The sequence below is a fragment of the Nicotiana sylvestris genome, chromosome 8 (assembly GCF_000393655.2).
Source record: "Nicotiana sylvestris chromosome 8, ASM39365v2, whole genome shotgun sequence".
In the NCBI taxonomy this organism is placed as follows: domain Eukaryota; kingdom Viridiplantae; phylum Streptophyta; class Magnoliopsida; order Solanales; family Solanaceae; genus Nicotiana; species Nicotiana sylvestris.
The window spans coordinates 9758531-9830619 of NC_091064.1; the positions used below are offsets into that span (position 1 = coordinate 9758531).

Below are 72089 nucleotides of genomic sequence, written 5' to 3' on the forward strand. Positions count from 1 at the left end.
GGTTGGACTCTTTTTGTATTGCTCGTCAACCTACTGCAAGAAAAAGACAATTTTGGAATAAGAATAAGAAAAAAAATAAATAGGTTAAATTTCTTGTGGAGCAAGTCTTGATTTGTTCGTTGGGCTGCATAACTTAGAATTCCAGGTAAGCAGAATATCATTGAGTTTTTTGGTTGATTGATTCAGGGGCGGTGCAATCAAGTTTTTTGGTACCCAACGACATCATGATAAGTGGTTGAGGGACACAGAGAATTATGTGGTTAAGGGTTGCTTTGCTATGACAGAGTTGGGACATGGAAGTAATGTAGGTGAAGGTTCTTTAATTGTATACGACTTTATTCAGTAAATGATTGTTCATTGTTTCTGCAGTTCTAACTGAATTCCTTTGCAATTACTGTTCAGGTTCGAGGTATTGAAACAGTCACAACCTATGATTCAAGCACCAGAGAGTTTGTCATAAACACTCCGTGTGAATCAGCTCAGAAGTATTGGATTGGCGGTGCAGCTAATGTAACTACACTACCCTCTTCTCACAAGCCGTTCGGCGTGTTTATTTGAGTGGTGTTTTTAGTTTGTCTAATTGTTAATTATTCTAAATTGACACCATTTCTCTTGACCGTATTGTAGCATGCAACACATACAGTAGTTTTCTCTCAGCTCCACATTGACGGGAAAAATCAAGGTGTCCATGCTTTTATTGCCCAGATCAGAGATGAAAATGGCAACATTTGTCCAAACATCCGTATAGCTGATTGTGGTCACAAGATTGGCTTGAATGGGGTTGACAATGGTAGAATCTGGTAAAGATGAGCTCTACTTGAACTTAGCTTTAAGTGTAGTCTGCATTAAAAGTTTATGGATTCATTTTGGCGGTTAGGAGCTAAGCTCTTTGTGAAATTGCATTTTCCAGGTTTGACAATGTCCGGGTACCCAGAGAAAATTTGTTAAATTCAGTGGCGGATGTTTCTCCAAACGGGAAATATCTTACTGCTATTAAGGACCCTGACCAGGTAAACTTAATTCATTCCTAACCTCTTTTGTCGTTCTAATCATAATATGGATATCTTTATCTTTTAGTGATTCTTTATGATCTATAGTAGGAAAAGGTTACGGTCTTGACAGCTCGCCAAGAAACTTTGATGAGAAGGATAATGCATCAATTTGTAATCTGAGACTCAAATACTAAACTTGTCGGAGCTTTAAGCTCCTCTTGCCTTTTCCGTCATCAGTGTTATTTTTTTTGAATTGGTAACTATTGTATATATAATAAAAATCAGTACATAGGTTGCACTGAAAACCAAATTTACATAGAGAGCCGTCATCAGTGTTATATTATTTGAATTTTGGGATGTTTTGGAAAACTGTTCGGTAGCTAACCAACTTTTAACAATTTTGTTCTCAGCGATTTGCAGCATTTATGGCCCCTTTGACATCTGGTCGTGTGACAATCGCAGTTAGTGCAACTTACTCAGCAAAGGTATGACAAGAAACAATTTTTTCTGCTCAAATATTTTGTTTGGTAACGCTACCCAAAAAAATATTTTTGTTGTGTCTTATCTTCTTGTCCTGCTTGGTCAGATTGGTTTGGCGACTGCATTAAGATACTCGCTGACAAGGAGAGCATTTTCAGTTACTCCTAATGGACCAGAAGTTCTTATACTCGATTATCCAAGTCATCAACGACGACTTCTTCCTCTTCTTGCAAAAACGTAAATGCTCACCGAATTGCACTGATTTCCTATTCTACCATGCATTACTCTTTTCATGTTCATGAAAAGTCAAAAGACATGCATTCGTACTATTGTTCTTTTGTTTATGGTTTTCCCCCGTTGTTTTATTTCTTTCAACATGAGATACATCGAAAAAGTAACCCGAAACTATTTGTTATTTTCTCTTTTAAACTGAACTATCATTATTAACCTTTTTAATGTCCATATATTTTCGCTCCGCAGGTAACTTTCAGGTTATAAGTTGTATGCAAATTCTTCTATGTCTGCTAGTTGACACTTGTTTTATAATGAGCCTTATCATAATGTGGTCCGCATTTACTAAGTTTGTTAACCCAACTTTGTCTCTTTGCAGATATGCTATGAGCTTTGCTTCTAACTACTTGAAAAAGATTTACGTCAAGAGGACACCTGAGATGAACAAAGTTATTCATGTTATTTCAAGTGCATTCAAAGCTACAGCAAGTTGGCATAACATGCGAACTCTTCAGGTAGTATGCACAAGAAAACTTGGATTATTACCGATTTAACTTTTTTCCCGACTCAAAAAATTCTTTATATGTTGAATCAGGAATGTCGTGAAGCTTGTGGAGGCCAAGGGTTGAAGACTGAAAATCGGGTTGGCCAGCTGAAAGGTGAATTTGATGTGCAGTCTACTTTTGAGGGTGACAACAATGTTCTTATGCAACAGGTATGGTTAAATGCTACTATTTGTTTTAAAAAAGTATTTTACATGTGTAGTCTCTTCTGAGTCAGATAAAATACAATTGGTAACGTTTTGCTAGCACGAATCTTCTTTAACACACTCGTGTGCACATATGGTTCTTGACTTTAAAAGTTGATAAGATCATAGATACATATGCGTCGCACGACCGAAGAACGCCCAACAAAAAGCTGCACACTACTCCATGCGAAATATTCATCTTTATACGAGCTTTTTGATTGTAGTCGTCACCAACAGCCATCAGCTCTCGGCTTGTTGGTAAAGTGAGAGCTTCAAGCCCCTCCACAAGTGCCGCCCGGCGAAGGGGAGATGGGGAAAGCTGCAGGCCCAAAACCTTCTACCCTTCTTTCTCAATGGGAGTGCCCGATGCACCTCATCTTCTCATTTCGTTGTTGCTCATTCCCGTTAGGCCAAAGTGTTTGGCCTTTCCTTCTCTTCGGCATTAGGTGCAAGGAGAAATTTCAGTAGTTTTCTTATCTCGTTGCAATAGAAGGTTATATCATTAATTGGTTTAGCTCAATAATTCTGCACCTACTCTTCACATTAATTAATGGATCTTGAGGGTGCATAAGGATATGTCGTCAAAATGTGGTTATTATTGATCTTTACACAGCCACTGGGTAACTTTGCTGTTCAATGGGAAACTTATAATGGCAGGTTAGCAAGGCACTTCTTGGGGAATATGTGACAGCCAAAAGGAGTAAGAAGCCGTTCAAAGGATTGGGATTAGAACACATGAACAACTCTCGTCCCGTCGTACCTTCACAACTCAAAAGTTCCGCAATGAGGCAATCCCAATTCCAGGTAACGAAGCTTTTGTTTCTTTTTCATTTTAGATGAATCATTTAGCAGGTCAGTAGTGTTGATTGCCTTTTTTCCAGAACGACATATTCTGCCTACGAGAACGAGACCTGTTGGAACGTTTTGCTGCTGAAGTTTCATTATGCCAGTCACAGGGGAAAAGCAAAGAATATGCATTTACTTTGGTAAGCCTACTCTTTCTTTTATTCTTCTCTTAATTCAATTTGTATTGGGTGCTTGCACATAATAAATCGATTTATTTTTTCCCCTTCACAGAATTATCAGCTCGCTGAAGACCTTGGGAGAGCCTTCTCAGACCGAGCAGTTCTGCATACTTTCCTCGAGGCAGAGGCAACCGTCACGTCTGGCCCACTTAAGGTACTGATAAATGTGTTTTAGTTCATCTTTATAACAACACCAAAACAATATTCTATGTGGATGTGGACAACGGTATAGTCCTTAGACATAGGATTAGTAGACTTAGTCATGAAATGTCTTGCTTCCCGTGGAAATAATTATGGTGTTGCTTTGAGCGCATAAACTAATATCCTCTCCGTCCCAATTTATCTGGCACTGTTTAACTGAGCACGGAACTTAAGAAAGAAAGGAAGACTCTTGAAACTTGTAGTCTAAAACAAGCCTCAGACATTTGTGTGTTTATAAATCAAATGGGAATCTTAAAGTTAAGTTGTATCTAAATATAGAAGATGACATTTTTTTTGGGAATGACTTAAAAGAAAAGTGTAACACATAAATTGGGGCAAAGGGAGTATCAATTATGAGATTTGAGTTTTCAAATGTAGTGCAAATATCAAATTTGTCAGGGCTTTTTTGAAGTTTGAGCAACAGTGGTTGGCAAAACTTGAAAAATGTGTTGTGCGCGACTGTGGTTTTCTCTTGCAGGATATTTTGGGGCTTGTGAGATCGATGTATGTTTTGGTCACCCTAGAGGAGGATGTTGCATTCCTCCGATACGGATACTTGTCAACGGACAATGCTGCTGTGGTGAGAAAAGAAGTTGCAAATCTCTGCAGTGAACTAAGGCCACATGCACTTTCCTTGGTCAGTTCTTTCGGCATACCCGATGCTTTCTTGGGCCCTATAGCTTTCAATTGGGTTGAAGTCAATGTTTGGTCTTCTGAACAAAACTAGCTCGCTAGTCGTACAAGGAGTAAAAGAGGTCGCAACCATGGTCTTTTCTTGCAACTAATGTGCTTGCCATGAATAACAAAAGGTTCTTTATTTTGCATTGTCTTTTAAAGAATAAGTATATTTGAACTTTTCTGTTGCATCATTAAAGGATAGATCCTTTTTTTTTATTCGTCAAGGGATGGATACTTTTACTCATAAACAAAGTGTTGTTTGATCCTCTGGTATGTTACAGATGATCTCTCTATCTCTCTGTATGTGTGTGTGCGCGCTATTTTTGTTTTCAGTCAAAGGACGGATACTTTTGCTCATTAAACAAAGTGTTGTTTAATGAGTGCATTAAGTCGAGGGCAGGACGAAGTGTATATAAGTAAAATATTACGTTTTAGAGATATATAACACATATTGAACACCCTTCGTCGGGGATTTTTTTTACTTCTTTCAAATTTGAACACCCTTAGGGAGATTCCTAGTTTCGTGATTTGCCGAGGCTCTACCGGTTTGTTTAATGAGTACATTAAGCTGAGGGTCTACCGAAAATAGCCTCTTTACCTGCATAAAGTAGGGGTAAGATGGCGTATGTGCTACCCTCGCCAGACCTTTATTGTGGGATTACACTGGGTTTGTTGTATTTGCCTTGTTAAGTGATGTGTATATCTGCAGAATGAACTCAAAGGGAATTGAGTAGGATGCTGCACTTGGAAAATTCTAATTTTGGTGCTCCTTTTTCTGTGTTATAAGAAAATTTTGGTAGGTATTTGGGGATTAATTCGTAAAAATTGCACGGGCCGTCCTATTTGGTCGTCCCCATTTAACCTATACCCAGTTTTTAAAAAAGTTTTAACTTGTACCCAGTTTTTAAACAATTTCAGCCCCTTTCTCCTCCTCCTTCTCCTCTTTCGTTTTCTTCTTCTTCTATTAACAACTGAAAGACACTATGATTAATTCTTTAATATACCACCATTCCATATGTTTGACCAATTAGGCTCATGTTAGTCTCTGTCTTCAGCTAAATCCACCGACTTCCAGTATTGCAGTAAGTTAATTCTTCTGTTACCTTAATTATTGCTAGATTAATTTTTATTTCTGAATGCAGAGTTTTGGGAAAGTTAGTATGCGGATATCTATTAATTTGTAGTTCGTAGTTCAATTGTATTTCAACTGATGAGGTTTATGTAATTACGGTATCAATCTGTTACTGCTTATTTTTCTTCCCTTCCATATGTTTAACCAACTGAAAGGCACTATGAGCCCAACGATTTTCATCATTATGAACCAGGGGAGCATTACACACATGGCGTAAATAGGCTAAAACTTCGCTAGTTACAAAACAAAAACTTCAACTCTAGAGCTGAAATTCGCCAGTTATAAAACAAAAACTTCAGCTCTACCAGTTACAAAACAAAAACTTCGCCAGTTACAAAAACAAAAACTTCAGTCCCGTCTACTAGAATGCTGAAGTTTTGTGTGATTGCCTTTACTACTTCAGCCCCGTATACTGAAGTTACGCAAAAAAGTGGGTACACTTGTAAATTTTTTTGCAAAATGGGCACAAGTTAAAACGTGATCCAAAAAGCGGACATAGATCCAAATGCCCCATTAATTCTGGTGGTTGGGTTGTTATTGTATTGTTTTAAGTGTTTTGGGTTGCTTTGGGCTGCCAGATGAGGTGGACCGGGGTGGAGCTATGATATCCTATGGCTTTTGCTTAGATTTAGTATTTTGTATTAGAAAATTTATTTAATAATGTATTATTTAATTATAAATCTAGGGTTCAAATTCAAGACCTCTGGTTAAGAATGAAGGAGTACTTATTGCTACTGCACAATTTTTGTTGGTAGTGTACCATATGGAAATACGGATTTAAGTTAAATGAGAATTAAAACATGATTGTCATTGAAAAATTATAAATAACCCATCAGATATTTGAAAATTACTTGTTATTAACTAGTGGGTGATCCAGTAAAATGCAACACAGATGGTGCGTCAAGTTGAAATCCAGGGCCATGTAGTACCGCGCTTGCCGCTTGGGATTAGGGGTGTACAAAAAAAACCGACAAATCGAATCAAATCGATAACAAAATCAAACCGAGAAAAACAATCCCGACTATGATTCCGTTTTGATTTGGTATTGTGTTGAAAGAAAAAAAAAAACTGACAATAATTGGTTTGGTTTGATTTTAACTAAAAAAAGTCAAATCGAAATCAAACTAACCCGAAATTTTGAATATATTTAATACATAAAAATACTTGTTGTAATATAATTTATAAATATTTCTTAAATTTTTTCATAGTTTTATCTTTTAACGTGCTATTTCAAGTTTGGACTTAAAACTTTTGAATGCTCTAATAAATTTTATAGCCCATAAATGTTAGTAACTTAAATAATACTAACAAAAGTTCAAACCAAAATCAAATCAATATTAATGCTAACAAAAGACATTCCATTCAATACAAGGAATGTTAGTGTGTTGGATATTTACTTTTTAGTGTTATGATTTAGATAAAAATGCAAAGCCTATTTTGTTTTTCCTTTAGTGTTAGTCATGTAATTAATAGTACTTGTAGTCGTACTTATTTTAGTATGACCTGTCGCACCTCCTTTTTTTCCCGCGCCCGCGGGGCGCGTGGGGAGTTTTCTCCAATTAAAGGACAGTCGAAACGGGATTTGTTTATTTGTTTCAGAGTCGCCACCTGGGAATTTTGAGGCGTCCCAAGTCACCAATTATAATCCCTGAATCGAGGAGAATATGACTCTGTTTATTTTTTTCCGCGAACCAGAAATCCTGAGTAAGGAATTCTGTTAATCCGGAAGAAGGTGTTAGGCATTTCCGAATTCCGTGGTTCTAGCACGGTCGCTTAACTGTTTTTATTATTGGCTTAATCAACTTGATTTTATTAAATATTGATGTTTTCTGATTTTACTACTGCTTATACTTATTACGATTGAAACCTTCTTTGAATCGAATTACGCGTACGTATATTCGTGTTATAAATTAAAAATGCGGAATTGTGTCACGCGTACGTGTACACAATAATTTTTTATAATATATTAAGCAATCATTTCTCCGAGATTGTTTTGAATCAAGAATATTTATTTTTCTTGAATAGTGAACCGTACATCTCGGGTTTTTTATGAAATTGATTTAACGCCTTTAGAAAAATCCTTTTATTAAATATTCGCTCGAAATTGCGCGTACGCATAATCCGAAGTTTTGTTTCTTTTAAAAAGTATAATCAGGGTACGCGAACGTATCCCTAATTGCGCAACATATTTGTAATGATATTATGAAATTTTGAAAAAAAATGTTTGTTATATCACGAAAAATCTTGTTTTAAGATATTCTTTAAATTTTTGGAAAATAATCCACAATTTATTAAATATCGACCATTGATTATAATTTCCGAATATAAATCATATTCATTCCAATTATTCAAATTCAAAAGACAGAATAAAAATATGATTAGTACTAACTTTAAAACAAATGTGACATATATAAATATGCCAAAGAATAAATTGCATATGAAACCGAAAATAAATAATTCATAAAGGAAGGAAATATTTTCCGGGAATTTTCATGATTATTTAATGCAAATTCTATTTTTAATTACCATTGATTTAAGAAGTTGCCATTTATGTATATACAAATCAACTTATTCTCATATGCTCGTTTTAATCTTAATAGACCTAATTATTTGGTCACTTTGTTTTATGAAAGTAGATAAGCATCAAATTTATAGAAAAGGCGTTATTATGCAAGTTAATTCAACAAAGTTACCTTACATATAACCTAACTGTTTGGCGTAAATATTCATAACGTTTTAACATCATGATGAGCTATACCAACTTACTTTACTCATATGATTATACCTGTCATCATACCATATAATAACTTATACCAACCTAAACAAAAAAATCATATTTGTTACAAGATATTCTACTAATGTAACTTCTTAATCATTACATTCAACTAATGGTATTATGGGATGTAATCAATGGCCCATTTTTATGCCTCACTCCCTGTTTTGACAATTCACATATATCTATACCAATGAGATTTCGGAATAGCTAACATTATTACAAAACTTTATATGAATTTCAAAATAAGACAATTTAACTCATAGCTATCAAATTGAATTCACTATTAGTTAACTAACATAAAAATGAAATTAGAACTAATGAACTTGGACAATTGGAAAATAACATTTCAATTCAAGCTTCATTGACGGGTCATGCTGAAATCTCTTTCCGACTTAAAATTTAAAAGACATATACCTGAAAATGGAGGTAGAAGAAGTAAGTTTCAGCAGTTACAGCAGTAACAAATTCAGTAGAATATACTGATAACACAGTAAATCTGATCAAGAATAGGATTCGAAGAGCCCAGATGCACAGTAAGATACTTTGAAAGACACTTCAGATTTTAACTGAACAGTGGAATCACATAAAGTTGAACAGATTCAACAAAAGAACATCATTTCAGATTTCAGTTTTTTTTTCTTTCTTCAGTTTCAAATTCAGTTTGTTTCTGATTTTCTGTTTCTGCTGCTGTATCTGTATGTGAGTGTGTATGTGAATGTTCTATTTTCTGTTTCCTTCCTTTAAAATCTCAGCCCTCAAAATCTCTTTAAAAAATTCTCTCTTAAAAAATTTCTCTGTCTGTTAAAAAAGCTCTCTGAAAATTCTGTTTCTCTCCCTTAAAATTCTGTCTTTCTTACTCAAAAATTCTGTTTTTTTCTCTCTTAAAAATTCTGTTTTCTCACTCAAAAATTCTGTCTTTAACTGTCTGTCCAGCTCCTGTATTTATACAGGGCTGGTCCTAGGCAATTTAAGTGCTTCTTGGACCCCCTTCTTCTTTTTAAAAACAGAAAATCCCATTATGTAAAACCTTTTCCCTGATTTTCAGCAGCCCATTATCCCTTGTTCCCCATTAGTATTATTAACTAATAGCAACTAACATTACATTATAATATACTAGTACTAACACCCTGTTTTTACTGTTTCATTCCCATAAGTGCCCCTGAAATCTTAATGTTATTACTGAAAAATCAGAACCTTCAGCAAAACATATTCTAAAATCTGTACAGACTCAGTTATCTTTCTGATTTACAGCTAAATCAATCCTATTAACCTCCTAAACACAATTGTATTTGACCAACTTTTGTAAACTGGAATTCAAACTGGACATTACAACACTGAATTCAGAACTAACATCATAACAGCATATTTCTGAAATTATCAAAATCATTCAGACTGGACTTAACATTAAACCAAAATCAAACACACACAGGATCATTGTCAATACTGACAATGCCCTGAAACTTTTAATGTTCAGACAATAACATATACAACATACATTTGAATTCACTGATTCACAGACAATCATGATTTAATTGACGAGCATTAATCAATTGACTATTTACAACATTTGTCAATAACTAGTCTAAAATAGAAGCAGACTGTTTTAGTCAACATTTTCAGAAATGAAAAAATTCGTAATATAACTAATCGACGAACTTAATCGAGTCGATTACACATATTCCACAACCAACAGAAACAATTCACATTCGGATTAAATAGACAGAAATGACAGAATTGATCAAAACAAATATGAAAAATTAACAAGCTATTAATACGGACAACAATACACGTAGAATACACAAAATAAATAGAAAAATACCTCTGAACTTTAATCAGACTCGATCCCAACTCAGCTTCGGATTTTTGTTTGAAATCAAACAGACCTTAGTCGAAGTATTTTCCACTGAAAATACTTCGACTAAGGTCGATTAAACCTCAATCCTTGAATCAATTTGGACAAAAAATCCAGAAATTTGGTATTTCTAGGTTTCCTGAAGACTCGATTTGGGATCTAATCATTTCTGGTTAGATTCGAGAGAAACCAAGTATGACACAAGGGTGAGGGAAGCCTAGGGGTTGATTGGTGTCACTTTGGAACAGATCTGGGTAATTTTTTGTTTGACTCGAATCTTCAAAAGAAGATTCGAGAAGCTCTGAAGTGATTCGAGCCAAACTATCTTCAGATCCATAACAAGGGTTGTTAGGGGAAGCCATGGTGTTAATTTGGGGTTGATTGGTTTAAGTCTGAACTTGGCTCGAATCTTCAAATGAAGATTCGAGAACCTCCAGGGAGATTCGAACCAAGCAGGTAACATATTCGGATAGAGGAGGCTCAGGGGGTTCTGGGGTGTTACTTTGGTGACCGGCGGCGTTGATGCCGCCGGGTTTCAGGCGAAGGGGAATAGGGGCGGCTAGGGTTAGGGGTCTGTTTGAGAAGATGATGAACAGGAGAGGATGGGGGGGTGTTTAGTTAGGGGCCGGGGTAAGGGTTTGGGATTTATATAGGGGTGAGATGGATCGATCTCGTCCGTCCGATCAAGCAAGATGAAAGGCCAGGATTAATTCATTAAACCAAACGACGTCGTTTGATTTGAAGTTGGGGTCGGATTGAATCGGGTTAATGGATCGGGTTATGGGTTGCGGGTAAGGGTGATGAGATCTTGGCCGTTGGTTGTATTTAATCTGACGGCCCTTGATTAGAGATGACCAAACGACGTCGTTTGGTATCAGCTTGGGACTGGGTCAGACTTGGCTGTTTGGATTGGGCTGTGGGGGGGGGGGATTTAACGTTTTGGGCCTGGATTTTAATCCAGGTCCAATTTTGTATAACTTGTGCTATTTTTTTTATTTTTATTTTTCAATTAATTCATTTTCTAATTTAAAAAAAAATTATAAAACCATTTTAACTTCACAAAAATATATTAATCACTCTATAACCATTATTTAACACATAGACAAAAACATCAATCACACAGTGAAACATTTAAAATAGAACCAATGCGTATTTTTTGCGATTTTATTTAAATTATCTCTTAAATACACAATTAAATCCTATATGCATGCAATATGTATTTTACTTTATTTTTATTTTATTATGACAAATATAAACATTTACGGACATAATACAAATATTTAACACCACGCAAATTCACAATTACACAGTAAAAGAAATTTATTTTATTTTTTGATTTATTTTGGAGTAGTTTTTCGTAAGGCAAAAAATTACGTGCTCACAGCTGCCCCTCTTTGTGCGGAAACTTGAAGAGTTTTCGTACAAAGATAAAGTGAGCGGACACGAGCGATTTTTGCCCGTTCGAATACTCCGTGGGAAGCATTTTTAGAAAGATTTGACCGAACCTCTGCTTCAAAGGTTTCCTACATATCCTTGGCTATAAAGGAATCAGGTCAATGTAGTTCGGGAATTTTTGGTAGCTGGGACTACCATGGGACTGTGATGTTACTGCTGCTTTGTGCTGTTTTTACTGCTTGCTGACCTCCTTATTACACCTTACTTTAAAGGAAATACAAAAAGCTAAATTAGACTATGGTACATGAATTATAAAAATCTTATCTAGATCATGCCCTTGGCGTTTCTTGTTGTCTTGATATCTTGGTGACTCTTGGGCATTTGGCTTATTCCGTATTCCTTTTGGAACTCTTGTTGTTTCTTGCTGGGGATTCTGTTGGACTTCTCTGCTTTATTGATTCTAAGTGTGCTCCTTTATCATATGAGCGGGCTTTTGATTTCAACACTTCAATTGTATTCCCTCGTTCTTCAGGTGGGTGTCTTGACTGCTTTAATTCTTTGTCCTCATTCTCCAGGTGGACGCCTGACTTCTTTAATTCTCATCCTCATTCTCCAGGTGGACGCCTGATTTCTTTAATTCTCATCCTTATTCTCCAGGTGGACGCCTGATTTCTTCAATTCTTTGTCCTCATTCTCCAGGTGGACGCCTGATTTCTTCAATTCTCATCCTCATTCTCCAGGTGGACGCCTGATTTCTTCTTTTCTTTGTCCTCATTCTCCAGGTGGACGCCTGATTTTCTTTAATTCTCATCCTCATTCTCCAGGTGGACGCCTGATTTCTTCAATTCTTTGTCCTCATTCTCCAGGTGGACGCCTGATTTCTTTTTCTCATCCTCATTCTCCAGGTGGACGCCTGACTTCTTTAATTCTCATCCTCATTCTCCAGGTGGACGCCTGATTTCTTTAATTCTCATCCTTATTCTCCAGGTGGACGCCTGATTTCTTCAATTCTTTGTCCTCATTCTCCAGGTGGACGCCTGATTTCTTCAATTCTCATCCTCATTCTCCAGGTGGACGCCTGATTTCTTCTTTTCTTTGTCCTCATTCTCCAGGTGGACGCCTGATTTCTTTAATTCTCATCCTCATTCTCCAGGTGGACGCCTGATTTCTTCAATTCTTTGTCCTCATTCTCCAGGTGGACGCCTGATTTCTTTTTCTCATCCTCATTCTCCAGGTGGACGCCTGATTTCTTCAATTCTCATCCTCATTCTCCAGGTGGACGCCTGATTTCTTTAATTCTCATCCTCATTCTCCAGGTGGACGCCTGACTTTTTCAATTCTCATCCTCATTCTCCAGGTGGACGCCTGATTTCTTCAATTCTTTGTCCTCATTCTCCAGGTGGACGCCTGACTTCTTCAATTCTTTGTCCTCATTCTCCAGGTGGACGTCTGATTTCTTTTTCTCATCCTCATTCTCCAGGTGGACGCCTGATTTCTTCAATTCTCATCCTCATTCTCCAGGTGGACGCCTGATTTCTTTAATTCTCATCCTCATTCTCCAGGTGGACGCCTGACTTTTTCAATTCTCATCCTCATTCTCCAGGTGGACGCCTGATTTCTTCAATTCTTTTACCAGGTATTTCCAGACACAAATATTGTATTTGCCCCTGTTTTAAATCAAAGAAAACTTCGTTAGTTTAAAGCAGGGTGGCTGGTTGTGGTATTCTTGCCGATGGTGATGTTTCTCTTCGTCTTTCTTTATTGCCTTGGAATGATTGAAAAGACTGTTTTGTCTTTGTAATTGATCCTTGACTATAGGATTTCCTTCTGTATGTTTTCCTTTAAAACCTTTTAACTGTAATCAAATGCCTCTTCTGACTTTGCTGATCCACTTTTGATTTCCTCTTTCTTACACCCATATTTTATCTCCCACCTTTCGTGCCCGTATTTTGTAGCCTTGGATCTTGGTAGTATACCTTGACATTTTTTCTTATTTGTTTAGAATAAAATTTATCTCAAAGCTTGGAGAAAGTAAGATTACTAGTAGCGAAATACGCTGATTTTGACAATTATAGAATGAAAAGAAAAATCCAATTTTTGGATGACTGTTGGAAAAGGAATAAAAAGACTTATCTGATTGGAATTACTGGCACCAATGATCAGGGTATGCATTTCGGATTAATCAACCCAGTCTTTTAATCAATCTCCTTTCAATTGTCTCAAAGAGTTTTCATTGATCAATTTTCCTCATTTTTCACTTCTCCACTTCCCTTTCGCCTTATGGTGCCTGCGAAGGTTTTCACCAATAAGACTCCCTCATTTTACTTTTCTCTCAACTTCCGTCGCCTTATGGTGCCCGTGCGGGTTTTCACCTATAAGACTCTCTCATTTTTACTTTCTTTCCTTGTTTGTACCACTTCATTTGCTTGCATCAGCATTTTTCTAAGATTGATCGAAAGGTCTTTTTGGTATAAGGTTAGGAATGGAAAAGGTATTAAAAGCTAAATAGCTGTGGTATGGGTTTAAAATTACAACTCTTGGAATCTTTTCTTATTTCCAATACAATTCCTGCCCCAGTTTCTTGATTGGGGTCTCTTGATATTTCTTTTCCGTGCACATTGTGCATGTTGTGCACCCTATGACCGAGCCGTGAGGCGCCTACGTATCCTTCTTTGAGGAATCAGGTCAAACGTAGTTCACTCCATAATAGTGAAGATTTTTTTTTTTATTGATTCCAAGAGAGGTTAGGAAAGAAACAAGTATGGCTCAAAGGGGAAGCAAATGGTATAGTGTTTGGACAGCAGAATAAATTGCCTTTGTCATTTCAATCTTTGAAATAGTGCTAAATACAAACATTCAAAAGTTATGCATAATATCTCTTTACCGCGTCAGAATTGATCGCCATATCTATGCATTTGCCTTCAATATCTGTTAAACATAGTGCACCATTCGATAATACTCTGGTCACAATGAATGGTCCTTGCCAATTCGGAGCAAATTTGCCTTTTGCTTCAACCTGATGTGGAAGAATGCGTTTCAGCACATGCTGACCTACTTCGAACTTCCGGGGACGCACCTTTTTGTTGTATGCTCTTTCTATTCTTCTTTGATATAATTGACCATGGCATACTGCGGTCAATCGTTTTTCATCAATCAAATTTAACTGTTCTAGACGGGTTTTGACCCATTCATCATCATCAATCTTTGCTTCGGCAATGATCCGAAGGGAAGGAATCTCAATTTCTGCAGGAATTACTGCTTCGGTGCCGTATACCAACAAATAAGGAGTTGCTCCTACTGAAGTGCGAACAGTAGTGCGGTATCCCAATAATGCAAAGGGTAATTTTTCATGCCATTGTTTTGAACCTTCTACCATTTTCCGCAGTATCTTCTTTATGTTTTTGTTGGCTGCTTCTACTGCTCCATTCGCCTTGGGCCGATATGGGGTAGAGTTACGATGTGTAATCTTAAACTGTTGACATACTTCTTTCATTAAGTTGCTGTTAAGATTAGCACCGTTATCCGTGATGATCACCTTCGGGATTCCGAATCGACATATGATATTTGAGTGGACAAAATCGACCACAGCTTTCTTGGTCACTGATTTGAATGTCTTGGCCTCAACCCATTTGGTAAAATAATCAATAGCTACCAGAATGAATCTGTGTCCATTGGATGCTGCCGGTTCAATTGGTCCGATCACATCCATGCCCCAAGCAACGAAAGGCCATGGTGCCGACATTGTGTGCAACTCGGATGGTGGAGAATGAATCAAATCTCCGTGTATTTGGCATTGATGACATTTGCGTACAAAACTGATACAATCTCTCTCCATGGTAAGCCAATAGTAACCAGCCCGTAGGATCTTCTTTGCCAACACATATCCACTCATGTGGGGTCCGCAAACTCCTGAATGTATTTCAGCCATGACAGTTGTAGCTTGTCTGGCATCTATGCATCTTAATAATCCAAGATCTGGTGTTCTTTTATACAAAACTCCTCCGCTTAAGAAGAATCCATTTGCTAATCGCCTGATGGTCCTCTTTTGATCTCCTGTGGCTTGTGCGGGATATATGCTCATCCTGATATATTCCTTGATGTCGTGGAACCATGGTTCTCCATCAAATTCTTCTTCAACCATATTGCAATAAGCGTGCTGATTGTGGATTTGAATATGTATTGGATCCACATAAGCTTTGTCTGGATGGTGCAACATTGATGCTAGAGTAGCCAATGCATCAGCAACTTCATTATGGATTCTTGGAATATGTTGGAATTCCACTGATTGAAACCGCTGACAAAGATCATGTAGACATTGTCGGTATGGTATGAGCTTCAAATCTCGGGTTTCCCATTCTCCTTGAATTTGATGTATCAAAAGATCCGAATCTCCCATGACTAAGATTTCTCGGATACCCATGTCTGCAGCTAGCCTTAACCCCAAAATGCAAGCTTCATATTCAGCCATATTATTGGTGCAATAAAATCGCAATTGAGCCGTAACAGGATAGTGATGCCCTGTTTCAGAAATGATTACAGCTCCTATTCCTACTCCTTTCATGTTGGCGGCTCCATCAAAGAAAAGTTTCCAGCCAGGTTTTTCGATTTGTTCCACCTCGTCGATATGCATTGTTTCTTCATCAGGAAAATAAGTCTTCAACGGCTCATATTCCTCATCGACCGGGTTTTCGGCTAAATGATCGGCCAGTGCTTGAGCCTTCATTGCAGTCCGAGTCACATAGACGATGTCGAATTCCGTGAGCAATATCTGCCACTTTGCAAGTCTTCCCGTTGGCATAGGCTTTTGAAAAATGTATTTCAAGGGATCCAAACGAGAAATGAGGTAAGTAGTGTAGGATGACAAATAGTGTTTCAATTTTTGAGCTACCCATGTTAGGGCGCAACATGTCTTTTCCAGATGAGTATACTTAACCTCATAAGCTGTGAACTTCTTGCTAAGGTAGTAGATGGCCTGTTCTTTTCTGCCAGTGAGGTCATGCTGCCCCAATACACAACCAAATGAATTTTCCAAAACCGTCAAGTAAAGAATCAAAGGTCTTCCTGGCTCTGGCGGGACCAACACGGGTGGGTTTGATAAGTACCCTTTTATTTTATCGAACGCTTCCTGACACTCATCGGTCCATTTGATTGCAGCATCCTTTTTTAACAATTTGAAAATTGGCTCGCAGGTTGTTGTGAGCTGAGCAATAAACCTACTGATATAATTTAACCTTCCCAACAAACTCATTACTTCAGTTTTGTTTCTTGGGGGTGGCAGTTCTTGGATGGCTTTGATCTTTGATGGGTCTAGCTCGATGCCTCGTCGACTGACTATGAATCCCAGCAATTTTCCAGATGGAACTCCGAATGCGCACTTGGCAGGGTTAAGCTTGAGGTTGTACCTGCGAAGTCTTAAGAAGAACTTCCTCAAATCCCCAACGTGGTTGGTCTGATGCTTTGATTTTATGATTACATCATCCACGTATACCTCAATTTCCTTGTGTATCATATCATGAAACACTGTGGTCATTGCTCTCATATAGGTTGCTCCGGCGTTCTTCAAACCGAATGGCATTACCCTGTAGCAATAAGTTCCCCATGGTGTGATGAATGCCGTCTTTTCTGCATCTTCTTCATCCATTAGAATTTGATGATATCCGGCATAACAGTCCACGAAAGATCCTATATCATGCTTGGCACAATTGTCGATCAAGATATGGATATTGGGTAATGGGAAATTATCCTTTGGACTTGCTTTGTTGAGATTGCGATAGTCGACGCATACTCTAATTTTGCCGTCTTTCTTTGGCACAGGAACGATATTAGCTAACCAAACAGGATATCGAGTGACTCGAATGACCTTTGCTTCCAATTGTTTGGTGATTTCTTCTTTAATTCTCACACTCATATCAGGCTTGAATTTTCTCAACCTCTGCTTGACAGGAGGCACTGTTGGATCGGTGGGTAATTTGTGGACCACTAAATCAGTGCTCAAGCCCGGCATGTCGTCATACGACCATGCAAAAATATCTTTGAATTCTATGAGTGCTTTAATTAACTCCTCTCGGATTTTTGGCTCGAGATGGACACTTATTTTAGTTTCTCGGACATTACTCGTGTCCCCTATATTGACATCCTCGGTATCATTCAAGTTAGGTTTGATTTTTTCCTCAAAGTGAATTAACTCTTTACTAATCTCTTCAAAAACCTCATCTTCATCATATTCTGATTCATAATCACAATATGTTTCTTGAATTAATATTTCGGAATCAGATTGATTTTTAAGACTGGGCTGAAGATTCCTCATGCATGCCATATCACTAGAGCCAGCATAAAAAGAACTGTACAAAAAAGAAGAAAAAGAAAAGAAAGCTATTAGGAATGATAATAAAAAGGAAACTGCTTTTTATTGGATAATGAAAAATAACAAGGTTTTGCACGCTTCAAACCAACTGTAAGATAAATTTTGGGATTACAACCTTGAAATATCCCAAACAAACTGAAAAAAATCAAAATAAACTACCAAGACTCCTTTCGAATTGGGAGAGGAGTGGCTTTCCAATTATTGAGCTTTGTTTTTGGTCCAACGAATTGAACTTCTGCGTTGCTACACCCTTCTCCGTCTTCCAGCATATTTACATCACTAAACAATTTCTCGAACCTTTCAATTAATTCCTCCTCAGGATTGACCTGGGATTTAGGAATTGTTGTTATCGGGCGATTTTTAGCACCGGTCTTGACAAAAGACTTCAACAGCTGTGGTACTGGTTTTGGAAGAACCCATGCTTGGTGTTTCAACTTCCTGGCTCTCATCACGTCATTGGCGGTTGGTGTGAATCCTAAACCGAATGTTCCCCAGTTCTCGGGGAGAGATACTGGTTGTACAATTCCTTGCAAAGATAAGCCCAGACCTTTGCCGGGTATAAAGCCATTCTTCAGCATTTCATAAGCTACCATGACTGATGTAGAGGATACCTTTGGATTCGCAAGGTATTTTCCTTCTGGAATTTTCTCTACCGACACTGTGTCTGACACTTGGTATACCCATGGTCCTTGGTCAATTTCTGCTCCCTCGACTGGTACAATGGTGCTGTTGTGAGCATTTAAATTTTCTTCTCCATGCACGACTATTTCTTGATGGTCCCATTCAAACTTGACAACCTGATGTAATGTTGACGGGACTGCTTTAGCAGCATGGATCCATGGTCGACCCAACAACAAGTTGTAAGAAACAGTCATGTCCAAAACTTGGAATTCCATTGTGAATTCAACTGGCCCTATAGTTAGTTCCAACACTATGTCGCCAAATGAATCTCTACTTCCACCGTCAAATCCTCGTACGCAGATACTGTTCTTTTGAATCCTCTCCTCTTTAATTTTTAATTTGTTTAAAGTGGAGAGAGGGCATATGTTTGCACTGGACCCATTGTCGACCAATACCCGGGTTACTACGGAGTTTTCACATTTCACGGTGAGGTAAAGAGCTCTGTTGTGCTCGGTACCTTCCACAGGTAATTCATCATCAGCAAATGTAATCCTGTTCGTCTCAAAGATTTCTGTTGGCTATTTTGCCCAAATGATTTACAGAGATCTTTTCAGGAACATGAGCTTCATTCAGGATTTTCATCAATGCCAGACGGTGTTCCTCTGAATGGATCAGTAATGATAACAATGAAATTTGAGCGGGGGTCTTCTTTAATTGATCCACAACAGAATAATCATGGAGCTTCATTTTTCTTAAAAACTCCTCCGCCTCTTCTTCCGTCACAGCTTTCTTCGTGGGCATTGGATTGTTTTTAGTTTTTCTCAACTCTTCGGGAGTAAAACATCTTCCCGATCGAGTCAAGCCTTGTACCTCACACACTTCTTCCTTGATTTCTTTGCCTTTGTACATTACGGTCACCCGTTCATAATTCCATGGGATGGCTTTGTTGTTGATGATTGGCAGCTGAATTACAGGTGCAATAATAACCCGATCTGTACGTGCTCCTTCCACAATTACGACGGGTTTGTTAGCAACCCCTAGTACTATCACCTTTGTCCTCTCTTGTTTTGCGGCAACTTTGTTCGATGATCCCTCATCGACTATCATAGACGGTTCACCACCATTCTTGTTATGCTTAGACACCGGCTTCTCCTCCATTAACTGCTTATCTGGCTTGGTTTCATGAGACTTGATCATCATGACAGTTTGTGACGGCTTCTTTGTCTCCCCATCAGCTTGTATGATTTCTATCATATTAGCCTCTTGATGGGCTGGCATTGGATTTCTATTGATATTTGGAGCTTCGGGGGTTTGAACCTCGATTTTATTAGTATCAATCAGCTCTTGTATTGCATTTTTCAAATGCCAACATTTCTCTGTATCATGGCCTGGTGTACCGGAGCAATATTCACAGCTAATGGTGTAATCCAGATTCTTTGGTGGAGGATTGGGTAGCTTGGATTGTATTGGTCTCAACATGTCTAACTGTCTCAGCCTGTGGAACAGACTAGTGTAAGACTCTCCCAATGGAGTGTAAGTTTTCTTTTTCTGTTCCCTTTCTCCCCTGAATGCTGGTCTAGGCCTGAAACCTGGTCCGGGATAAGCTCGGGGGTAGGTATTTGGTGTGACAGGAGCACGCCAATTGGTGTGAACAGGTGGCTGATTGTATGCTTGAGCGTGGTTAATGGCGAAATGAGGCTCTGAAGGGTGATAGTAATGTTGGGATGAATCATGGTGGTAAGCTGATTGGCGAGGTCGTTGCTGATTATAGTAAAGCGGTGAACCCCTGGGTCCTGGCCAAATTCCTGAATCAACTACGGTTGCTTCCTCCCTCTTCTTTCTTCCGATTCCTCCTACCCCGCCTTGAATAGCTTGAGTAGTTGCTTTAATTGCTGAATAGCTCATGATTTTGTTTGTCTTGAGGCCTTCTTCTACCATACCTCCCATCTTCACTACCTCGTTGAATGATTTTCCAACCGCTGAAACCAAGTGGGCGTAGTAAGTTGGTTCCAAGGCTTGGAGGAAGTAGTCTACCATTTCGCTCTCCTTCATAGGAGGATCCACTCTTGCCGCCTGTTCTCTCCACCGAAAACCATACTCTCTGAAACTTTCATTGTGTTTCTTCTCAAATTTGGTCAAAGATAATCGATCTGGGATGATTTCCAGATTGTATTGGAAATGGTATGCGAATGCCTGTGCCAGGTCATCCCAGGTGTACCATCTTCCATGGTCTTGGCGTGTATACCACTCCAAAGCTGATCCGCTTAGACTTTGACTGAAGTAAGCCATCAATAATTCATCCTTTCCCCCAGCTCCTCGCATCTTGCTACAGAAACCCCTTAGGTGGGCTACTGGGTCGCCGTGCCCGCTGTATAGGTCAAATTTGGGCATCTTGAAGCCAAATGGCAATTGTACATTAGGGAATAAGCATAAATCTTTGTAGGCTACACTGACTTGCCCACCTAATCCTCGCATGTCTCGGAACGACTGTTCTAGACTTTTGACCTTCCTGAACATCTCTTCTTGTTCAGCATTTTTGGCTGGCTTGTTAATTTCGGTTGGGAGATCAAACTGAGGAGCAGGTGAATTGATTTCGGAGGCTTTGAAGGTGGGCTCCGGGGGGTAATATTGGTTGTCTTGGGCCTGAAATGTAGGCTCACTAGGAGATTTGTGAAATGTAGCAGGGGGAGGTGCTACAAAAACAGGAGTCATAGGTGGAGGAAGGTACGGAACTGGTTTTGGAGGTGGAGACTGTGGTGTCTGAGAGGTGGTGCCTCGGTAGTGCTGATAAATGGGGAAACTTGGGGATAATTCAGTGGTGATATTATCCTGAGTTTGGATTATTGATGGAGCAGGGTTATTTGGGTAAGATGGGGGCAACTGTCCTGTAGACCAAGCTTGATACATTTCTGCCATTTGCTGCTTGAGCTTAAGCATTTCTTCTTTCATTTTCCCGACATCCATCTCTTCTATCTCCATACTTGTGTCAACATCTGGGATAGACATACTTTCGGGTATTGGTCCTTTTGATCTTGTGTGATAGTGATAATATGCCAGTATACTCTTTAGAGAAACTAACTGGTTGAATTCTGAAAATGGACAAACTTGTTAGTTTCGAGAGTTTAACACATATATAATCACACGTTGAGATGCAATGCTCCTAGACAAATAATCCCTTTCTATTATGCATTCGCTCGGTTGCTTGTATCGTCCCAGCTTTTGAAATTTTTTATTGTTATTCACTTTTATTTATTACAGATATCTTTATCGTGGTGGTCGACTCTTAGAGATTGCCTATGTATTATGTCAAACATGAATCAGACCTTGCGTAGTTCGGACCAAAGTCAATCATGTTTATTTATTACACAAAGATGGAATTACATTCGAAAACTTTAAGAAAATAGCTTGAAACACACACACTTAAATCAGAATAAAAGATACAATTCATAACATCTCACAAAATGCCCCACTTTCCACTTTTGTTCTCTAATATTGGATTATCTGCTCAATGTGGGGCTTGACCTGGATGGCCTCCCAGCGTACGATACATCCTTTCCAACTCTATTGCTAGATGACGAGCAAAAGTGGGCGCATGCTCTGTAAACCTTTCATAATCCATTCCTTGGCAGTTTACATAACTTTGAGATGTGAAGACTGCCAAGTCGTGGACTTGTGCCCTGAAACCTTGGAGACGTTGGTCTTGGTCTTGCAATTGCTGCTGACGAGTGGTGGCTATGTCTCTGACACGGTTTTCACGATCTAAAGCTGATTCTAATAGAGCTCGGAGTCTGGCCTGCTCTAATCTTGCTTGTGATCTTTCCCTGTCGAGGTCTGCTTGTTGGTATTCTCTGTTGCATCTTCTTGCCTCTTCTAGTTGTGCACGAAGCTGGTCTTCTGATCGCATCCAATAGTCTTTTTCCTTCTTGAATTGAGCCTTGTCTTTTTCGGATTGCCTATCCTGGCGTTCCTTGTTAGATCTGGCTTCTTCATTTAATTGTTGGATCCTTTCTTTTGCTTTGCTCAATGCCCTTTCGTTTTCTGCAAGAATGGAGTCAAAATCTTGCATTTTTTCGAAGAGATTGGCGATGGTTTTTTGATCTTTCCAGCTTCTCTTTGGCGTTTCAGAGACTCTTTTCATTTTTTGGAATCTAGCATGAAGATTTTCATTCTCACAAGCTAGACTCTTTTTCTCGCCTTTGGCTTCTTGTTCTTGCAAATCTTTCTCCAAACTGAGGCTTCTTAGATTTTCTTTTAGGGCATGGATAGTGGCTTTGTACCCTTTTTCTTTTTCTCCCCAGATTAACCGCTCTTGGATTTTATCATTGAAATTTTGAACATGGGGTCTTTTTGTTGGCCTTTTTAGCTCAGGTTCCGGTGCATCATCCACGCGGGACCGCTTTTCGAACCACCTTGCATATCCAGGATTTATCTCACCCTTGGTAGCGTCTAGGACTTGAGTATCACTTTTCAAGTATCGGCACCCATTCCACATCTGCTGAAGTAGAGCTTCGGGAATAGTGGCTTCTGGGTGTAATTCGATTACTTGCATACTCAAATCTTCCTCATCAGGAACTATTTGATATCTCCCTAGTTGCCTTAGGACTCTTAGTGGTGCATATGGCTGAATGCTTCTCAATCCCAATAGTAGTAGATAACTATTTGAGGTTGACATATGTATTACTTCTCTCATCGGGAGCCATCCCAGAGTCCATTCAATTTGATTTGCCGTTAAAGCCTTTAGATGAGATACCCATGCTTCTATCCCTTCTGGAGCTTGGTAATTTTTTGTTCTTTCCTCATAGCTCTCGATGCAATTAGCTCTGTTCGACCCATACTGTATGATCTTGGGTTGTTGTTGGAGATGTTCAATCACCCACATTTGCAACAAAATTTTGCATCCTTCGAAAACCTTCGCCCCTGATTTGCATAAAGTCAAAGCCCGATAAATATCTGACAGAATGATGGGGACAAGGGTGTGATTTTCTTTAGTGGTGAGGATTTGCACAATTTTTGCGGTGCGAATATCAATTGTTCGCTCTTTATTTGGGAAGACCATGACTCCTAGAAAAGCCACCATGAAAGCAAATCGTCGGTGTATCTGCCAAGTGTCTTTGTTTTGCTTATTAGTAAGGCCTTTCTCATGAATTTCGAACCCATCTGACTTTCCAAATCTGGAATACAAAAAGTTGAAGGAACAACATCCATTGATGACATTGCTTTTCCTAATTTGACTGCTGATGTTCAGAAGACCGAAGAATCGATGTATTGAAGGAGCCTTTGTGAATATCAAGCTTTGATTTCTTAAACTTCCGTCAAAACCAACATAGCCAGCTACCTCCTCTAATGTAGGAGTAAGCTCAAAGTTAGAGAAACGAAAAACATTGTGTACCGGGTCCCAGAAAGTTACTAATGCCGTAATCAGATCATCCCGAGGCTTAACTTTCATAATGTCCGTGAGATTTCCCAAATGCTTGACGACCCATTTTTGACCGTCTTCGCCTAAATCATACCACCACATTTGAAGCTGACATAAAAATTCCTCCGTACTTGTGGATGAGGGGCTTTGTGTAGTGCTCATTTTGTATCTGAAATTTAATTTTAATAAAGTCAAAATTTATACTAAAATCATTTTCGAAATTTTTTCTTTTATTTTTAAAAAAATTAAAACTATATTTTTTCGAAAATTTTAAGGCAACCCATTTTATTCCTTGCTTCTTACCATGATTTTATTTAAGCTGGTCAACAAGCATGTTCGAGGCAAATGAATGCACAAGTAGCAAGTAGGATGCATCATGATGGTCTTTTAATTTTTGGGTTCACCTGTCCTAGACAGACCCAACCCCTGTGTTGAGTCTCCAAGGGCAAATGCATATGATGCAAATATTCGTTCCTACTAGGGATCCGGTACATGGCTGAGTTATTCTAAGTGTAAAACCTTAGGTTGATTGTTCTAAACCTGGCTTACCCAAACGGACAGTTTGAGCCGAAGCGGGGGCAACGTACCGGGAGCACGAAAGTCTGCCCGGCCTAGTTACTTGTCCCAACTCCGTCTTATTTGGTATGACTTTAACAGAAAGGTGGGTCACGCGCACGTGTACACCATAAATTCAGAAGACTCAGAAAGAAGGGGGTTTCGTAGCAGTTGTATATATGCACAATTCAAATAATATTAAAGCGGTAAAAAAAACATTTAGCATATTAGCATATAAACAGTTGAAAATTATATAGTAAGTAAAGCCAATAAAAACAGATATTTTAAGCTCGAATTCTTTAAACCCTGAACCTATGGTTCTGGGTTAAAATAACATCCAAATCCCCAGCAGAGTCGCCAGAGCTGTCGCACCTCCTTTTTTCCCGCGCCCGCGGGGCGCGTGGGGAGTTTTCTCCAATTAAAGGACAGTCGAAACGGGATTTGTTTATTTGTTTCAGAGTCGCCACCTGGGAATTTTGAGGCGTCCCAAGTCACCAATTATAATCCCTGAATCGAGGAGAATATGACTCTGTTTATTTTTTTCCGCGAACCAGAAATCCTGAGTAAGGAATTCTGTTAATCCGGAAGAAGGTGTTAGGCATTTCCGAATTCCGTGGTTCTAGCACGGTCGCTTAACTGTTTTTATTATTGGCTTAATCAACTTGATTTTATTAAATATTGATGTTTTCTGATTTTACTACTGCTTATACTTATTACGATTGAAACCTTCTTTGAATCGAATTACGCGTACGTATATTCGTGTTATAAATTAAAAATGCGGAATTGTGTCACGCGTACGTGTACACAATAATTTTTTATAATATATTAAGCAATCATTTCTCCGAGATTGTTTTGAATCAAGAATATTTATTTTTCTTGAATAGTGAACCGTACATCTCGGGTTTTTTATGAAATTGATTTAACGCCTTTAGAAAAATCCTTTTATTAAATATTCGCTCGAAATTGCGCGTACGCATAATCCGAAGTTTTGTTTCTTTTAAAAATATAATCAGGGTACGCGAACGTATCCCTAATTGCGCAACATATTTGTAATGATATTATGAAATTTTGAAAAAAAATGTTTGTTATATCACGAAAAATCTTGTTTTAAGATATTCTTTAAATTTTTGGAAAATAATCCACAATTTATTAAATATCGACCATTGATTATAATTTCCGAATATAAATCATATTCATTCCAATTATTCAAATTCAAAAGACAGAATAAAAATATGATTAGTACTAACTTTAAAACAAATGTGACATATATAAATATGCCAAAGAATAAATTGCATATGAAACCGAAAATAAATAATTCATAAAGGAAGGAAATATTTTCCGGGAATTTTCATGATTATTTAATGCAAATTCTATTTTTAATTACCATTGATTTAAGAAGTTGCCATTTATGTATATACAAATCAACTTATTCTCATATGCTCGTTTTAATCTTAATAGACCTAATTATTTGGTCACTTTGTTTTATGAAAGTAGATAAGCATCAAATTTATAGAAAAGGCGTTATTATGCAAGTTAATTCAACAAAGTTACCTTACATATAACCTAACTGTTTGGCGTAAATATTCATAACGTTTTAACATCATGATGAGCTATACCAACTTACTTTACTCATATGATTATACCTGTCATCATACCATATAATAACTTATACCAACCCTAACAAAAAAAAATCATATTTGTTACAAGATATTCTACTAATGTAACTTCTTAATCATTACATTCAACTAATGGTATTATGGGATGTAATCAATGGCCCATTTTTATGCCTCACTCCCTGTTTTGACAATTCACATATATCTATACCAATGAGATTTCGGAATAGCTAACATTATTACAAAACTTTATATGAATTTCAAAATAAGACAATTTAACTCATAGCTATCAAATTGAATTCACTATTAGTTAACTAACATAAAAATGAAATTAGAACTAATGAACTTGGACAATTGGAAAATAACATTTCAATTCAAGCTTCATTGACGGGTCATGCTGAAATCTCTTTCCGACTTAAAATTTAAAAGACATATACCTGAAAATGGAGGTAGAAGAAGTAAGTTTCAGCAGTTACAGCAGTAACAAATTCAGTAGAATATACTGATAACACAGTAAATCTGATCAAGAATAGGATTCGAAGAGCCCAGATGCACAGTAAGATACTTTGAAAGACACTTCAGATTTTAACTGAACAGTGGAATCACATAAAGTTGAACAGATTCAACAAAAGAACATCATTTCAGATTTCAGTTTTTTTTTCTTTCTTCAGTTTCAAATTCAGTTTGTTTCTGATTTTCTGTTTCTGCTGCTGTATCTGTATGTGAATGTGTATGTGAATGTTCTATTTTCTGTTTCCTTCCTTTAAAATCTCAGCCCTCAAAATCTCTTTAAAAAATTCTCTCTTAAAAAATTTCTCTGTCTGTTAAAAAAGCTCTCTGAAAATTCTGTTTCTCTCCCTTAAAATTCTGTCTTTCTTACTCAAAAATTCTGTTTTTTTCTCTCTTAAAAATTCTGTTTTCTCACTCAAAAATTCTGTCTTTAACTGTCTGTCCAGCTCCTGTATTTATACAGGGCTGGTCCTAGGCAATTTAAGTGCTTCTTGGACCCCCTTCTTCTTTTTTAAAAACAGAAAATCCCATTATGTAAAACCTTTTCCCTGATTTTCAGCAGCCCATTATCCCTTGTTCCCCATTAGTATTATTAACTAATAGCAACTAACATTACATTATAATATACTAGTACTAACACCCTGTTTTTACTGTTTCATTCCCATAAGTGCCCCTGAAATCTTAATGTTATTACTGAAAAATCAGAACCTTCAGCAAAACATATTCTAAAATCTGTACAGACTCAGTTATCTTTCTGATTTACAGCTAAATCAATCCTATTAACCTCCTAAACACAATTGTATTTGACCAACTTTTGTAAACTGGAATTCAAACTGGACATTACAACACTGAATTCAGAACTAACATCATAACAGCATATTTCTGAAATTATCAAAATCATTCAGACTGGACTTAACATTAAACCAAAATCAAACACACACAGGATCATTGTCAATACTGACAATGCCCTGAAACTTTTAATGTTCAGACAATAACATATACAACATACATTTGAATTCACTGATTCACAGACAATCATGATTTAATTGACGAGCATTAATCAATTGACTATTTACAACATTTGTCAATAACTAGTCTAAAATAGAAGCAGACTGTTTTAGTCAACATTTTCAGAAATGAAAAAAAATTCGTAATATAACTAATCGACGAACTTAATCGAGTCGATTACACATATTGTAAATAACCACAACCAACAGAAACAATTTACATTCGGATCAAATAGGCAGAAATGACAGAATTGATGAAAAATTAACAAGCTATTAATACGGACAACAATACACGTAGAATACACAAAAATAAATAGAAAAATACCTCTGAACTTTAATCAGACTCGATCCCAACTCAGCTTCGGATTTTTGTTTGAAATCAAACAAACCTTAGTCGAAGTATTTTCCACTGAAAATACTTCGACTAAGGTCGATTAAACCTCAATCCTTGAATCAATTTGGACAAAAAATCCAGAAATTTGGTATTTCTAGGTTTTCTGAAGACTCGATTTGGGATCTAATCATTTCTGGTTAGATTCGAGAGAAACCAAGTATGACACAAGGGTGAGGGAAGCCTAGGGGTTGATTGGTGTCACTTTGGAACAGATCTGGGTAATTTTTTGTTTGACTCGAATCTTCAAAAGAAGATTCGAGAAGCTCTGAAGTGATTCGAGCCAAACTATCTTCAGATCCATAACAAGGGTTGTTAGGGGAAGCCATGGTGTTAATTTGGGGTTGATTGGTTTAAGTCTGAACTTGGCTCGAATCTTCAAATGAAGATTCGAGAACCTCCAGGGAGATTCGAACCAAGCAGGTAACATATTCGGATAGAGGAGGCTCAGGGGGTTCTGGGGTGTTACTTTGGTGACCGGCGGCGTTGATGCCGCCGGGTTTCAGGCGAAGGGGAATAGGGGCGGCTAGGGTTAGGGGTCTGTTTGAGAAGATGATGAACAGGAGAGGATGGGGGGGTGTTTAGTTAGGGGCCGGGGTAAGGGTTTGGGATTTATATAGGGGTGGGATGGATCGATCTCGTCCGTCCGATCAAGCAAGATGAAAGGCCAGGATTAATTCATTAAACCAAACGACGTCGTTTGATTTGAAGTTGGGGTCGGATTGAATCGGGTTAATGGATCGGGTTATGGGTTGCGGGTAAGGGTGATGAGATCTTGGCCGTTGGTTGTATTTAATCTGACGGCCCTTGATTAGAGATGACCAAACGACGTCGTTTGGTATCAGCTTGGGACTGGGTCAGACTTGGCTGTTTGGATTGGGCTGTGGGGGGGATTTAACGTTTTGGGCCTGGATTTTAATCCAGGTCCAATTTTGTATAACTTGTGCTATTTTTTTTATTTTTATTTTTCAATTAATTCATTTTCTAATTTAAAAAAAAATTATAAAACCATTTTAACTTCACAAAAATATATTAATCACTCTATAACCATTATTTAACACATAGACAAAAACATCAATCACACAGTGAAACATTTAAAATAGAACCAATGCGTATTTTTGCGATTTTATTTAAATTATCTCTTAAATGCACAATTAAATCCTATATGCATGCAATATGTATTTTACTTTATTTTTATTTTATTATGACAAATATAAACATTTACGGACATAATACAAATATTTAACACCACGCAAATTCACAATTACACAGTAAAAGAAATTTATTTTATTTTTTGATTTATTTTGGAGTAGTTTTTCGTAAGGCAAAAAATTACGTGCTCACATGACCTAGTACTTTTAGATTATATTTATTTTTGTTATGGCTTATTAATTAGCAAATATTTATTTTATACGATTTTATTATCTTTATTGTTGAATATTTTAGGATCATGACAAGACATATCTCATATTTTGAATTATTTTCTTGAGAAACACCGTATATAGTTGTATCTTATTAGGATTAAAGAAATATTTGGAGCACAAGTTATATGTTTTGTTCTATGAAGACTTTACCGGGAATTTGGTTTGGTCTTTAGATTTAATAACCTTACAAAATTGGTTTGACTTAAAAAAAAAACTCAAACCAACTCAATTTATGTACACCCCTACCTGGGATGCTTGTGTGACAAGTGTTTGCTCTAGCAAAATAATTTAGGTGTAGAAAGTGCGGAGATAGAATTTTCACCCAAAAAATTCGAGAAAAAAAGTGAAAACGCATAAAAGCTAAGGGAATATATATATATATATATATAAGATCCGGTCTAATTTGTCACGTTCACGTAGAGGGTAATATGATAGCGAGTACCGTTGTCACTTTTACTGGGAAAAAAACTTGACTATAATAACATACTCGGTATATTACATGTGTACACATACCTTATTCCTACGTTGCAGAGGTAGAGAGATTATTTAATTTTCGATAGACTCTCACCTCAAACAAAGCAGATATCAGCAGGTTTGAAAAAGAAAAATAATAGTGAGCCACGTCGAAAATAATAAAGACAAGAACAATAACAACAACAAAATAACATAACAATAAGAAAACCGACACAACGAAATAATAGATAGTAAACAACATGAAGGAGCGTTACGTGATTGCTTAAAGAAATGTCTTTTCAAGTTTGAACGTATTGTGTTTAGCTCTACTAGAACCCCAGGAGGCACATAATTCGAACGAGATCATTGAATTTATATGTTTGGGACAATATTTGGTTGAAGTTTTGGAAATTTATATATATCTGTTGGACATGAATTTTATTTGTGGGACACAATTAGTTCCATATCCTCTTGTCGTGACAGTGAAAAAACCACCAGATTTTTCCTTTTCTTTTTCTTGTTTTTGTTTTTATTAACATCGCAAAGGGAAATTTGAGTAGAATTAAAGCTGCACTCATATTATTCTTTTCCTGATAAGGGATCTGTTGAATGCCATAAAATTTGGATGAGATGATAGAATTTGTAGGTTTTGGACAATATTTGGTTGAAGTTTTGGTAGTTTATATATAGGGTGTATTTGGTATGAATGAAAATATTTTTAAATTTTTTCACGTTTACTTGGATTAAATATTTTGGAAAATATTTTTCAAAATTTTTCTTCAATCTTTCCCACCTTATACTCCACTCTTACCCCACACCCACACCCTATCCTTCTGTAATAACCCGACCGGTTGTTTTGAGAATTAGCATCCCGTTCGGTGGCTTAAGGTCTCGAGCAGCTTCGTATTATGTGTTATGACTTGTATGTGTTGTCGAGTTTGGTTTTTGGATGATTCGGGATCAATTTAGAACAAGGATTCTAGTTATAAAAGCTTAAGCGGTAAATGTTGATCGAAGTTTGACTTTTGTGTAGACGACTCCGAAATGTCATTTTAATGATTTTCGTATGGTGATTTTAGACTTAGGCGTGCGTCCAGATTTGGGTTTGGAGGTCCGTAAGATATTTTGAAACATTTTGGCGAAAATTGAAAGTTGAAGGTTCGGAAGGTTGAGAGGTTTGATCGGGAGTTGGATTTGTTGATATCGGGTTCAGATTGCGATTCTGGGAGTTGAAATAGCTCTGTTATGTCATTTGGGACTTCCACGCAAAATTTGACGCTATTCCGGGTTGATTTGATATGTTTTGGTACGAGTTTTGGAAGTTGGAAGATTTAAAAATTCATAAGTTCGATTTGAGGTGTGATTCGTAGTTTCGACGTTGTTTGATGTAATTTGAGGCCTCGAATAGGTCCGCGTTATGTTACAGAACTTGTTGGTATGCTTGGACGGAGCCTCGGGTGTGTTTCGGATGGGTTATGGGCCATTTTCTTATGTTTTGAAATGCTGAAGTTCTGGTGTCTGATGTCCTTCTACGCGATCGCGAAGATACAGATGCGATTGCGTAGGCTATTTGGTGAGTGACCCATTTTCCTTATTCGTGTTCGCAGTGAATGGTTCGCGATCGCGAAAGTATGCATTCTACTGCATCGCGTTTGCATTCTTTCTTCTGCGATCACGTAGAGCCTTTTGTGGGAGTAACATTTCTTCTCCGTGTTCGCGTTAGCGTAGCATATAATTGGCAGCTGATATTTTTCTTCTTCGCGATCGCGATTCTTGTTACCTAGGCAGCAGAATATATTTTCCAAAATCGAGGGTTTGTCCATTTTTCATCTTAAGCTAGATGCCTCGAATTTGGGCAATTTTTGAGGGGTTCTTCACGTAGTTGTTTGGGGTAAGTGATCTTTACCCGGATTTGATTTTCTTTCATGATTTTATCTTTGTTTTTATCATTTAATTAGTGAATTGAATGGAAGAAAATAAAACTTTTGTAAAATCTTTCAAAAATGTAAAAAAGATTTGAAGGGCAATTCGATATCGGAATTTAATAGTTTTGGTATGGTTGGACTCATATCGGAATGGATGTTCGGGTTTTGTGAATTTTATTGGGTTTTGAGGTACGGACTCGGGGGTTGACTCTTTAGTTTTAATTAAAAATCGAAACTTTATTATCCGAAATTTTTTTCTATGAGTTTTATTTATGATTTGAAGTTATTTTTGCTAGATTTGAGCCGTCTAGAGGTTGTTTCACTCGAGAAGGTCATTTTAGAGTATCGGTCTAGCTTCTTTGAGGAAAGTATCTTACCTAACTTTGTATGGGGGAAACTACCCCTTAGGATTTGATTCATTGTGCTAATTATGTCATGTGAAGGCTGTGAAAGCGAGGTGACGAGTACGTACTTGGGCTTAATTATGGAAATTTGACCATTTAGGGCCCTTAGGTTTTTATGTTCATTAGATATGAAGTTGTTTTATCATGTTAAATCGTCCACTTAATAAATTTACCCTTACGTTTCGTATATGGAATTTATTTGATTCATGTTTTACTCTTGTTGCCAATTGAACCCTTATGTGCCTTAATTAAAGATGTTGCCTCGGTTATTGCCATGTTATCTTTTCCCTAATTGCTTATCCTTACCTAAAGTTATTATTATTATCTCTTCCAAAATTGCTTACCCTTAATTGAATTTGTTGTCATCTCTTCCGTTATTGCTCGACCTTAAATGAAGTTTTGTTATCCCTTTTCATTGTTGACTTATCCTTATTTGGAATCATTGATTCATGTTATCTTTCTTATCGTCGAATTGTACTTTTGTGGAATTATTGTTACACATTATCTCTCCCTTGTTGAGCTATTCTCATTGAGCCCAGTATTCCCTATTATGTCTTTCTTTGTGAGCTCGTTCTACCGTTTCTCTGTGTTCTAAAGTTCCTGAGTTGATTTACTTGTCGTATTCTCGTGTTATTGTTATTGTTGTTGCTGTTGTACTCTGTATTGTTGAGTCGAGGTCTATGCGAGGTTGTGGTATTGAAACTTTTTTTAGGAAACATTATGGCATATGGGTACATATTGTGAAAGTCATTTTATTGTGTTGTTATGTTTTGGCACATGTGATATTGCTGGAAGGATTGTTCGGGTGTTTGCACGAAGTTTCTGTCGTGTTGTTGTTACTATTGATTTCTGCACATGCGACTTGACAAGGCAGGCTATATTTGTGGGTTTGCGCATGTAGCGAGACAAGGTGAGAATATTATTGTGCGCGTGTGGCGAGACAAGGCAGGCATTTACTTTATTATTGCGCACGTGGTGAGACAAGGTGAGCTATGTCGGGGAATGATTTGTGATGACTTGTGATGGCCTGGGAACATTGTTATTGTTGATATTTGTGTAGTGGTGTTTCTACCTTGTGTGAGTTATACCGTGTACATTTTGGGGTAATCATTTCTTATGTTCCATTCTTTGTGTCTACTCTTACTTGTTGACTTAAGTTGTGGGAGAACACTTGCACAAGCATACACGTATTCAAATCACCCATATCGGTTTAAGAAGATGAATCATGATGTTATTAACCATTTACATGTATTCCCGTGTACTTGCCTTCTGTATGAGAGTTATCTTGTTGGCACGTGAGTGGTCCCAATATTTCCAGTGTCACCCAATATGTGTGTTAACCACTTATCTCTTCAAAATGTTTTGCATAAGCCCGAGCTATAAGACCGATTGGCCAAATGGGCAGTCGAACTTGGTACGATATCGAATATCAACCCCGAACAACCATCAAATCTCAAATCTTAGCTGACTTCGTGGCTGATTTTACACCAACCCTCATACCCGAAGTGGAAAAAGAACTTCTGCTAAAATTGGGTACATCATCGGGGGTATGGACCCTCTTCACGGATGGTGCCTCGAATGTGAAAGGGTCCGGGCTTGGCATCATTTTGAAGCCACCTACAGGTAACACTATTAGGCAATCTATTAAAACTTCTAGGTTGACTAACAATGAGGCCAAATATAAGGCCATGATTGCAGGTCTCAGGCTAGCTAAAATCTTGGGGGCAGAAGTCATTGAAGCCAAGTGTGATTCTCTGTTGGTGGTAAACCAAGTAAACAAAAGCTTCGAAGTCCGAGAGGATAGGATGCAAAGATATTTGGGCAAGCTACACGTAACCTTGCACCGCTTCACGAAGTGGACTCTAGATCATGTGCCTCGAGAACAAAACAGTGAGGCCGATGCACTTGCTAACTTTGGGTCATCAGTTGAAGAAGATGATATTATCCCGGGGACTGTCGTCCAATTATCGAGATCTGTGGTCGAGGAGGGTCATGCCGAGATAAATTCTACAAGTTTGACTTGGGATTGGAGGAATAAGTATATCGAATATTTGAAAAATGGAAATCTCTCATTGGATCATAAAGAATCAAGGACTCTACGAACCAAGGCTGTTAGGTTCATATTGGATGCAGATAAAGCATTGTACAGGAGGACGTTCGATGGACCATTAGCGGTATGTTTAGGGCTGGGGGACACCAATTATGTTCTATAAGAAATCCACGAAGGCACTTGTGGTAATCACTCTGGTGCCGAGTCTTTGATTCGCAAAATTATTAGAGTAGGATATTATTGGGATAGCATGGAAAAAGAAACTAAGAAGTTTGTTAGAAAATGTAATAAATGTCAAAGGTTTGCACCGATGATTCATCATCCCGGAGAGCAACTTCACTCAAACCTGTCCCCATGGCCTTTCATGAAATGGGGGATATCGTCGGCCCTCTACCAATGGCCCCAAGTAAAGCTAAATTCATTTTGATTATGACTAACTACTTTTCTAAATGGGTAGAAGCACAGGCCTTCGAGAAGGTCAGAGAAAAAGAAGTTATTGACTTCATCTGGCACCACATTGTGTCGTTTTGGGTTACGTGCCAAAATCGTATACGACAGCAGCAAACAATTCATCGGCAGTAAGGTAATGGAGTTCTTCGAGGCACACAAAATAAAAAGGATTTTATCAGTGCCATATCATCCGACAGGAAACAGGACTATCATTCAAAACTTGAAGAAAAGGTTGAACGACGCTAAAGAGAGATAGAGAGAGGTTCTGCCCGAGGTTCTTGGGGAATATCGAATGACATCGAAGTCCAGCACGGGGGAAACCTCGTTCTCCCTAGTATATGGCTCCGAGGCTTTGATCCCAGTCGAAGTCAAGGAACTCAGCGCCAGATTTCGACATGCATCGGACGAATCAAATGACAAGGCTATGAGTACTAGCCTCGTGCTATTAGACGAAAAATGAGAAGCTGCACTTGTTTGGGTGGCCGTGCAGAAGCAAAGAATCGAGAGATATTATAATAGAAGGACCAACCTTCGACACTTTGGAATCAGGGACTTAGTTCTACGGAAAGTCACCCTCAATACTCGAGACCCGAATGAAGGGAAACTAGGTCAGAATTGGGTAGGACTGTACCGAGTCATCAGAGTTATCTTTAAAGGATCTTACAAGCACGGCACAATGGAAGGCGAACAATTGCCATATAATTAGAATGTATCACTACTCAAATGGTATTACTGCTAAGGTACGACCTTCTCGTTTTCTCCATTTGTATTTAAAACTAACTCATTGCAGGTGTTCGATCGAAGATGTCGAGGGCACCTTTCTACATGAAGACCTTAGGCTTTAAAGCACGTGTTGCACTCTTTTTTTCTTAGATCGGGTTTTATCCCAAATGGGTTTTTCCGGCGAGGTTTTCAACGAGGTAACAACTATGTGCTACCTAATGAGAATTCAACAGTATCCAAGGGTTCTTTTCAATCAACCTGGAATGCTGGGGGGCATAACCCTTGGAGGTTATATTTCGAGGAAAATACTTCACGCCAAAGAGGGACTCGATAAGAAAACTTTGTAATGGGCCAAATGGTCAGATGAACCGTGTCCATTTAGAATAGTCGAGCCCCGATGGCAAAACATGTACGCATGTATCAATTATTCAAAGAAGCATTCCTTCTATATCAAAACACTTTGTGTCTCAAAGAAATTTGCTATTATACGAACTCCATACTTGTGATTTTGTGAGAAACGGCTCAAGGGACAAAACGCAAATACACCTCAAATACTCGAGGACCGTCGTCGACAGTCAACATATTTGAATATCTTAACTCGAATTTATAATACTTCAAAGAGTCATCCCTCGACTCAAAGGCCAAGGCCATCATACTCGGAGACTAACCTTTCGGACAAGTTAGAAAGGTTATCAGGAAACAAGTCCAAGAGACACACCCGAAGGCTACAACCATATTAAAGACTACGGTCATATAAAAAGGCTACAGCCAAAATAACGCTGCTCGGAGACGTCCGTCTTCTGCCATAAGTTAAAGGACCTCAAATACTTTGAAAAACCAGTTAAATACTCGGCAAAGCAAATAAAAAAGGGCTTCGATAAAATTAGCCCTCGAATAATTTGAAGGCTTCGATAATATCAGCCTTCGAAAAAGCCTCAAGAGGTATTAACACAAATAAGTTCTGATCGATTGAACTCTCGAACAACCCAACGGTTACAAAAAACACATGCTAAGGCATAAAAAAATTTCACTAAGTCTTTTAGCCGAAAAAATGGAAAATTATAGCCGTTCTAGAGGCCAAATTGGCCCAACTTAAAGTACCTAAGGGCCAATATAAAAAGATCCTAAGGGCTGAAACATGTAGAGTTCGAGACCTTGCTCTCACTCAACTCGGACCCAAAAGTCTCATCATCTCGAGCTCGCATCAAATCAACTTAAGCATAGCTCGAGGATTATCAAAACACCTCAAGAGGTATTCTATTATAAGTTCAAAGATCACCCATTGATCACTAAAAACCTAAGGGTTTGTTCTATTCTGAGTTCGAGCTAGTGCTCACTTAATCATTGAAGTTATAACATCTAATTTTTCAAAAAATGAAGACGAAGCAGAATTCAATACAAATCGGAGATAAAGTAGAAAGAAAGGGAATTCCTTATATTTATAAAGGGTATTTACAGTGCCCAAGAGAGAGCCTAATCTACTTTGGGAGCCGCATCCTCGGGAGCCACATCCTCGGGAGCTGCATCGTTAGGAGCCATATCTTCGGGGACTTCTCCCTCGGGGACTTCATCCTCATCTCCTCCGCTCTCAAAACTACTAGCAGAGTCTTCATCATCGGAAAGTAAAGTGGGAGCCTTGTCCTCTATAGCTTTTGCATTTTCAATATCAGCTGATAGGTCAAAGCCATGAGCGTGCACCTCCTCGAGAGTTTCTCTCCGGGATTATTGCCTGTGTGATCGAGAGCACATGACAATTTGACTTCAGCAGCAATGGAGATCTTTCGTGCCCGAATGTTGGAAGCTTCGGCGTCAGCTCAATAAGAGGCCACAATCGCCTCTGCCTCAGATTTGGCCTTCGCAAGCTCGAAGGCCGATTTAGCTTCGAGCTCTTCAATCTTTCGGCTCCGGGCCAAGCTTTTCCCCTTTGCATTTTGAAGTTGGCATTCAACCGAACCCAACTGGGCCCTAAGTATCTCTTTCTCTGAGGCAAGACGGTCCATTTGCTGCTTCCACCCCAAGGTCTCGGCCTCTTTCATCTTAACCTCCTCTCGAACCTACTCTACCAACTCGCCTTTGTTGGGCCTGCAAAGTTGAAAGCGTTAGTCACTAAATCAAATAAACATGCAACTAGCTCCCAAAAAGTTGCATTACCTGCTCAATAAGCTCAGTATGTTCCTGATGAGCCCTCGCCGGTTCAGCTCGAAGATCATTGTTCTCCCTCTCTTTTTTGACGTAGAGGATCTTAAGGTCGTCCCTCTCTTCTACAAGCTTCTTAAGCTCGGTCTCACATCGAGCAAGCCCAGCTCGAGACTTGGAAAATGTTTCTCGATGGAGTGTCACAGCCTTCACACAAAAGGGAAAAGTTAGACCTATAACAACAAGAATAGAACACAGGCGTAATTTTGAGGGCAGAAACTTACTTGTTTAAAGAGCCATTGGGCCTCATAAAAAATAAATGAAACATCTGGGTCGTGACCATCTTCGACCCCCTCTAAGAATTCCCGAAAAATATCATTCCTTCATGGGACTCTCCACGTCAGAAGTCTTCATGGCCCAAGCATCTCGGAACTGCCCTTTGAAAAACTCAGGGCCCAGCGCGGATTCATCTATGTTAATTATCCCAAGTGATTAACTTGGGACATTCTCTTCCCTTTGAAGGGCCTCAGAGTTAGTCTCTTCGGGTTCACCGGTCGGATGTCCTCCTAGGCGAGGGCCTCTTTTACCACCCGATGGCTCGGGGACTCTGCTTGAGCTCCGCTCCGAGATCCCTTCAGTTCGAGATTGAACCGCATCAGCCACCGCCGATTCAGTGGCCTTCGAAGCTTCAGTGCTCCCCTTCTTCAGAGTTACCAACGGGCAGTTGGCATTTTCTCCCTCTTTATCATCATCCCGAAGGTGTTTGACCGCTTCCGCGGAGAGGGCTGCAGGATCGGCCTTAGGCTTTCGAGCCTTATTTTTCTTGGGCTTCGGGGAGTTTGCTAGTGAAGCCCTTTTCCTTTTCTTCTCCTTGGTTGGCTACGAGATTTCCTCTTCACCGGACGGGGGCGGCCTTATAGCAACAGTATCTCCAAGGCCTGCGTAAAGGGAAAGTAAGTATCTTACAGGAAAGCGTCGAAATATAAACAAGGAAACCCACCATAGTTTTTGGCTTCCCACCGACCCTTGGCCAAATCACGCCAGCAGCCTTCTGCGTATGAAGAAGTGGAGGCCAGTTGTCGGACCCAACCTGCAAGGTCCGGAACAGCACCAGGAAACCAAGAGGAAGCTACACCATCAAAAAAGGATTAGATCGAGGAAGGGCGGGGAAAGCGGAGTAGTAAATACCATCAATAGGGTTGTACTTACTTTCCATATTCCATTTTTTTGGGAGCGGCATCCTTTCGGCAGGAATTAAGTCGGAGGTCCTGATTCGGACAAATCGGCCCATCCATCCTCGGTCTTTGTCCTCATTGATACTAGAGAATAGAGACTTCGAGGATCGACACTGGAGCTTTTCAAACCACATCGATAGAGGCGGGGACTATATAGCCTGATCAGATGGTCAAGTGTAAATGGCAACCCCCTTTCGACCTTGCCCGAGCAGAACCTGAGCAATTTAACGATATGCTAGAAGGAAGGGTAAATCTGGCCAAGGGTCACCCAATACTGATGACATAAATCGAGAATGACCGGATCTACAGGAACCAGTACCAGATCTACGAGACTCAGTGTGAAAGGATAGGTATACACTCTTAAGTATCCTTTCACATGGGTAGTGATATCCTTCTTTGGGGAAGGAATCACCACTTCCTTGTTCTCCCAACCACAGTCCTCTTTCACCTGCTTGAGATCGGCTTCAGATATTAAGCAGATGTATCGGAACATGGGCTCGCATCGGCCTGGAACTGATGGGGGGCTATCGATTTTAAAATCGGAGGATAGCTCGCATGGCCCAAGAATGCATTCCTCAATACGGGGCGGCGCCATCGTTCTACCACCTGCCGATCGTGATGATGAAGAAGCTTTTTCTTTCTAAGGAATGGTTTTAGATGTTTTAGCCATTGTTGTTGAGAAATTTAAAAGAAGAGAAGAAGTTGATGTTGTAGTAAGAACAAATTGAGAAAAGGGTGAACTCAGAGAAGATGAAGAAGCTAGTGAGATTTTGAGAATGGTTTGAGAAGTAAAGATTTTAAAATTGGCCTATTTATAGAAGCCACTTTAACGGTTTGGGTAAGCCAATGGTCGACCATCAACCGCCTTCAATTAATGGCCTTGGGAACTATGCAGAAGCGACCTTCCAATTACTTCAGTCACTGACGTCACGAGATTGACATCATGATCGAGGCATCGGAGGATCAAGGATCAAATCATTTCTTATCATCTTACTCTAAGAAATGCGGGGACTATCTATATACGGTCGAAATCAGGTATGCCCAGTTTCACAGGCTTGAGGAGTCACTTCAAGCCTGAAGTTCAGGATGGGTCGAGCTCAGGATGGGTCGAGTTCGAGCTCGATGGACCAAACTCATGCCCGATGATAGAGTACAAGGCTCGAGGATCGAAGTAAGCGATGAGCACCGAAGTCGAGTATGACCAACCCCGAGATGATGTTGTTATGGGTTTGTAACAAAAAGAGCAAGATTTTAGCCACGTCCCCAAGATCATGGCGTAAATTTCGGAATTGATTTGTACGAGTTAGTACGAATCCGTACTAGGTGGTTAGACAACTGTCCCAATAAGATTCCTTACTGTAAATAGAAATGTACCTTATTTAGGGTTCCCCTGCTATATAAAGGGGACACCAATTATTTGTAACCATCATCAATCATTAGCAAAAAAATATACTCTCTTGCTTTCTTGTTCATTACTCATCAGAATTTTTCTTTAACTTTATTGTTCTTACTTTATTGTTCTTGACCTACCTGGAGGCCACCTTAGCTCGAGGTCGATATTGGCTTGCACACTGGTTTGATTTTACTTACTTCTTTTATTTATACGTTAGATTTCTTGATTATTAATTGGTATTGAACTAAATTACATATCTTTAAAACCATAAACAAGTTTAATTGTTACTCATAGTTTCGAGGTAAACAATATGACTCCATAATTTTAAAAAGAGATAATGCATAAAATCCCCCCTCAACTATACCCGAGATTGCTACGACACACCTTATCTTCGCCGGGGTCCTATTACCCCGTAATTTTTTTTGTAATTCCTTGCACATTTATTGATGACGTGGAGCACTGCGTGAAAACAACTCCTCCTAGCGTGTGAGAACTTAAAAAAAAGGCTTTAACCTATACGAAATGGTCACGTGCTAATTCCAAAACTGATTTTCAAGAGCTCTTCATCTCCATTTTATCATCCATCTTCAAAGCTCCAAATCTAATTTTTAGTGTCAAAATTCAACAAAACCTCGGCCAAATCCGCACCAATCAAGATCAAATTTCAACTACAACTTCACAACAACATAATCGTCATACTCCAGTGATCAAATTAGCCAACAACTAAGAATTTTGACAAACTCATTTTTTTGTTCTTTAAGCTTTTTCAAGGTTCAACAATGGTGGATTTGAAATTCTTTTTTGTTTTTCGAATCTTATATAGAACTATGGACTAGCACTTGAATATCAACTTTAAAACTTCCACGACAACACCTCTAATAATTTTTCAAGTTCATACAAAAATAATTGTCCTTTTCAACTTTTAAAATACAAAGTAATATTTCCATTACATATAGCATTAAAAAGAAAAGAAAAAGGAAGAAAATGATAGATTTAAAAAAAATACGAAATTACATATGGCAGTGCGTGTATTTTATCGCTTGCCAAATGTTTGGTTCTCTATGACATGTCATCAGTTAGGGTGACATTTATTCCACTTTAAAAAAAATTAGGGGGTAATAAGACTCCCGCAAAAATAATGTGTGTCGTAACAACTTCGGGTATAATTCACGGATTTATTTTATGGATTATCCCTTTTAAAAATATAATAAGTTTAATTCTAAAATAACTCATGGGCTTTAAATTGTGAATATGTTTCATTCAAGATAAGCATCAAATGCCTACCTAATGTACTTAATATGATTGCTTAAAGAAAATGTCTTTTCAAATTTGAATGGTACAGAATTTGTAGGTTTTGGGCCAGCATTTGGATTTGGCTGAATTGTTTTGGAAGTTTATATTTATTATCTGGCCGCACATGAATTTTATTTGTAGGACACATTGGTTCCGTATCCTCTTGTCGTGAGAGTAACAACTTCACGTTTACGTATATTTATTATACGTTGACTTTCTTTAATTTTTTGGTATATTTAATTTGTTATATTTTGATATTCTTTAGTGAAAATCTTGGCTTTGCCATTGTAGCCAACTAGAGTGTGCGTCATCGTATTTTTCTCACAGTAAATGTGGTGCATGGAAGGATGATTCAGTGCTGGGAGGAGAAACCTGCAATCATTCAACAAATGTGAATAAGATGCATTACTAAAAATACACTCTTTATTATCCCAAATAACCATTTAAAAGCATATTACTACTATTTTTCAAGTTATCAAACTATTGAGATCAGTGATTAAACTTAATTAATGAGTTCAATATTAAATGTTTTTAGAAATTATGAGTTTGAAATTTAATGTTTCATTGAAATTTTGGTGACCCCTGATCATTGTCATATCTAATAAACTTGTAAGAGCCTTTTTCACTTTTAGCCAAAAAGTATTTATATTCGGTAGCCGAAAATTTGTATATATTTTTGTATATAACATACAGAATATATATATATATATACAAAAAATATATTTTTTTCGGCTATTATTTTGAGAGCGACTATACAATGTCATTTTTCCAATTTGGTTGTTGTAATTAAAGTTCATCTCTTATGTGAAACAGTGTTCATTTCTACTATCATAAGTTGTACTAGCAATTTTCCTTTTATGTAAATTAATACCAACTCTTGAGACTTTAATGACTATAGTAAAAAAGGTTATTTAAAGAATTTAATCAGTATGGGAAGCTAATCAGTTAAAGACAGATGTGCTTCACTCATTGCACATGGCCAACTTCTCTATTTTCCTTTTTTAAATTTATTTTCTGTACTACTCCATATGAGTTAGAGCTTAGGAACTTAAATTAAACTGTCTTATAAATTATGCACGTCGAAACTTTATACATTGTTAGAAATAGTCAAATATGATTAGAAGAATACTCAAATAAGAAAATGTACTATGTTCTCCATTTTTATTGTTATTGATTATTTTATCTTGATTATTGTATATTGTTAAAGATTAATCCGTATTAATCACTAATCAAGTAGATGGGACGTGGCCAGTGCTTAGCTTTCATTCTGGCCCATAGTCGAGGCGGATGCAGTTTTGGGAAAATTACTTTGTATAACTGCTCTAAAAATAATAGTAAAAAAGTATATACTTACATATATATATATATATATATATAAAATATATAAATTTTATTCGCTTTTGCAGCTACGAGATGTAAGTAGTTTCTGCTATGAGCTTAAAGTGATATTTGCCTTGTAGTTTTGCAGCACCGAATCTATTTGAATCCTATTTTTTTTTACAAGAAGTATAAATTTATGTGTAAGAACTCATTATTATTATAACAACTTAGTTTGAATCCATAATTTTAAAAGTACAATGAATTCAGTGTTAAGAACTATAAAGACTAAACTTATAGATTTTAAATCCCGAATCTTGTCTCCCATAATAGCCCATTTGTTTAAGCTTCGAAGAGTTGACTAATCAAGTACTTAATCAATATCAATCCTAATCACGATTAGAGATTTATTATGTGAAAATCTCAGAAAATTTTATTTTGTGTTTCATACAACTGACACTAGTTATATGAAGTATTTTTTTTGTTTCACAATTTTGTGGACCCAGAAGTGTAAGATTGGGGTCCACAAATTTGTGAGACAAAAAGGTGTCTCACACAACTAATGTAAGTTGTGTGAGACACACAATAAAACTTCTCGAAAATCTCCTATTCAATATCTTAAAGGGCATTGTCATGTAGTATGATATCAACTCAAAAAAGATTTACAAAACTAAATATCCCGTTTGACACAATTAGCCGTACTGAAACTTTAAATATTATTAGCCAAAAAAAAATTAAATATTGTTACTTACAAGTTGGATATGATAATAAGATTACTCAAATAAATAAATAAAAATTCTCTCAATTTTTATTATTACTGTTTATTTATCTTGATGACTGTATATTAAATTGTAAATACAGGTTCATCCATACTTATTACTGTAGATGTCAAAATTTTAATGAATCAAGCCTATACGAAATTTGGGTTAAATCCTAAATTCAAGACACTACTCTTGAAAGGCCTAATAGCCTACAAATCGGGACAAGTACAAGAATCTACTAGATCATTATGCACTTTTGAAATTCTATGAGTCTATTAGAGTTGCTTGGAGTCTACTCTACCAAAACTCTAACTCGGAGGTTACTTTATCGTAATCCTAGGTCACTCTTATAAAAAGGGTTATATATTCCCTCAAAAATGAATTCTCGAATATTCCATAAGCTCACGAGATATTCACAAAGAAATCAAGATGTGGTCGGATAATTATTGATAATCAAATACTTCAAGAAGATCCACAACACACTTTTATGGATATCAGATACATCCAAGAAAGTCCGCATCATCTTACATTCAAGAAACACACTATTCAGCTCTCGAATCATAGAAAAATTAAGGGAGAAATAGAATTATAATCACAAATTAATTAATAAAAGTACTTCCCTCTTTTTTGTGATTTTTTCTGTGTCGAAAATTCGGTGCAAACAATCACTAATCAAGAACATTGACACTTTCAATCCCAATCACTATTAGATATTTTATTCTGTGAAAATCTCCTTTCCAATATTTTAAGGGCATTCCCATGTCAGTGTGACATCAACTCAAATTTACAACATCAAATACCAATTGTCCGGACATCTATAATAATATATTTTATATCATGATTCCACAAACATGACTAGCCCACTATATTATTATTCTCTTTTGTCTGCATCCCAGTGAAATGGTGTCTTGGCGTAACTGGTGAAGTTGTTGTCATATGACCAGGAAGTCACGGGTTCGAGTTGTTAAAACAATCTCTTGCAAAAATATAGGGTAAAACTGCGCACAATAGACCCTTTTCGTCCGGTTCTTCCCCGGACCAGCACATAGCGGAAGCCTAGTGCACCAAACTATCTTTTTTTTTTGGTCTGCATTCCGGTCCTTAATCTATATAAATTGGACAAGTCTAAAGAGTAAGTGTCATTCAACAAAAATTAGAACAAATTTCTAAGATGGTGGTGCCAATTGTAGGAGAGCATGAGACTGAAATTCTACATGCTCAAACTCACATATGGAACCACATTTTCAGTTTCATAAACTCTATGTCACTCAAATCAGCCATTCAATTAAACATCCCAGATATAATCCACAAACATGGCAAACCAATGACTCTTGATCAATTAGCCAATGCCCTTTCAATCAACAAAGCCAAAACCACTCACCTACGACGTTTAATGCGAATATTAATCCATTCTGGATTCTTCGTCAAGTCCAGAATCCAAGAAAACGAAGGGGAAAGCGAGCGCATAGGCGAAGGCTATGCCCTCGCACCCCCTTCTCGTCTTTTATTAAAAGACGAGCCGTTAAGTGTGACACCTTTTTTACTAGCCATGTTAGATCCAATTTTAGTGAAACCTTGGCATCATGTTAGTGAATGGTTTGAGAATGATCATCCTACACCATTTGACACTGCTCATGGTAGAACATTTTGGGATTATGCTGGACATGAACCTAGGCTTAATCATTTTTTTAATGATGCTATGGCTAGTGATGCAAAGTTGGTAATGAATGTGGTTATAAAATATTCTAAGGATGTTTTTGAAGGGTTAAATTCTATTGTAGATGTAGGTGGTGGAACTGGAACTGTAGCTAAATCTATTGCTAATGCTTTCCCTGATTTACAATGTACTGTCTTTGATCTTCCTCATGTGGTTGAAGGGCTTGAGGGGAATAAGAATTTGAATTATGTTGGAGGAGACTTCTTTGTGTCCATTCCCCCTGCTGATGCTCTTCTTCTCAAGGTAATTTTTTCATAAAATATTTACAATATATGCATTGATAATTAAGGCCGTGGAAACAACCTCTTGTAGAAATACAGGGTAAGGTTGTGTGCAATAGACCCTTGTAGTCAGGCCCTTCCCCGGACTCCGCGCATAGCGGAAACTTAGTGCACCGGACATTAATAATTAAGGTATAAGTGGTTTAGTGGTAGAATAGTACCCTGCCACGGTATAGACCCAGGTTCGTTTCTCGGCTGGTGCAATAGATTTTGAGTCGAGGGTCTATCGAAAATAGCCTCTTTATCCCATAAAAATAAGGGGTAAAGTTTGCGTATACCCTCTCCAGACCCCAATTGTGGATCACATTAGGTATGATGTTATTTGTTTGTTTGCGTTGATAATTACAAGATTTTTTAACCTATAATAGAATGTAAAATAAAATAAAGAATGAGTTAGTCTATATCATATGTATCAATCGTTGAAAATAGAAAATGAGACCATCTATATCATGTCTCATTCTCACCCAAAAAAAATGTATTAATCATATATTTACTCTATGATTCAAGAATAGGTCAACCAGCTACATAATATTGCACAACTATTGGGACTATTTTTCCTTTTAACTATTGGAGTATTTTTTGTCTCTTACCTTAGGTTATCTTATTATCATGATGTTGTTACTGCTTCTTATTATTGTTTTTTTTCATGGCTTTTTCATTATCGTATTTCTTTTCAATTATATAATAACAATAATAACAATTCAATGAAATGTCACAAGTGAGGGAGGGTAGTGTGTACGCAGACCTTATCCCTACTCCGAAGGGATAGAGAAGCTGTTTCCGAAAGACCCTCGGTTCAAGAGGACAAAAAGAAGACAAAAAGACAAAATGAGACAATATCAGTATCACCACAAAAATCATAAAAAAGCCAGGAACAACATAAAATACAGAAGAAAGATGCAAAACAAAAGCGATAATTAGTAAATAGGTTCGGCACTGAAAAGCGAAATAAAATTTCTTTTCAATTATATTGTAACTATATTATTCCGGAGCCGAGGGTCTATCAGAAACAACCTCTCTACCTCCACCAGGTAGGGGTAATATCTTCATACGCACTACCCTTCACAGACCCCACTTATAGAATTACGCTGAATTTATTGTTATTATTATTGGAATTATTTTTTCCTTTAACTATTGGGATATGAATTATTTACAGTGGATATTGCACGATTGGAGCGATGAAGAAAGTGTGAAAATATTGAAGAAATGCAAAGAAGCAATACCAAGCAGAGAAAAAGGTGGAAAAGTGATAATTATTGATATGATGGTTGATAATAAGATAGGAGATGATGAATCAATTGAAACTCAAATTTTCTTTGATATGTTAATGATGGTTTTAGTCACTGGAAGAGAAAGATCCGAAAAAGGTTGGGCAAAGCTTTTTTCAGATGCTGGCTTTAGTGATTATAAAGTTACTCCTATTCTTGGATTAAGATCTTTAATTGAGGTTTATCCTTAATTAATTTCAACTTCCAAAAAAGATAAATAAATAATTTCCCAACGTGGAAGGGGAACCTTGGAGCAATATCAAAGTTGTCTACGTATCACCTATATGTCATGTATTTGAGCCGTGAAAGCAGTCGTTGGGGTGCGGTTGTTTCTTGAGCCCTGCTTGGATGCGTAGTACTTTATGTACCGAGATACCCTTTCAACAATTCCCCAGTGTGCTATTATTTTGTGAATTAGCTTGATGTACTTTTTTTTTTAATGAAAATTGCATTATTATTTGAGGGATGAATGTTGATTTCTTTTAATTTTTTTCACATATATTGCTTGCTTTATTCTTTACATCCAAAAAAGTACTTTCACATACTAATACATTAAGTTAACTTCTAACAAAAATATAAGAGTAAAATGAATTGTGTATTAACCAATAGATCAACCATTAGTAAATCTACGACGCCCTTATAAAAGGAAAAAAAAATGAAAAGAACTTATTAGGAGACATTTAACTAGAAGTTGAATACGAAGTACAACTTCATTAGTATTTTTTATCTTGATATTTTTGTTTTTCTTCTTTGACAAATAATTATGATGCATACGCGATAATAGGGCCTAAAGTCCATTTTTACTCAGCGTCAAAAGTTATGAGTTCAACCCGATAGTAGAACACTACATCCGCCTCTGGTTGCAGCCAGCCTGCAATATTAGTACTATATAGTAGTGGCAAAATGGATTAAAAAATAATTAGTCATCCATGTTATACATTAAAAAATGAGTTGGATAATTAACTTTTTAAAAATGAGTCAATTATCGGTAAGATCCATATTATCCACTTAAAAAAATGGATACTTAATGGATAACCAATGACTTTAGCTTTTACTTTTGCAAAGATTTAAATTGAGAATTTCTCAAATTTGGAAGACTAAAAATTCTCCAAAAATGATCACATTCAAAAAGTCATGGATAATATCGATAATTTTCTATCTATATTAAAATGGATGTGTCGGATATTTTATCCGTTTCTGCATTATCCATTTTTTTATCCGCCCATATTCGACATGATCCGCCCGTTTGACATCCCTAATACTATGTTATCCGAGTAAAGTGGATTTTGTATTCATCTCAAATTTCAATAATTAAACCATTTATATACCGTGAAATTGAAGCACTAAAAAAAATAATGAAAGGAAAATAGAGATAAGTATAGGATTTTTTAAAATATCCATCCATTCATCCATATATAATTGGAAAAAAACAATGATTAAATAATGTTTATATGATAAAAGGGTCATATCCAGCTGAGCTAATCATAGTTGACAAAAGGTTTAACAAGATGCGACAAATCTTTTATATCAGTTTTTTAATAAAATGGATCTTAACTTACACCAGCCATATCGGATTACATTCAATATCAAAAATTATTTTGAAAGATTGACATCTGATTAGGAGAGCGAGACAAGATTAATTATTCTAATTGAATATCATTTGTACTCTAAGTAAATGAAAGAAAAAATAAAAATCTTTTGCTGAAACTTGAAAAAATTGGTTTTTGAAGATGAGATGAAAAAGGGTTTTGAAAGTTGAAATTATATTTGGACATGCATTTTACTTAAAAAGAATTTGAAGTTTTGTGAGTAGAAAACTTCAAAAACTTCAAAATCTATTCTAGAGTTGTTTTGGGGATTTGAAGATTTTGTTTTCAAAATATACAAAAAAAAAAATTAGTTAAAAAATAAACAAATAGATATTTGTAAATAAAATTTTAAAAAGCCCTCAAATTTTATGGCCAAGCGGGAGCTAAATTTTGTGAAACAAAGTACTCCTAAACGAAAATAAAGTGACTCATTAATTAGCAAAGTTAAATAAAAAAGCTTTATATATCACTGCTAATAATGGAGTACAGTTTACTAAACACTAAGCATGCAATTTGTTTTCCTTTTTAATAATTCTTTCTAATTTTTTACTTTCGGTTTCTATCTGTATAGGGTATAGGTAAAAACAAAATTGTGCGGATATATTACTTGTGTAATCACTTTTTAAAGAAAAGCTTTTCGTGGGCAAAAACTTATTCGCACCGGGTGTTTACACCAAACCAATAAATGTTAGGGATATAGTAGATATGCCCTAGATCCAATCTCATATTTGATGATTTGAACATATTTTTGTGAACGTTATTTGATATAAAAATATATGGCATTCTTTTATCATAGTTATTATTAATTATTTGATTAATTTGATAAGGTCCTTGATTAAATTTTGAGATTTGTCATCGTGATAGAGATCATGATAATGAGAGCAAAGTCTCTTACAATTTAATCTAAATTTGTTCTTGATCGTAGGATTATTAATTTGGACATTAATAATCCGGTTAGATCAATATTTATGTGATTGTCTTTATGGGATAAAGATTAGTTGATCTCATTAACTGAATCACATAGATAGATGATGCATATAGAGATATGATCATTGAACCGACTCATTGGATAATTCCTAATAGTTAGAATTACCATAAACTGTCAGTAGGATATTCTCTTGAAGAATGTGATGTAAGAGTTTCCTTTGACCTGAGATCGTCATAGTAATTGACAAGTTATTTGTTGTGCTTTAATACTAGACACCTATGGCCCTAGGGCGATAGTTGAAAGGATATTGGGTACGATTGAATACTTGTAGAATTAGTGATTGATCAAGATGGAATTTGTCAACTCTTGGTAATGAGTTAAGCTCCATGTTGTCATGAATTATAAACGACCAAATTAAGACCTTGGCCAGGGCAATTGAATGAAAGAAGAAAAGAGTTTCTTAGGTCATTCAATGATCGATTATATTTGACATGAACACATAGTTGGTCACCTATTAGGACTTAACAGTTGAACCATATCTTAGGGTGATCCAGAGCTATAAGGACAGAAGGAATTACTATATTATTCTTCTACGGGTTCTTGAGAGTAAATTTTGTGCGGCTTGTGAGCACGTGATTTTTGCCTTACGAAAAACTACTCCAAAATAAATCAAAAATAAAATAAATTTCTTTTACTGTGTAATTTCTGAATTTGCGTGGTGTTAAATATTTGTTTATGTCCGTAAGTGTTTACATTGTCATAATAAAATGAAAAAATAAAATAAAATACATATTGCATGCATATAGGATTTAATTATGCATTTAAGAGATAATTTAAATAAAATCACAAAAATATGCATTGGTTCTATTTTAAATGTTTCACTGTGTGATTGATGTTTTGTCTATGTGTTAAATAATTGTTATAGAGTAATTAATATATTTTTGTGAAGTTAAAATTGTTTTACAATTAAAATTAGAAATTTAAATTAGAAAAAATGAAAAAAATAATACCTATATACAAAATTGGACCTGGATTAAAATCCAGGCCCAAATCAAATTAATTCCCCCCCCCCCCCACAGCCCAATCCAGGTAGCCCCAAGACCGGTCCAAGCCAGACGAACCAAAACGACAGCGTTTGGTCGTGGCTTCTCAGAAACCGTTGGATCAAATCCAACCCAACGGTCAAGATCCCTTGCCCTTACCCGCAACCCGTAACCCGACCCAATGACCCGATTCAGTCCGACCCCAACTTTAAACCAAACGACGTCGTTTGGTTTAATGAATTAATCCTGGCCATTCATCTTACTTGATCGGACGGACGATACCAATCCACCCCACCCCTATATAAATCCCAAGCCTTACCCCGGCCCCTAACTGAACACCCCCTCCTACATTGTTCATCATCGTCCCCCAAACCCCCACTCCTAACCCTAGCCGCCCTAGGATTCCACCGCCTGAAACCCGGCGGCATCAACGCCGCTGGTCACCATCTTGACACCCCCGAACCCCCTGAACACCCTCTATCCGAATATGTTACCTGCTTGGTTCGAATCTCCCTAAAGGTTCTCGAATCTTCATTTGAAGATTCGAGCCAAGTTCAGATCTAAACCTAACAGTCCCAAATCGACACCATAGCTTCCCCTAGTCACCCTGAGTATGGGTCTATTGTTTGTTTGGTTCGAATCAGTTCGGAACTTCTCGAATCTTCTTTTTGAAGATTCGGACCAAACAAGAACAAACTCAGATCCGTTTCAAACTAACACTAAAAGACCCCTAGGCTACCCTCACCCTTGTGTCATGTTTGGTTCTTCTCGAATCTGACCAGAAATGGTTAAATCCCAAATCGAATTTTTAAGAACCCTAAAAATACCAAACTTCCGGATTCTGTTCATATTAAATGAAGATTGAGGTTTAATCGACCTTAGTCGAAGTATTTTCAGTGGAAAATACTTCGACTAAGGTCAGTTTGATTTCAAACAAAAAATCCGAAATCCAAGTTGAGTTCGAGTCGGAATAAAATTGAAGATTCAAAGGTATTTTTTCTATTTATTTTGTGTATTATACATGTATTTTTGTGTTTGTTTTAGTCTGTGTAATTTTCCCATCTTTTATTATCATACTGTCTCCTACCCGTCTACTTGATTTTAAATGTGAATTGTTTCTGTTGATTGTGCTTAGTTACAATGTGTGTAATCGACTCGATTAAGTTCGTCGATTAGTTATATTATGAATTCTCATTCATGACCACACTGATTGAAACAATCTGTTTCTATTTATGCACTGTTTGTTGACAGATATTGTAGATAATCATTTTTAACTAATACTCGTCAGTTAAATCATCCTGGTTTATATGAATCTGTCAAAATAAGTGTTGTATATATGTTATTGTCTGAACATTAAAGTTTCAGGGCATTGTCAGTATTGACAATGATCCTGTGTGTGTTTGATTTTGGTTCAATGTTAAGTCCAGTCTGAATTGTTATGATAATTTCAGTAATATGTTGTTATGATGTTAGTTCTGAATTCAGTGTAATATTGCTGTAATGTCAAGTTTGAATTCAAGTTTACAAAGTTGGTCAAATACAATTGTGTTAGGAGGTTAATAGGATTGGTTATAGCTGTAAATCAGAAGGATAATTAAGTTTATACAGATTTTAGAATCTGTTTTGCAGTAGGTTCTGATTTTTCAGTAATAACATCAGGATTTCAGGGGCATTTCTGGGAATGAAACAGTAAAAACAGGGTGTTAGTGCTAGTGTATTATAATGTAATGTTAGTGGCTATAGTTTAAGATAATAATGGGGAACAAGGGATAATGGGGCTGCTGAAAATCAGGTTAGGATCATATAAAGTATTAAAAAGTAGTTTTTAATGGAAACTTTCTAATTTTTAAAGGGATAAAGGGTCCATCCACCATTACAAAGGTGCAACCAGCCCTGTATAAATACAGGAGCTGGACAGACAGAAAGGGAGGAGTTTTAAGAGGGGAAAAAGGAGAGTTTTTCAGAGAAAAAAGAGTTTAAAGAGACTCAGATTTTGAAAGAGAAAGAACTGATTTTTAAGGCATTAGGGAATATACACACAGAGGTACACATACACAGAAAGTTTTCAGAGATAGAGTTCAGTTTTTTTTCAGAGGGAGGGAAATCAGTTTTCAGATAGAAATATTAAAAATCAAGTTTTCAGAAGAAGAGAGTTTGAGAGATTTTAGGAGAGGAAGAAGAAACAGAAAAGGAACAAAAAGAACAGTCACACACACACACAGATATACAGCAGCAGAAATAGAAAAATCAGAAGAAAAAAAATGGGAATTTGAAACTGAAAGAAAACTGAAATCTGATATTATTTCTTTTCAGTAAATCTGTTCGGATTTGTTCAATATCATTGTTCAGTTAAAAAATTCTGAAATTTCCTAAAGAGTGCTGTCACTATGCATCTGGGTTCTTTGGGTCTTATTATTATTTAAATATGTGGGAATACTGGTATTTTGCTGATTTAGTTACTGCTGCAACTGCTGAAACTTACTTCTTCTACCTCCATTTCCAGGTACATATCCTTTTAAATTCTATGTTGGAAAGAGATTCAGTATGACGGATAAAATGAAGATTGAATTGTAATACTATCTTTATTCATATGAGTTCTTTAATTAAAAACTCAGTTTTGTTTTCTGGATCAAATAAGTAGTATATGTTGATAGGATGACTGTAAATTAAATATCTTTTATTGAAGACTGTATAAGTGTTGTAACAAGGTTAATTTTCTAAATTTTCATTAAAGTATAGTTGTGATTAAGATTGTCAAGATAGGAAACATGGCATAAAGTGGGCCATTATTTAAATTTTATGGTGTTGTTAGTTAAGTAAAGAGTAATGGAGAAATATCAAGAAAACTACATTACTAACTCTTATTGTTAAATAAGGTTTGGATGGTCTTGATGGTATATGTTTATAAAGATAATAGATGTGTGTATAAACGTTGGTGAAAGGTGATATGATATAGCTTGTTACGATATTAAATGTTTACGAAATACAGTTAGGTTGCATGTAAGGTAACTTTGTTGAATTAACTTGTATAATAATTCCCTTTCTATAAATTCGATGCTTATCTATCTTCATAAAACAAAGTGACCAAATAATTAGGCCTATTAGATTAAAAGCGAGTATATGAGAATGAAAAGAGATGTACAAGCATAAATTGCCACACTTTACATCAATGATAATTAGAAATAGAATTTGCATTAAGTAAATAATGAAAATTCTCGGAAAATATTTCCTTCCTTTATGAATCATTTATTTTCAGTTTCATATGCAATTTATTCTTTGGCATATATATATATATATATATATATATATATATATATATATATATATATATTTATTCTTTGGCATATATATATATATGTCATATTTGTTTAAAAAATAGTATTAATCATATTTTTATTCTGTTCTTTGAATTTGAATAGTTGGAATGAATATAACTTATATTCGGAAATTATAATCAATGGGCAATATTCAATAAATTGTGAATTCTTTTTCAAGAATTAAGGATATCTTAAATGAAGATTTCTCATAATATAATAAACAATTTATGGAAAAATCCCTAATATCATTGCAAATATTTCGCGCAATTAGGGATACGTTCGCGTACCCTGATTATATTTTTAAAAGCAAAATTCGGATTATGCGTACGCGCAATTTCGAGCGAATATTTAATAAAAGGATTTTTCCAAAGGCGTTAATTTAATTTCATAAAAATCCGAGGTGTATGGTTCACTATTTAAAAAAAATAAATATTCTTGATTCTACACAATCTCGAAAAATGATTGCTTAATTGAATATATTATCAAAAGTTATTGTGTACACGTACGCGTGACACAATTCCGCATTTTTAAATTTATAACACGAATATACGTACGCGTAATTCGATTCAAAGAAGGGTCCTTAATCACAATAAGTAAAAGCGGTAGAAAAATCACGTAACAAAAAGTATTTAATAAAAATCAAGATAATTAAGCCAATAATAAAAACAGTTAAGCGACCGTGCTAGAACCACGGAATTCGGAAATGCCTAACACCTTCTTCCGGATTAACAGAATTCCTTACTCAGGATTTCTGGTTCGCAGAATAATAAACAGAGTCATATTCTCCTCGATTCAGGGATTGAAATTGGTGACTTGGGACGCCTTAAAATTCCCAGGTGGCGACTCTTAAATGATTAAATAAATCCCGTTTCGACTGTCCTTTAATTGGAGAAAACTCCCCATGCGCCCAGCGGGCGCGGTAAAAAGGAGGTGCGACAGCTCTGGCGACTCTGCTGGGGACAAAAGTATTATTGTAACCCAGAACCATTGGTTCAGGGTTTAAAGAATTCGAGCTTAAAATAGCTGTGTTAATTGGCTTTATTTACTATATGATTTTCAACTGTTTATATGCTAATATGCTAAATGTTTTTTTTTACCGCTTTAATATTATTTGAATTGTAAATATATACAACTGCTACGAAACCCTCTTCTTTCTGAGTCTTCTGAATTTATGGTGTACACGTGCGCGTGACCCACCTTTCTGTTAAAGTCATACCAAATAAGACGGAGTTGGGACAAGTAACTAGGCTGGGCAGACTTTCGTGCTCCCGGTACGTTACCCCCGCTTCGGCTCAAACTGTCCGTTTGGGTAAGCCAGGTTTAGAACAATCAACCTAAGGTTTTGCACTTAGAATAACTCAGCCATGTACCGGATCCCTAGTAGGAACGTATATTTGCATCATACTCATTTGGCCTTGGAGACTCAACACAGGGGTTGGGTCTGTCTAGGACAGGTGAACCCAAAATTAAAAGACCATCATGATGCATCTTACTTGCTACATGTGCATTCATTTGCCTCGAACATGTTTGTTGACCAGCTTAAATAAAATCATGGTGAGCAGAAAGGAATAAAATGGGTTGTTTTAAAAATTTCGAAAAAAAAATATAGTTTTAAATTGTAAAATAAAGGTATTTAATAAAAAAAATTCGAAAATAATTTTTAGTATAAATTTCCCAAAATGAATTTTGACTTTATTAAAATTAAATTTCAGATACAAAATGAGCACCACACAAAGCCCCTCATCCACAAGTACAGAGGAATTTCTATGTCAGCTTCAAATGTGGTGGTATGATTTAGGCGAAGACGGTCAAAAATGGGTCGTCAAGCATTTGGGAAATCTCACGGACATTATGAAAGTTGAACCTCGTGATGATCTGATTACGGCGTTGGTAACTTTCTGGGATCCTGTTCACAATGTTTTTCGTTTCTCTGACTTTGAGCTTACTCCTACATTAGAGGAGATAGCTGGCTATGTTGGTTTTGACGGAAGTTTAAGAAATCAAAGCTTGATATTTCACAAAGGCTCCTTCGGTACATCGATTCTTCGGTCTTCTGAACATCAGCAGTCAAATCAGGAAAAGCAATGTCATCAATGGATGTTGTTCTTTCAACTTTTTGTATTCAAGGTTCGGAAAGTCAGATGGGTTCGAAATTCATGAGAAAGGCCTTACTAATAAGCAAAACAAAGACACTTGGCAGATGCACCGTCGATTTGCTTTCATGGTGGCTTTTCTAGGAGTCATGGTCTTCCCAAATAAAGAGCGAACAATTGATATTCGCACCGCAAAAGTTGTGCAAATCCTCACCACTAAAGAAAATCACACCCTTGTCCCCATCATTCTATCAGATATTTATCGGGCTCTGACTTTATGTAAATCAGGAGCAACGGTCTTCGAAGGATGCAAAATTTTGTTGCAAATGTGGGTGATGGAGCATCTCCAACAACAGCCCAAGATCATACAATATGGGTCAAAAAATGATAATTGCATCGAGAGCTATGAGGAAAGAACAAAAAATTATCAAGCTCCAGAAGGGATAGAAGCATGGGTATCTCATCTAAAGGCTTTAACGGCAAATCAAATTGAATGGACTCTGGGATGGTTCCCGATGAGGGAAGTAATACATATGTCAACCTCAAATAGTTATCTACTACTATTGGGATTAAGAAGCATTCAGCCGTATGCACCACTAAGAGTCCTAAGGCAACTAGGGAGATATCAAATAGTTCCTGATGATGAAGATTTGAGTATGCAAGTAATCGAATTACACCCAGAAGCCACTATTCCCGAAGCTCTACTTCAGCAGATGTGGAATGGGTGCCGATACTTGAAAAGCGATACTCAAGTCCTAGACGCTACAAAGGGTGAGATAAATCCTGGATATGCAAGGTGGTTCGAAAAACGGTCTCGCGTGGATGATGTACCAGAACCTGAGCTAAAAAGGCCAACAAAAAGACCCCATGTTCAAAACTTCAATGATAAAATCCAAGAGCGGTTGATCTGGGGAGAAAAAGAAAAAGGGTACAAAGCAACTATCCATGCCCTAAAAGAAAATCTAAGAAGCCTCAGTTTGGAGAAAGATTTGCAAGAACAAGAAGCCGAAGGCGAGAAAAAGAGTCTAGCTTGTGAGAATGAAAATCTTCATGCTCGATTCCAAAAAATGAAAAGAGTTTCTGAAACGCCAAAGAGGAGCTGGAAGGATCAAAAAACCATCGCCAATCTCTTTGAAAGAATGCAAGATTATGATTCCATTCTTGCGGAAAATGAAAGGGCATTGAGCAAAGCAAAAGAAAAGATCCAACAATTAAACGAAGAAGCCAGATCTAACAAGGAACGCCAAGATAGGCAATCCGAAAAAGACAAGGCACAATTCAAGAAGGAAAAAGACTATTGGATGCGATCAGAAGACCAGCTTCGTGCACAACTAGAAGAGGCAAGAAGATGCAACAGAGAACACCAACAAGCAGACCTCGACAGGGAAAGAGCGCAAGCAAGATTAGAGCAGGCCAGACTCCGAGCTTTGTTAGAATCAGCTCTAGATCGTGAGAACCGTGTCAGAGATATAGCCACCACTCGTCAGCAGCAATTGCAAGACCAAGACCAACGTCTCCAAGGTTTCAGGGCACAAATCCACGACCTGGCAGTCTTCACATCTCAAAGTTATGTAAACTGCCAAGGAATGGATTATGAAAGGTTTACAGAGCATGCGCCCACTTTTGCTCGTCATCTAGCAATGGAGTTGGAAAGGATGTATCGAACGCTGGGAGGCCATCCGGGTCAAGCCCCACATTGAGCAGATAATCGAATATTTGACAAACAAAAGTGGAAAGTGGGGCACGTTGTGAGATGTTAAGAATTGTATCTTTTATTTAAGTGTGTGTTTTCAAGCCATTTTCTTAAAGTTTTCAAATGTAATTCCATCTTTGTGTAATAAATAAAAGTGATTGCCTATGGTCCGAACTACGCAAGGTCTGATTCATGTAAGAGCATGATACGTAGGCAATCTCTCAGATTCGACCACCACGATAAAAGATATATATAATAAATAAAAATGAATAACAATAAAAATTTCAAGAAGGCTGGGACGACACAAGCAGCCGAGCAAATGCATAATAGAAAGGAATTATTTGTCTAAGAGCATTGCATCTCAACGTGCGATTATATATGTGTTAAACTCTCACAACTAACAAGTTTGTTCATTTTCAGAATTCAAGCAGTTAGTTTCTCTAAAGAGTATACTGGCATATTATCACTATCACACAAGATCAAAAGGACCAATACCCGAAAGTATGTCTATCCCAGATGTTGACACAGGTATGGAGATAGAAGAGATGGATGTCGGGAAAATGAAAGAAGAGATGTTTAAGCTCAAGCAGCAAATGGCTGAGATGTACCAAGCTTGGTCTACAGGACAGTTACCCCCATCTTACCCAAATAACCCTGCTCCATCAATGACCCAAACTCAGGATAATATCACCACTGAATTATCCCCAAGTTTCCCCATTTATCAGCACTACCGAGGCACCACCTCTCAGACACCACAGTCTCCACCTCCAAAACCAGTTCCGTACTTTCCTCCACCTATGACTCCTGTTTTCGTAGCACCTCCCCCTGCTACATTTCACAAATCTCCTAGTGAGCCTACATTCCAGGCCCAGGAAAACCAATATTACCCCCCGGAGCCTACCTTCAAAGCCTCCGAAATCAATTCAACTGCTCCTCGGTTTGATCTCCCAACCGAAATTGACAAGCCAGCCAAAAATGTTGAACAAGAAGAGATGTTCAGGAAGGTCAAAAGTCTAGAACAATCGTTCCGAGACATGCGGGGATTAGGTGGGCAAGTCAGTGTAGCATACAAAGATTTATGCTTATTCCCTAATGTGCAATTGCCAGTTGGCTTCAAGATGCCCAAATTTGACCTATACAGCGGGCACGGCGACCCAGTAGCCCACTTAAGGGGTTTCTGTAGCAAGATGCGAGGAGCTGGAGGAAAGGATGAATTATTGATGGCTTACTTCAGTCAAAGTCTAAGCGGATCAGCTTTGGAGTGGTATACACGCCAGGACCATGGAAGATGGTACACCTGGGATGACCTGGCACAGGCATTCGCATACCATTTCCAATACAATCTGGAAATCATCCCAGATCGATTATCTTTGACCAAATTTGAGAAGAAACACAATGAAAGTTTCAGAGAGTATGGTTTTCGGTGGAGAGAACAGGCAGCAAGAGTGGATCCTCCTATGAAGGAGAGCGAAATGGTAGACTACTTCCTCCAAGCCTTGGAACCAACTTACTATGCCCACTTGGTTTCAGCGGTTGGAAAATCATTCAACGAGGTAGTGAAGATGGGAGGTATGGTGGAAGAAGGCCTCAAGACAAATAAAATCATGAGCTATTCAGCAATTAAGGCAACTACTCAAGCTATTCAAGGCGGGGTAGGAGGAATCGGAAGAAAGAAAAGGGAGGAAGCAGCCGTAGTTGATTCAGGAATTTGGCCGGGACCCAGAGGTTCACCGCTTTACTATAATCAACAATGACCTCGCCCATCAGCTTACCACCCTGATTCATTCCAACACTACTATCACCCTTCAGAGCCTCATTTTTCCATTAACCATGCTCAAGCATACAATTAGCCACCAGTTCACACCAATTGGCGTGCTCCCATCACACCAAATACTTACCCACGAGCCTACCCCGAACCAGGTTTCAGGCCTAGACCAGCATTCAGGGGAGAAAGGGAACAGAAAAAGAAAACTTACACTCCATTGGGAGAATCTTACACTAGTCTGTTCCACAGGCTGAGACAGCTAGACATGTTGAGACCAATACAATCCAAGCTACCCAATCCTCCTCCAAAGAATCTGGATTACACCATTAGTTGTGAATATTGCTCCGGTGCACCAGGCCATGATACGGAGAAATGTTGGCATTTGAAAAATGCAATACAAGAGCTGATTGATACTAATAAAATCGAGGTTCAAAACCTCGAAGCTCCAAATATCAATAGAAATCCAATGCCAGCCCATCAAGAGGCTAACATGATAGAAATCATACAAGCTGATGGAGAGACAAAGAAGCCGTCACAAACTGTCATGATGATCAAGACTCATGAAACCAAGCCAGATAAGCAGTTAATGGAGGAGAAGCCGGTGTCTAAGCAGAACAAAAATGGTGATGAACCATCTATAATAGTCGATGAGGCATCATCGAGCAAAGTTGCCGCAAAACAAGAAAGGCCAAAAGTGGTAGTGCCAGGGGTTGCTAACAAACCCATTGTATTCGTGGAAGGAGCCCGTACAGATCGGGTTATTATTGCACCTGTAATCCAGCTGCCGGTCATCAACAACAAAGCCATCCCATGGAACTATGAACGGGTGACTGTAATGTACAAGGGCAAAGAAATCAAGGAAGAAGTGTGTGAGGTGCAAGGCTTGACACGTTCGGGAAGATGTTTTACTCCCGAAGAGTTGAGAAAAACTAAAAACAATCCAATGCCAACAAAGAGAGCTGTGACGGAAGAAGAGGCGGAGGAGTTTTTAAGAAAAATGAAACTCCATGATTATTCTGTTGTGGATCAATTAAAGAAGACCCCCGCTCAAATTTCATTGTTGTCATTACTGATCCATTCAGAGGAACACCGTCTGGCATTGATGAAAATCCTGAATGAAGCTCATGTTCCTGAAAAGATCTCTGTAAATCATTTGGGCAAAATAGCCAACAGAATCTTTGAGACGAACAGGATTACATTTGCTGATGATGAATTACCTGTGGAAGGTACCGAGCACAATAGAGCTCTTTACCTCACCGTGAAATGTGAAAATTCCGTAGTAACCCGGGTATTGGTTGACAATGGGTCCAGTGCAAACATATGCCCTCTCTCCACTTTAAACAAATTAAAGATTAAAGAGGAGAGGATCCAGAAGAATAGTATCTGCGTACGAGGATTTGACGGTGGAAGCAGAGATTCATTTGGCGACATAGTGTTGGAACTGACAATAGGGCCAGTTGAATTCACAATGGAATTCCAAGTGTTGGACATAACTGTTTCTTACAACTTGTTGTTGGGTCGACCATGGATCCATGCTGCTAAAGCAGTCCCGTCAACACTACATCAGGTTGTCAAGTTTGAATGGGATCATCAAGAAGTAGTCGTGTATGGATTACATTTGCTGATGATGAATTACTTGTGGAAGGTACCGAGCACAATAGAGCTCTTTACCTCACCGTGAAATGTGAAAATTCCGTAGTAACCCGGGTATTGGTTGACAATGGGTCCAGTGCAAACATATGCCCTCTCTCCACTTTAAACAAATTAAAGATTAAAGAGGAGAGGATCCAGAAGAATAGTATCTGCGTACGAGGATTTGACGGTGGAAGCAGAGATTCATTTGGCGACATAGTGTTGGAACTGACAATAGGGCCAGTTGAATTCACAATGGAATTCCAAGTGTTGGACATATCTGTTTCTTACAACTTGTTATTGGGTCGACCATGGATCCATGCTGCTAAAGCAGTCCCGTCAACACTACATCAGGTTGTCAAGTTTGAATGGGATCATCAAGAAGTAGTCGTGTATGGAGAAGAAAGTTTAAATGCTCACAGCAGTACCATTGTACCAGTCGAGGGAACAGAAATTTACCAAGGACCATGGGTATACCAAGTGACCAACACGGTGTCAGTAGAGAAAATTCCAGAAGGGAAATACCTTCCGAATCCAAAGATATCCTCTGCATCAGTCATGATAGCTTATGAAATGTTAAAGAATGGCTTTATACCCGGCAAAGGTCTGGGCTTATTTCTGCAAGGAATTGTACAACCAGTATCTCTCCCCGAGAACTGGGGAACATTCGGTTTAGGGTTCATACCCACCACCAATGACGTGATAAGGGCCAGGAAGTTGAAACACCAAGCATGGGTTCTTCCAAAACCAGTACCACATCTGTCAAAGTCTTTTGTCAAGACCGGTGCTAAAAATCGCCCGATAACAACAATTCCTAAATCCCGGGTCAATCCTTGAGCAGGAATTAATTGAAAGATTCGAGAAATTGTTTAGTGATGTGAATATGTTGGAAAGCGGAGAAGGGTGTAGCAACGCAGAAGTTCAATTCGTTGGGCCAGAAACAAAGCTCAATAATTGGAAAGCCACTCCTCTCCCAATTCGAAAGGAGTCTTGGTAGTTTATTTTGATTTTCTTTCAGTTTGTTTGGGTTATTTCAAGGTTGTAATCCCAAAGTTTATCTTACAGTTGGTTTGAAGTGTGCAAAACCTTGTTATCTTTCATCATCCAATAAAAAGCAGTTTCCTTTTTATTATCATTCCTAATAGCTTTCTTTTCTTTTTCTTCTTTTCTGTACAGTTCCTTTTACGCTGGCTCTAGTGATATGGCATGCATGAGGAATCCTCAGCCCAGTCTTAAAAATCAATCTGGTTCCGAAATATTAATTCAAGAAATATATTGTGATTATGAATCAGAATATGATGAAGATGAGGTTTTTGAAGAGATTAGTAAAGAGTTAATTCACTTTGAGGAAAAAATCAAACCTAACTTGAGTGATACCGAGGACGTCAATATAGGGGACACGAGTAATGTCCGGGAAACTAAAATAAGTGTCCATCTCGAACCAAAGATCCGAGAAGAGTTAATTAAAGCACTCATAGAATTCAAAGATGTTTTTGCATGGTCGTATGACGACATGCCGGGCTTGAGCACTGATTTAGTGGTCCACAAATTGCCCACCGATCCAACGGTGCCTCCTGTCAAGCAGAGGCTGAGAAAATTCAAGCCTGATATGAGTATGAGAATTAAGGAAGAAATCACCAAACAATTGGAAGCAAAGGTCATTCGAGTCACTCGATATCCTGTTTGGTTAGCTAATGTCGTTCCTGTGCCAAAGAAAGATGGCAAAATTAGAGTATGCGTCGACTATCGCAATCTCAACAAAGCAAGTCCAAAGGATAATTTCCCATTACCCAATATCCATATTTTGATCGACAATTGTGCCAAGCATGATATAGGGTCTTTCGTGGATTGTTATGCCGGGTATCATCAAATTCTAATGGATGAAGAAGATGCAGAAAAGACGGCATTCATCACACCATGGGGAACTTATTGCTACCGGGTAATGCCATTCGGTTTGAAGAACGCCGGAGCAACCTATATGAGAGCAATGACCATAGTGTTTCATGATATGATACACAAGGAAATTGAGGTATACGTGGATGATGTGATCATAAAATCAAAGCATCAGGCCAACCACGTTGGGGATTTGAGGAAGTTCTTCTTAAGGCTTCGCAGGTACAACCTCAAGCTTAACCCTGCCAAGTGCGCATTTGGAGTTCCATCCGGAAAGTTGCTGGGATTTATAGTCAGTCGACGAGGCATCGAGCTAGATCCGTCAAAGATTAAAGCCATCCAAGAACTGCCACCTCCAAAAAACAAAACTGAAGTAATGAGTTTGTTGGGGAGGATAAATTATTTCAGCAGGTTTATTACTCAGCTCACATCAACCTGTGAGCCAATTTTCAAATTGTTAAAAAAGGATGCTGCAGTCAAATGGACAATGAGTGTCAAGAAGCGTTCGATAAAATAAAAGGGTACTTGTCAAACCCACCCGTGTTGGTCCCGCCAGAGCCAGGAAGACCTTTGATTCTTTACTTAACGGTTTTGGAAAATTCATTTGGTTGCGTATTAGGGCAACATGACCTCACTGGCAGAAAAGAACAGGCTATCTACTACCTTAGCAAGAAGTTCACAGCTTATGAGGTTAAGTATACTCATCTGGAAAAGACATGTTGCGCCCTAACCTAGGTAGCTCAAAAATTGAAACACTATTTGTCATCCTACACTACTTACCTCATTTCTCGGTTGGATCCATTGAAATACATTTTTCAAAAACCCATGCCAACGGGAAGACTTGCAAAGTGGCAGATATTGCTCACAGAATTCGACATCATCTATGTGACTCGAACTGCAATGAAGGCTCAAGCACTGGCCGATCATTTAGCCGAAAACCCGGTCGATGAGGAATATGAGCCGTTGAAGACTTATTTTCCTGATGAAGAAACAATGCATATCGACGAGGTGGAGCAAATTGAAAAGTATGGCTGGAAACTTTTCTTTGATGGAGCCGCTAACATGAAAGGAGTTGGGATAGGAGCTGTAATCATTTCTGAAACAGGGCATCACTATCCTGTTACGGCTCAATTACGATTTTATTGCACCAATAATATGGCTGAATATGAAGCTTGCATTTTGGGGTTAAGGCTAGCTGCAGACATGGGTATCCGAGAAATCTTAGTCATGGGAGATTCGGATCTTTTGGTACATCAAATTCAAGGAGAATGGGAGACCCGAGACTTAAAGCTCATCCCATACCGGCAATGTCTACATGATCTTTGTCAGCGGTTTCAATCAGTGGAATTCCAACATATTCCAAGAATCCATAATGAGGTGGCCGATGCATTAGCTACCCTGGCATCAATGTTGCACCATCCGGACAAAGCTTATGTAGATCCGATACATATCCAAGTCCACGATCAGCACGCTTATTGCAATATGGTTGAAGAAGAATTTGATGGTGAACCATGGTTCCACGACATCAAGGAGTATATCAGGATGAGGATATATCCCGCACAAGCCACAGGAGATCAAAAGAGGACCATTAGGCGATTGGCAAATGGATTCTTCTTAAGCGGAGGAGTTTTGTATAAAAGAACACCAGATCTTGGATTATTAAGATGCATAGATGCCAGACAAGCTGCAGCTGTCATGTCTGAAGTACATTCAGGAGTTTGCGGACCCCACATGAGTGGATATGTGTTGGCAAAGAAAATCCTCCGAGCTGGTTACTATTGGCTTACCATGGAGCGAGATTGTATCAGTTTTGTGCGCAAGTGTCATCAATGCCAAATACACGGAGATTTGATTCATTCTCCACCATCCGAGTTGCACACAATGTCGGCACCATGGCCATTCGTTGCCTGGGGCATGGATGTGATTGGACCAATTGAGCCGACAACATCCAATGGGCACAGGTTCATTCTGGTAGCTATTGATTATTTTACCAAATGGGTTGAGGCCAAGACATTCAAATCAGTGACCAAGAAAGTTGTGGTCGATTTTGTCCACTCAAATATCATATGTCGATTCGGAATCCCGAAGGTGATCATCACAGATAACGGTGCTAATCTTAACAGCAACCTAATGAAGGAAGTATGTCAACAGTTTAAGATTACACATCGTAATTCTACCCCATATCGGCCCAAGGCGAATGGAGCAGTAGAAGCAGCCAACAAAAACATAAAGAAGATACTTCGGAAAATGGTAGAAGGTTCAAAACAATGGCATGAAAAATTACCATTTGCGTTATTGGGATACCGCACTACTGTTCGCACTTCAGTAGGAGCCACTCCTTATTTGTTGGTATATGGCACTGAAGCAGTAATTCCTGCAGAAGTTGAAATTCCTTCCCTTCGGATCATCGCCGAAGCAAAGATTGATGATGATGAATGGGTCAAAACCCGTCTGGAACAGTTAAACTTGATTGATGAAAAACGATTGACCGCAGTATGCCATGGTCAATTATATCAAAGAAGAATAGAAAGAGCATACAACAAAAAGGTGCGTCCTCGGAAGTTTGAAGTAGGTCAGCATGTGCTGAAACGTATTCTTCCACATCAGGTTGAAGCAAAGGGCAAATTTGCCCCGAATTGGCAAGGACCATTCATTGTGACCAGAGTATTATCGAATGGTGCACTATGCTTAACAGACATTGAAGGCAAATGCATAGATATGGCGATCAATTCTGACGCGGTAAAGAGATATTATGCATAACTTTTTGAGTGTTTGTATTTAGCATTATTTCGAAGATTGGAATGACAAAGGCAATTTATTCTGCTATCCAAACACTATACCATTTGCTTCCCCTTTGAGCCATACTTGTTTCTTTCCTACCCTTTCTTGGAATCAATAAAAAAAATATAATAATAATAAAAAAAAATCATCACTATTATTGAGTGAACTACGTTTGACCTGATTCCTCAAAGAAGGATACGTAGGCGCCTCACGGCTCGGTCATAGGGTGCACAATATACATAAAATGTGCACAAAAAAGAAACATCAAGCGACCCCAATCAAGGAACTGGGGCAAGAATTGTATTGGAAATAAGAAAAGATTCCAAGAGTTGTAATTTTAAACACATACCAAAACTGTTTAGCTTTTAATACCTTTTCCATTTCTAACCCCATACCAGAAAGACCTTTCGACCAATCTTAGAAAAATGCTGAGTCAAGCAAATGAAGATGGTTCATAATACTCTGGTACAAACAAGAAAAGAAAGTAAAAACGAGAGAGTCTTATAGGTGAAAACCCACACGGGCACCATAAGGCGACGGAAGTTGAGAGAAAAATAAAATGAGAGAGTCTTATTGGTGAAAACCTTCGTGGGCACCATAAGGCGAAAAGGAAGTGAGAAATGAACAAATGAGGAAAGTTTATCGGTGAAAACTCTTTAAGACGTTACAAGTCCAACAGGTCTGTGAAATAAAAAATGAAGTTGGATTATGGAAATTTTGGGGAAAACGAAAATAAGACAATTGAGAGGAGATTGATTAAAAGACTGGGTTGATTAATCCGAAATGCATACCCCGATCATTGGTGCCGGTAACTCCAATCAGATAAGTTTTTATTCTTTCTCCAACAGACATCCAAACTTGGATTTTTCTTTTCATTCTATGATTGTCGAAGTCAGCGTATTTCGTTACTAATAATCTTACTTTCTAAAAAAAAAGCTTTGAGATAAGTTTTATTCCAAACAAATAAGAAGGAATGTCAAGGTATACTACCAAGATTCAAGGTTACAAAATACAGCCACGAAAGGTAGGAGATAAAGGATATGAGTGTAGGAAAGGTGAAATCAAAAGTGGATCAGCAAAATCAGAAGGGACATATGATTACAGTTAAAAGGGTTCGAAGGAAAACATACAGAGGAGAATCCTATAGTCAAGAATCAATTACAAGGACAAAACGGTCTTTTCAACCATTCCAAGGCAACAAAGAGAAACGAAGAGAAGCATCACCATCGACAAGAATACCTCAGTCAACCACCCTGCTTTAAACTAACGAAATTTTCTTTGATCTAAAACAGGGGCAAGTATAATATTTGTATCGGGAAATACCCGATAGAGAATTAAAAGAAGTCAGGCGTCCACCTGGAGAATGAGGATGAGAAAAGAAGAAGTCAGGCGTCCACCTGGAGAATGAGGATGAAGAAATTAAAGAAGTCAGGCGTCCACCTGGAGAATGAGGATGAGAATTAAAGAAGTCAGGCGTCCACCTGGAGAATGAGGATGAAGAAATTGAAGAAGTCAGGCGTCCACCTGGAGAATGAGGATGAGAAAAAGAAGTCAGGCATCCACCTGGAGAATGAGGATGAGAAAAGAAGAAGTCAGGCGTCCACCTGGAGAATGAGGATGAAGAAATTGAAGAAGTCAGGCGTCCACCTGGAGAATGAGGATGAGAATTAAAGAAGTCAGGCGTCCACCTGGAGAATGAGGATGAAGAAATTGAAGAAGTCAGGCGTCCACCTGGAGAATGAGGATGAGAATTAAAGAAGTCAGGCGTCCACCTGGAGAATGAGGATGAGAATTAAAGAAGTCAGGCGTCCATCTGGAGAATGAGGATGAGAATTAAAGAAGTCAGGCGTCCACCTGGAGAATGAGGATGAGAAAAGAAGAAGTCAGGCGTCCACCTGGAGAATGAGGATGAAGAAATTAAAGAAGTCAGGCGTCCACCTGGAGAATGAGGATGAGAATTAAAGAAGTCAGGCGTCCACCTGGAGAATGAGGATGAGAAAAGAAGAAGTCAGGCGTCCACCTGGAGAATGAGGATGAAGAAATTGAAAAAGTCAGGCATCCACCTGGAGAATGAGGATGAGAAAAGAAGAAGTCAGGCGTCCACCTGGAGAATGAGGATGAGAATTAAAGAAGTCAGGCGTCCACCTGGAGAATGAGGATGAGAATTAAAGAAGTCAGGCGTCCACCTGGAGAATGAGGATGAGAATTAAAGAAGTCAGGCGTCCACCTGGAGAATGAGGATGAGAAAAGAAGAAGTCAAGCGTCCACCTGGAGAATGAGGATGAAGAAATTAAAGAAGTCAGGCGTCCACATGGAGAATGAGGATGAGAATTAAAGAAGTCAGGCGTCCACCTGGAAAATGAGGATGAGAATTAAAGAAGTCAGGCGTCCACCTGGAGAATGAGGATGAGAAAGAAGAAGTCAGGCGTCCACCTGGAGAATGAGGATGGGAAAAGAAGAAGTCAGGCGTCCACCTGGAGAATGAGGATGAGAATTAAAGAAGTCAGGCGTCCACCTGGAAAATGAGGATGAGAAAAGAAGAAGTCAGGCGTCCACCTGGAGAATGAGGATGAAGAAATTGAAAAAGTCAGGCATCCACCTGGAGAATGAGGATGAGAAAAGAAGAAGTCAGGCGTCCACCTGGAGAATGAGGATGAGAATTAAAGAAGTCAGGCGTCCACCTGGAGAATAAGGATGAGAAAAGAAGAAGTCAGGCGTCCACCTGGAGAATGAGGATGAGAAAAGAAGAAGTCAGGCGTCCACCTGGAGAATGAGGATGAGAATTAAAGAAGTCAGGCGTCCACCTGGAGAATGAGGATGAGAAAAGAAGAAGTCAGGCGTCCACCTGGAGAATGAGGATGAAGAAATTGAAGAAGTCAGGCGTCCACCTGGAGAATGAGGATGAAGAAATTGAAGAAGTCAGGCGTCCACCTGGAGAATGAGGATGAGAATTAAAGAAGTCAGGCGTCCACCTGGAGAATGAGGATGAGAATTAAAGAAGTCAGGCGTCCACCTGGAGAATGAGGATGAGAAAGAAGAAGTCAGGCGTCCACCTGGAGAATGAGGATGAGAAAAGAAGAAGTCAGGCGTCCACCTGGAGAATGAGGATGAGAATTAAAGAAGTCAGGCGTCCACCTGGAGAATGAGGATGAGAAAAGAAGAAGTCAGGCGTCCACCTGGAGAATGAGGATGAGAATTAAAGAAGTCAGGCGTCCACCTGGAGAATGAGGATGAGAATTAAAGAAGTCAGGCGTCCACCTGGAGAATGAGGATGAGAATTGAAGAAGTCAGGCGTCCACCTGGAGAATGAGGATGAAGAATTGAAGAAGTCAGGCGTCCACCTGGAGAATGAGGATGAGAAAAGAAGAAGTCAGGCGTCCACCTGGAGAATGAGGATGAAGAAATTGAAGAAGTCAGGCGTCCACCTGGAGAATGAGGATGAGAATTAAAGAAGTCAGGCGTCCACCTGGAGAATGAGGATGAAGAAATTGAAGAAGTCAGGCGTCCACCTGGAGAATGAGGATGAGAATTAAAGAAGTCAGGCGTCCACCTGGAGAATGAGGATGAGAAAGAAGAAGTCAGGCGTCCACCTGGAGAATGAGGATGAGAAAAGAAGAAGTCAGGCGTCCACCTGGAGAATGAGGATGAGAATTAAAGAAGTCAGGCGTCCACCTGGAGAACGAGGATGAAGAAGTTAAAAAGAAGTCAGGCGTCCACCTGGAGAATGAGGATGAAGAAAGAAAAGAAGCAGTCAAGGCACCCACCTGAAGAACGAGGGAATGCAATTGAAGTGTTGAAACCAAAAGCCCACTCATATGAGAAAGGAGCACACTTAGAATCAATAAAGCAGAGGAGTCCAACAGAATCCCCAGCAAGAAACAACAAGAGTTCCAAAAGGAATACGGAATAAGACAAATGCCCAAGAGTCACCAAGATATCAAGACAACAAGAAACGCAAGGGCATGATCTAGATAAGATTTTATAATTCATGTACCATAGTCTAGTTTAATTTTGTATTTCCTTTAAAGTAAGGTGTAATAAGGAGGTCAGCAAGCAGTAAAAACAGCACGAAGCAGCAGTAACATCACAGTCCCACGGTAGTCCCAGCTACCCAAAACTTCCCGAACTACATTGACCTGATTCCTTTATAGCCAAGGATATGTAGGAAACCTTTGAAGCAGAGGTTCGGTCAAATCTTTCTAAAAATGCTTCCCACGGAGTATTCGAACGGGCAAAAATCGCTCGTATCCGCTCACTTTATCTTTGCACGAAAACTCTTCGAGTTTCCGCACAAAGAGGGGCAGCTGTGAGCACGTGATTTTTGCCTTACGAAAAACTACTCCAAAATAAATCAAAAATAAAATAAATTTCTTTTACTGTGTAATTTCTGAATTTGTGTGGTGTTAAATATTTGTTTATGTCCGTAAGTGTTTACATTGTCATAATAAAATGAAAAAATAAAATAAAATACATATTGCATGCATATAGGATTTAATTATGCATTTAAGAGATAATTTAAATAAAATCACAAAAATATGCATTGGTTCTATTTTAAATGTTTCACTATGTGATTGATGTTTTGTCTATGTGTTAAATAATTGTTATAGAGTAATTAATATATTTTTGTGAAGTTAAAATTGTTTTACAATTAAAATTAGAAATTTAAATTAGAAAAAATGAAAAAAATAATACCTATATACAAAATTGGACCTGGATTAAAATCCAGGCCCAAATCAAATTAATTCCCCCCCCCACAGCCCAATCCAGGTAGCCCCAAGACCGGTCCAAGCCAGACGAACCAAAACGACAGCGTTTGGTCGTGGCTTCTCAGAAACCGTTGGATCAAATCCAACCCAACGGTCAAGATCCCTTGCCCTTACCCGCAACCCGTAACCCGACCCAATGACCCGATTCAGTCCGACCCCAACTTTAAACCAAACGACGTCGTTTGGTTTAATGAATTAATCCTGGCCATTCATCTTACTTGATCGGACGGACGATACCAATCCACCCCACCCCTATATAAATCCCAAGCCTTACCCCGGCCCCTAACTGAACACCCCCTCCTACATTGTTCATCATCGTCCCCCAAACCCCCACTCCTAACCCTAGCCGCCCTAGGATTCCACCGCCTGAAACCCGGCGGCATCAACGCCGCTGGTCACCATCTTGACACCCCCGAACCCCCTGAACACCCTCTATCCGAATATGTTACCTGCTTGGTTCGAATCTCCCTAAAGGTTCTCGAATCTTCATTTGAAGATTCGAGCCAAGTTCAGATCTAAACCTAACAGTCCCAAATCGACACCATAGCTTCCCCTAGTCACCCTGAGTATGGATCTATTGTTTGTTTGGTTCGAATCAGTTCGGAACTTCTCGAATCTTCTTTTTGAAGATTCGGACCAAACAAGAACAAACTCAGATCCGTTTCAAACTAACACTAAAAGACCCCTAGGCTACCCTCACCCTTGTGTCATGTTTGGTTCTTCTCGAATCTGACCAGAAATGGTTAAATCCCAAATCGAATTTTTAAGAACCCTAAAAATACCAAACTTCCGGATTCTGTTCATATTAAATGAAGATTGAGGTTTAATCGACCTTAGTCGAAGTATTTTCAGTGGAAAATACTTCGACTAAGGTCTGTTTGATTTCAAACAAAAATCCGAAATCCAAGTTGAGTTCGAGTCGGAATAAAATTGAAGATTCAAAGGTATTTTTTCTATTTATTTTGTGTATTATACATGTATTTTTGTGTTTGTTTTAGTCTGTGTAATTTTCCCATCTTTTATTATCATACTGTCTCCTACCCGTCTACTTGATTTTAAATGTGAATTGTTTCTGTTGATTGTGCTTAGTTACAATGTGTGTAATCGACTCGATTAAGTTCGTCGATTAGTTATATTATGAATTCTCATTCATGACCACACTGATTGAAACAATCTGTTTCTATTTATGCACTGTTTGTTGACAGATATTGTAGATAATCATTTTTAACTAATACTCGTCAGTTAAATCATCCTGGTTTATATGAATCTGTCAAAATAAGTGTTGTATATATGTTATTGTCTGAACATTAAAGTTTCAGGGCATTGTCAGTATTGACAATGATCCTGTGTGTGTTTGATTTTGGTTCAATGTTAAGTCCAGTCTGAATTGTTATGATAATTTCAGTAATATGTTGTTATGATGTTAGTTCTGAATTCAGTGTAATATTGCTGTAATGTCAAGTTTGAATTCAAGTTTACAAAGTTGGTCAAATACAATTGTGTTAGGAGGTTAATAGGATTGGTTATAGCTGTAAATCAGAAGGATAATTAAGTTTATACAGATTTTAGAATCTGTTTTGCAGTAGGTTCTGATTTTTCAGTAATAACATCAGGATTTCAGGGGCATTTCTGGGAATGAAACAGTAAAAACAGGGTGTTAGTGCTAGTGTATTATAATGTAATGTTAGTGGCTATAGTTTAAGATAATAATGGGGAACAAGGGATAATGGGGCTGCTGAAAATCAGGTTAGGATCATATAAAGTATTAAAAA

At 37.9% G+C, this 72089-nt stretch overlaps 2 protein-coding genes across 4 annotated transcripts in view; both read left to right on the forward strand.

Moving 5' to 3' along the window:
* The window catches only part of LOC104232031 (acyl-coenzyme A oxidase 3, peroxisomal), an 11372-nt gene extending 6724 nt beyond the window's left edge, over window positions 1–4648 (forward strand). For all 3 annotated transcript variants that reach the window (XM_009785127.2, XM_009785128.2, XM_009785126.2), the window contains exons 2-13: window positions 187–304; window positions 403–510; window positions 628–800; window positions 911–1010; window positions 1403–1477; window positions 1579–1709; window positions 2083–2218; window positions 2299–2418; window positions 3109–3255; window positions 3333–3437; window positions 3529–3630; window positions 4156–4648. In XM_009785127.2, the coding sequence (XP_009783429.1) occupies window positions 187–304; window positions 403–510; window positions 628–800; window positions 911–1010; window positions 1403–1477; window positions 1579–1709; window positions 2083–2218; window positions 2299–2418; window positions 3109–3255; window positions 3333–3437; window positions 3529–3630; window positions 4156–4404 (1564 nt within the window). In that variant the 3' untranslated portion in view covers window positions 4405–4648. The remainder of the gene's footprint in view (window positions 1–186; window positions 305–402; window positions 511–627; window positions 801–910; window positions 1011–1402; window positions 1478–1578; window positions 1710–2082; window positions 2219–2298; window positions 2419–3108; window positions 3256–3332; window positions 3438–3528; window positions 3631–4155) is intronic.
* Window positions 4649–44693: 40045 nt separating this feature from the next.
* Window positions 44694–47279, forward strand: LOC104229911 (probable O-methyltransferase 3). The gene is made up of 2 exons (XM_009782639.2): window positions 44694–45511; window positions 46706–47279. Exons 1-2 carry the CDS (start codon window positions 44723–44725, stop codon window positions 47006–47008), a joined length of 1092 nt encoding a protein of 363 aa, XP_009780941.1. The 5' UTR covers window positions 44694–44722; the 3' UTR covers window positions 47009–47279.
* The last annotated feature ends 24810 nt before the right edge of the window (window positions 47280–72089 follow it).

Coding starts and splice junctions, on each gene's coding strand:
- LOC104229911 (XM_009782639.2), top strand. CDS start 44,723: ATGGTGGTGCCAATTGTAGGAGAGCATGAGACTGAAATTCTACATGCT. Junction 45,512..46,705: donor CTGATGCTCTTCTTCTCAAG/GTAATTTTTTCA, acceptor AATTATTTACAG/TGGATATTGCACGATTGGAG.